Here is a 72,089-nt window from a genome sequence, read left to right as displayed (position 1 = left end):
CTTCATCGCGGTGTGCGGGCCTCTCACTATCGTGGCCTCTCTTGTTGCGGAGCACAGGCTCCAGACGCGCAGGCTCAGTAGTTGTGGCTCACGGGCCAAGTTGCTCTGCGGCATGTGGGATCTTCCCGGACCAGGGCTCGAACCGGTGTCCCCTGCATTGGCAGGCAGATTCTCAACCACTGCGCCACCAGGGAAGCTCCGCCAGGCCTTCTTGAGTCTTAGGGCCAGAAGAGATATTCGTCGCTTCTACTGTGGTCTGTGCTGATTCAAGAGAGCCACAGGGCCAGCCAGACTTCACAGAGCTGTAACTTTTGGTTGGCTCACGGGTGCAGGTCTGGAGACCAGCTACCATAACCATAACGGAATTTGATTAGGGAAGTAGAACCACTGAGGGTACAAAATAAGAGGTTTGTTACTTGAATAAGACCTTACACAATTGTGGAAGAAACTGAGAAAGAGGGGTTTAAAAGGAAGGGCTGGAAGATCAGCCAAAGCACTGGCATGGATGGACCAGTCGGTGCTTTCGGGGAACCTGGGGAGCCAGGAATGCCCAGCAGTTGGAGGGACCACACAAGGCTGGTGGATAAGCCCATGAGAGGTTGTTACCTCTGTGTCTGGGGTTGAGCCTGCAGTTGCTTTTGGTCAGCAGGGCCAATGGTCAGAAAAAAGAGCTGGTCACAGATGTGGGAAGAATGAGGATAAGCTGGAACCTGCCAGCCCCTCTGGATCATAATTGCACTACATTTAAAACAGCATGACTTTCAGAGACTATTGGCTAGCTTAGGCTAAATTCTTTTTATTTCTTTAATTTAAAAAAAAATTTTTTTTAAATTTATTTATTTTTGTCTGCATTGGGTCTTTGTTGTTGTGCGCCGGCTTGTTCTAGTTGCAGTGAGCGGGGGCTACTCTTCATTGTGGTGCGTGGGCTTCTCATTGCAGTGGCTTCTCTTGTTGCGGAGCACGGGCTCTAGGCGTGCAGGCTTCAGTAGTTGTGGCACACGGGCTCAGTAGTTGCAGCACATGGGCCCTAGAGTGCATGGGTTTCAGTAGTTGTGGCACGTGGGCTCAGTAGTTGTGGCTCACGGGCTCTAGAGCACAGGCTCAGTAGTCGTGGAGCACAGGCTTAGGTGCTCCACAGCATGTGGGATCTTCCTGGACCATGGATCGAACCCGTGCCCCCTGCATTGGCAGGCAGATTCTTAACCACTGAGCCACCAGGGAAGCCCAGGCTACGTTCTTTTACAAAGAGAAAAAGCAATGCAAAGTCAGAGATTTATCCAAAACCATTTTCTAGCTTATATGAGCAATAATGATGACGATACCCAACATTTTTATACTCACTGGTATTAACACTTACCAGGCACTGTTCTTCTTCTTCTTCTTTTTTTTTTTTTTTACCAGGCACCGTTTTACGAGCTACATGTGCTGGGCATCGTGCTAGCCTCTGGGGTTACCACAGTGAACAAAGCCAGACCCAGACCTCATCTGGTGGAGTGTCCAGACCAGTGGAGGCGGAAGCCATCATTTCAATGCATTCACAAATGAGAGTATAATTGCAGGCTGGTGTAGGATGAGGCAGTCGTTAGTGATTCTATTATTCCCTGCACCGTCCACATACTAAGGCAAGAAAGTATATATTTTCTGGATAATTTTTTGCTAAAAGGGTCAAATTCCTTCTTAATATCTCTGCTCCCTGACTGCCTCCATCTGGCCCCTCCCTCTGAGGGCTGGGGCAGCATTTAGCTTCCCATGTCTGTCCTGCCTCTCCACCTCACTCTGATTGCCTAATTTTCCCTTCTCGTCCTAGTATTTCTTCTGCTTGTTGGGCTTGTTTGGCTACCAGCCCTCCTCCTGCCTCTGTTACAAAAAGGTAATTACAGAGATTAAAGGGAAAAAAGTAGTTGGCTAAATATTAAGTAGCCTTTCCCAAGAACGCTGAAGGCATTTTAAAACTGTACACAGCTACCTCTCCATTAGGTCATACAGGCCTGGAAAATAGTGAGTGGTTTAAAATTTCTTCAAGGGGAGCATGAGTAGAAAACCCACAATTTAATCAAAAACAATCTCTCTAGGGCCCTAAGATCTTAATTGGTTGGAATGTGCCTTCATCCCGACTCACATCCTTCCTGGGGAAAATTGAAGCTAGGTGACAGCCAGTGCAAAGTCCCTAAACACAAGGAAAGGGCTTTTTAGAGTGACTGTTAGTGTTACCTATTAGAGAAAGTGCTTTGTTTTGGGTTACTGTTTCGCTTTGGGGGTTGCAGTTGGAAGGGGTGAAAGTATAAGGAAGTGGAAACAAACATTTAATAGACTTTGTGAGTTTTCTGAAGTCATTATGTCTACTCATTTACACAAACACAATTTTTGTATTCTCAAATTTGATACTTAAGAGTCTCAACTCTTTAAGAATGAACATGTGCTATGGTCTGAATGTTTGTGTCCTCCCCAAATACACATGTTGAAATCCTAACCTCCAAGGTGATGGTATTAGGAGGTAGAGCCTTGAGAGGTGATTAAGTTATGAGAATGGAGCTCTCACAAATGAGATTAGTGGCCTCAGAAAAAGAGAACCCAGAGAGCTCACTTGCCCCTTTTGACATTTAAGTTTACAGTGAGAAGACAACCAGCCGTCTATGAGGAAACAGGCTCTCACCAGACACTAGCGCCTTGACCTTGTACTTCCCAACATCCAGAACTGTAAGAAATAAATTAATTTTCTTTATAAGCCACTCAGTCTGTGATATTTTTTATAGCAGCCTGAATGGACTAAGACAATGTGGAAGTTCCAAAACCTGCAGTAACAAATGTAACTCACCAGTTAAATTTGTGTCCCTGAGATTAGTGAGCAGGAATAATTGTTGAATGGGGCTAACACCCGGAGTCTCACGAGGTCTCTGGTGAAGCCAGTTCCTTCAGTGCTGGTCCTCGCCCCCTAACAAGGGCTCTCTCCTGCTCAAGGAGCCAGGTGGGAAACAGCCAGCCCACGGTTGATCCCTTTCTCCTGGCCCTGCTCCTCTCCAGTGGCCGCTACACAGTCTACGTAACCCACTCACTCCTCTCCTCCACCGCTCACAAAACCAGAGGCTCCCGGGCAATCAGTGTGTACAAAGGAGCCATCAGAAGGAAGCCTGTGGTCCTTCTTCCCAGCTGCCTGGCCAAGATGCCCTGTTTGAACAATTCACAAGGATCTTGGGGGAACAAAAGAGCAACAAACAAGCAAAAACCTCTAAATGTTCCTACACACAAAGCCTTTTTTTTTTTTTTTTTTTAATTTATTTATTTTATTTATTTTTGGCTGTGTTGGGTCTTCGTTTCTGTGCGAGGGCTTTCTCTAGTTGTGGCAAGCGGGGGCCACTCTTCATCACGGCGCGCGGGCCTCTCACTATCGCGGCCTCTCTTGTTGCGGAGCACAGGCTCCAGACGCGCAGGCTCAGTAGTTGTGGCTCACGGGCCCAGTTGCTCCGTGGCATGTGGGATCTTCCCAGACCAGGGCTCGAGCCCGTGTCCCCTGCATTAGCAGGCAGATTCTCAACCACTGTGCCACCAGGGAAGCCCACAAAGCCTTTTTAAGTGTGATGAAGAATTGGAAGAATTCTTAACTACATCTTTCCTCTTAGACTCTTGCATCTCTGCATGTGTAGGATGAAAGCATATAGATGTGGAAAACTGTACAAAATCTGAAAGGTATCCACACCAGATGATGGGGAGCAGCCTCAGAGAAAGAGTAGAAAAAGAAGATGAAAATGAAGGGCTGAGAAAGGAAGGGAGGAGTAGCGGGGTAGGCGTCCAGGCTGGAGTTAATAATGAATGGTGTTCGCTGGCTCCCCGGGGGAGCCCTGGAGCCTCTATGGCTGATAGAATTGAATTATTGATAGGAAATATGTGACGCTCTGGCCCGAGCTGACAGCTGGAAGACAAGCTGACAGCAATTTAAATTGATTTTGCCCCCAATAAAGTGGAGGCATTTCTGATTTTCAGAGATGCTCAAGTCCCCTGTGGGCAGAGATGGTGAGGAGATCCAGGTTTTCAGAGGGTCTGTGACTCTCCCTGACCAGGTCTGGAAGCAGCAGGAGACTTTGGCCAGAATCATGGGCTTCCCCGGTGATGTTATTTTTTTTAAATTTTTATTGGAGTAGAGTTGATTTACAATGTTGTATTAGTTTCAGGTGTACAGCAAAGTGAATCAATTATACATATACATAAATCCACTCTTTTTTAGATTCTTTTCCCACATAGGCCATTACAGAGTATTGAGTAGAGTTCCCTTTGCTATACAGTAGGTCCTTATTAGTTATCTATTTTATATACAATAGTGTGTATATGTCAATCCTAGTCTCCCAATTTATCCCTCCTCCCTTCCCCCGTGATGTTCTTTATTTAAGTGTGGATCCCTGATGGCTCCTCCAGGACTCTGGGCATTTCTCAAGCAGTGTCCAGCTCCCGCTCTAATCTGCTCACTCCAGTTGGAGCCTGTACTAGTTTGCTAAGGGCTGATGTAACACAGTACAGTCGACCCTCAGTATCCACGGGAGACTGGTTCCAAGACCAAAATCTCATAGTCAGCTTTCTGTACCTGCTGTTCTGTATTCATGGATCAACCAACTAGGGATCGTGTCATACTGTATTTACTGCTGAAAAAAATCCACCTATAAGTGGACCCACACCATTCAAACCTGTGTTGTTCAAGGGTCAACTGTACCACAATCTGGGTGGCTTGAAAACGACAGAGATCTGTCTATTGTCTCAGTTCTGGAGGTTAGTAGTCCGTGATCAAGGTGTCAGAAGGGTGGTTCCTTCTGAGGTTTCTGAGGAAGGCTCTGTTCCAGGTCTCTTTCCTTGCTGCTGGTGGTTTGCTAGCAATCTTCGGTGTTGCTTGGCTTATAGACACATCATCCCAATATCTGCCTTTATCTTCACATGGCGCTCTCCCTGTGAGTGGGTCTGTCCCCACATCCAAATTTCCCCTTTTTATAAGGACACCAGTCATATTGGGTTAGGACCCACTCTACTGACCTCATCTTGATTATCCATTTGATGATCCTATTTCCAAATAATTAAGAAATAAGGGTCCAAAGGATCCTATTACCACAGTTTGCAATATATAAGTGTATCAAATCAAATAAATAAATTTACACAATGTTATATGTTAATTATATCTCAATAAATCTAGGAAAAAAAGAAGCAGAAAACAAAAAAACTCTATTACCAAATAAGGCCACATTCACAGGTATGGGAGCTTAGGACTTCAACACCTTTTTGAGGGAGGCAATTCAACCTGTAACAGAGCGGTTTACACCAGACCTGGCTTTCTCTTCTTTGCACTGACTCCTGGCCCTCTTCATATAGAAGACTCTGCATTCTGCTTGTCTCCTGGGCCCAGCCCCAGGGGCATCCCAGCTCACTCCTGGAGCTCCATGCCTCGTCTGCGCCCAGCTGGCTCCACAACGCTCTCAGGTAGGCACCTCTGACCCTGAAGGCCCAGGGCTTTTGGACAATAGTGCCCTGTGTCACCGCCTTTAGTCTCATCAGCTTCTACAGGGTCCGGACCACTTCTGTTCACCTAGTGTGCGCAAGCACCAGCCCTGCTAAGATGTGTGCAAGCACCATCCTAACAGATGCTAAGCCCGCAGAGCGTCTGTTAGGGTGATAATCAACATCAGGAAAGTGGATTTGCTACAATGTTCATGTTATCTCAAAGGTTAAGGGAAAAAAAAACCCTGTATTTTCTCAGTCTCTGGGGTCACTGCCAGAGCACAGAACTAGTTCTCAAAGGATCTGTGTACGAGTCCCAGCTCCCACTTACCAAATGGAGTGGCTTTGAGCACATCATTTAACTCTCTGGCACTTTCTTCTCTCACCTGGAACACACATGCCTTGAACTAGGTATTTCTAAGTTGTTTGGCTCTACGATTCAAGGAGGACAGGCAGAAATCAGGCAGGAAGTATGTGTGATATATGGTGATATCTATTTTTCCTGGAAGCTACACAGGGCAAAAAAGTCTCTGTTGTTCACTGGTGAAAATTTAGGGCCCAGCAGCACACTACCTGGGGTGTGTAAGGTGCTCAATCGATATTTGCTGAATAAATACAAGAATCCACGGATGAAGGAATGTCACAGAAATGCAATGATTTTCAGAAATTCTGATCCTTTCACCCTGCCTGAGACGAGCTCTAGGAATAAGATTCCTTACAGGGCTTCCCTGGTGGCGCAGTGGTTGAGAATCTGCCTGCCAATGCAGGGGACACGGGTTCGAGCCCTGGTCTGGGAGGATCCCACATGCCGCGGAGCAACTAAGCCCGTGAGCCACAACTACTGAGCCTGCGCGTCTGGAGCCTGTGCTCCACAACAAGAGAGGCCGCGATAGTGAGAGGCCCGCGCACCGCGATGAAGAGTGGCCCCCGCTTGCCGCAACTGGAGAAAGCCCTCGCACAGAAACGAAGACCCAACACAGCCAAAAATAAATTAAAAAAAAAAAAAAAAAGATTCCTTACAGTCACATTGGGTTCCTTAACTAGATCGGAGCAACTCTGGCATTAGAGGGGCTCAGTATTCCCCTAAAAGGGGGCAGGGACCCCAGGAGGGAGACCAGCGCTGAATGGCTTTTCTGAAACAAATTTTACCTGCAAGTTTTTCAGATACTCTTTTCTCAGCTGCTGCTCTCTTACTTGGTGTTGAGTGACTCAATAGCCAAGCCACCTGAAACTCTGGCATTTAACTATTGTCCCTCCCCAGGAAAATTCCCAAGAAAAGGGAAAGCCCTTGAGTAAAACAGAAATGTTGGCTTCAGTGCACTTGTTTGTAGAGGGGAATCCAAGAAAACAAAAAAAAATTCCCTCGGGATAAAAAAATGTACAATTTAACATGTATACACTGATGTGTATGAAACTGATGACTGATTAAAAAAAAAAGAGAGAGAAAAAAAAAAGTACAATTATTTTCCTCCCTCTGCTCCTTCCCCCCTCTGTCCTTCTCCCCCCCCCGCCCCCGCCCGACAACCTGGGCCTCTTCCCCCACCCAGGGGTAGGAAAAGGAGAAGAAGATAAAATAATTGCAGGAGAAACAGAGGCAAAGGAAAAGTAATGTACCAAAGAAGGATGTACAAAGTTCTGGAGAGACTTTTGTCCTTTTTTTACCAGAAAAAGGAAAAGATTATGTACAACTGGCATCTCAGCAAAAGAGAACTGGAGAACTCTAATCCCTCCTCCGCCAAACCCCGGCACAACTGCCCCAGACACTGTGTGCCTTTCAGAACTGCCACATCTGGCCCAGGGCCCCATGACCTGCTGCGGATCTGGAGCACCGTCCAGGGGGCTGGGCAAGAGGGCAGCCGCTTCAGGAGCAGGTGTTGCAGGCTAAGGGCCAGGCGTGGTGCTGAGTCCTGGAGATGCCAAGACGGGAAGGCAAAGGCTACAGGAGAGGCCCCGCAGGCACCACGGGGACCCACGGGAACGAGTTCTTGATTCTACACGGGGGCATCAGGGAGCCTTCACAGAGGAGCTGAGACTTGGGGGATAAATAGGTGTTTGCCAAGGAGAAAAACAACGAGGACGTTCCAGTCAAAGGAGCAGCATGTGCAAAGGCACAGAGCTGTAACAGGAGCTGGAATATTCTGTCAACCAGAAGCAGTTAAGTAGGGCTGGATGGCACGGCTCGAGGTGGGAAGTAGCAGAAGGTGAGGTCAGGCTGAGAAGTGTGACTGTTGCTTGATGTGCTGAAGGAGGATATGGGAAAGGGACAGGGTGAGATCTGTGACCGAGACAGGGTAGGACTCAAGGTCAGGCGACCAGAAAGAGCAGTTGCTAGGGACTGAATGTTTGTGTGCCCCTAAATTCATATGCTGACTCCTAACCCTCAGTATAATGGTATCAGGAGGTGGGCCTTTGGGAGGTGCTTAGGGTGCGAGGGTGGAACCCTCGTGCAAGGGACTGCATAAAAGACCCCAGAGGGCTCCCTGGCCCCTCCTGCCATGTGAGGATGCAAGGACGAGTCTCCCACCCAGAAGAAGGCCCTCACCTGGCCATGCCTGCACCTGCTCTCAGTCTTTCAGCCTCCAGAACTGTGAGAGATAAATTCCTGTTGTTTCTAACTACCCGGTCTCTGGTATTTTCTTACAGTAGCCTAAATGGGCAAAGGCAGGAGCCAAGAGGGGAATGAGCTCTGGGCACAGCATGGCAAGGTGGCGGTCAGGGGCTTGGCGGTTGAGACACTACCTGGCCGTCGGACAGTTCCTTAACCTGTCAGGGTCTCTCCTGTGAAATAGCATAGAATCTGCACTTGAAGGCATTGTGATTATGAGAAATAAAGCAGGTGCCTGGCCTATAGGAGGCCCTCCTATAGTGCGGAGAAGCCATGATTCGAAGTACAGTGGAGGCCCACTTAGTCACACTGAGACTGTGCAAATTCAACTAGCTATGCTCAGCAATACCCTCCAGCCCCCCAAAAAAGTGCAAGAGAAAAAAAGGATTTCATTTTACTTATTGTGGTGCTTTAAAGATGGCCACAAATTCTTTGACACTCCTCCCATAGATAGTTGAGGTCTGTGTCTTGTCCCCTCGAGTTCAGACAGGCTCCGTACATGCATACAATGGAAACTTATTCAGCTATAAAAAGTGAAGCACTGATATCTGCTGCAACGTGGATGAACCTTGAAAACAGCATGCTAAGTGAAAGAAACTAGACAGAAAAAGCCACATATGCTATGATTACATGAATATGAAATGTCCAGTTTAGGTAAATCCATAGAGACAAAAATCAGATTGGTGGTTGCCAGGGGCTAGAGGGAGAAGGAAACAGGGAGCAACTGCTTAATGGACATGCTATTTCCTTTTGTGGGTGATGAAAATTGTTTAGAACTAGATAGAGGTGGTATTTGCACAACATTGTGAATGTACTAAATGCCACTGAATTGTTCACTATAAAATGATTAACATTGTGTTACGTGAATTTCACATAAATACAAAAATAAAGGTAGTTGCTTTTGTGGAGCATAAAAAAGTATTTCTCATAATTTGGGGACTTTCTTCCCCCATTGTAGAGAGCTTCAAAGGACATTTTGCATTTGTCAAAAATCACACATACTGGCCTGCCACGGAGGACTGAGTGCAGAATAAGAGAATAAGCCTTTTTCTTGCGGGGGAGGGGGGTTATTTATTTACTTGTTTACTTGGCTGTGCCGGGTCTTAGTTGCAGCATGCGGGAGCTTCATTGCTGCGTGCAGGATCTTTCGTTATGGCATGTGGGATCTAGTTCCCTGACCAGGGATCAAACCCGCGCCCCCTGCATTGGGAGCATGGAGTCTTAGCCACTGGACGACCAGGGAAGTCCCGAGAATAAGCCATTTTCTTTGACAAACTTGGCAGCATTTCCAAAATGATAAAATGGTTTTAATCACATTAGTAATTGGAATATACCCAGACTACTGGTTTAATATGTATATTCCTAGTAGTGTAATATCCTATATGTAGGAAAAAATCCACTAATGTGAGCACTTAGAATTTGTAGACTCCACTTAAAATTCTGTAGAGAATTGTTCTCTTATCAGGAGCGTATTGATTAAAGGGTAACATTTTGAGTACTAGACGTCCCACATGTTAATGCTGGGTGGCGGGAGGGAGTGGCTAACAGAAGCAGGGAAGGATGAAGCTTGCTTCTGGAGCTTGAGTATTTCCTTTAGCATTCCTGGCGGTACCAAGAAATGGTGAGTTGGGTGGGAATCATTGGGAATGCTTTGGCAATAAGATGGGTGAGTTGAGGAGGAATTCTGGGGAATGGGGACAGCGTGGAGCTCAGAAGTCTGACTATTATGGTCTTGTGTGGGGTTACAGCCCGGGAGAGCAACCAGGGAGACAAGTGCTGCTTTGAGAGGGCAGTGCCGCCCTAGTTCCTAGGGAGCTGATGTCCTTTAAAACCTTGCCCTAGATTCGCTGAGCAGTCAGTCCTTGGAGCAAGGTGAGGGCTCTCAGAGGTGGCACTTAAAAAGCCTTCTTCAAGGATCGACTTAGCATTTGGGGGGGGTCATCACAATCTATTTCATTAAGGTGGAGACAAATACAAGGATTCAGATTAAGAGCACAGGAAATAGCCCGATTCGGGGTCAGGAGACCCGACTTACAGTCTCAGTCATGTCACCAACTGCATGACGTCAGGCAGGTCACTGAGCTTCTCTATTGCCCGCTTCTGTCAAGTGAGAGGCAGCCCCAGAAGCCCTCCCCAGCAGTCGGTTCTAAGTCGGTGTCATTCTAGAAGAATACAAACATATAGTTACACTGACCAGCTGATCTCTAAGCTAGAAGCCTGGGGGTGAATATGCTTTATAGACTATAAAAGCCATGCGAAGGTAAGGAATTTTTTTCTGGAGACTGAAAACACTAAGGTATATTTAATTCTCTCCATCAACAATCATACATAGGGCAACAGATACTTAGTGAGCTCTGTGCTGGGTGCTGAGAATACAAAGAAATGTAGAACAAGCCCCTGACTTGGAGGAGCCTAGAATCAAAAGAGGAGACAGCCAAGGGCAGTGACTGTTGATGGTGGTGGTGGGGGGGTCCTTGCACAAGGAGGCATTCAATCTGAGTCTCAAAGAATAATATTGTAGCCAAGGTGCATTTGTCTTCAAGGAATAGAAATGTCTTCAAATTAGGAATTGAGAGATCTCCTGGAACCTAAGCCAGGAAATGAGTTATGTAGCCCAGGGTCATTAATCTGGAACAGGACACTGGAAAGTGTAGAGGAGACACAGAGTCTCCCTGCCCCTCCCTTCTTCTCTCTCTCTTTCATTCCCCCTCTCTCTCACTCTTTCCCTCCCTCCCTCCCTCTCTCTCATTTCTGATTCCCTCTGTGTGTCTCTTCCTTTTTCTCTGTAGATCAGCTTCTCTGCTGGCTCATCAGCTTATAAATGATCCCCAAATGGCTGCCATAGGCTCCAAGCCCAGAATCCAAATAAACTTCTAGTACCATTTTTGATTTGCTTTGTTTTTGTTTATTTGTTTTATCACTACCTGGCCACAGTGTATAGAAGCTGATTGATCCAGCTCAATTCTCCAATCCAGGACACCCAACTCACTAGCCAGCCAATGGTCAGCTGTTTGGGGCTCAGCTGACCATCTCTGGTCCAATCAACAGAGCGCGTAGTATTGGGAACTCTCTCTTCCAAGGGCCAGGCAAGCTACAGAGGAGTAGCTGGCTTGTTTGTTGATGTTGTTGAATCTGGTGGAGAAGAGATAGGAAGAGAGATGGAAAGGGCAAGGTAGTAGCATGTGTGAAGGACCGTAGGTCCATCTTGGCATAATGAGGCATCTTGAGAGGTTCCGTAAAGGACACCTCCATCCAGAGGTACTATTTGAATAACAGCATCTTAACTGGAAAGGCCTGGGCACCAGCCCATCAGAACAGGCAGCGGCTGTCAACAGCCGGAATGGCATTCATGGCTGAATATCAGGCCTGCCTTTATGTATTATAAAAGCTTTTCATGCATCTGCATTTTTACTAAAGGGTGTGGCCCTCTCTTATCAGGCTCCCCTGACCTCACTTTCTCTTTTATCAAATGTACAGTTCTCTGACCGGGGAGAAGAGTCGGCTCTGTGGGCTGGGCCCGGGCTGGGCTTCACTTCCAGGCCGCCTGTAGAGTGGATGGCAGTTGTCCCTTCTGCCTGCTGCTTGGGTCTTAGGGGACTTGATCTGCCTGAGGGAGTTTAGGAGCTGCTTTTCCCTTTCTCAGCCTTTCTGGGGAGAAGGAGAAGGAGGAAGCCAAGTGTTTGAGCCCCATTGGAGGCTGCAGAGAATTCTGGATGAGTGAGTACTAAAAACAGGGGAAGTTTCTGAAAAGGGTTGCTCAGCCCTTTACTTTAGCCCTGGCTGGGGCGAGTCACTGCCATTCTGTGTGTACAAATGACTCATCTGAGTGACTCTCTCCCTTGCCAGAGGGGCCACTGGTACTTATGGAGCACCTCTTATGTGCCGGACACTGAGCTAGATGTCATGTGTATCATCTCATTCAATCATCCCCACACCTTGCAAGGATTCGATCCCAGACTGTCTCCACAGCCCACACGCAGATTCACTGCATGAACTTTTCCATCCCAAACATCCTCAGAGCCCACCTATTTCATATGAAGCTCTGGGTACTGTCAGAAAAAACAACCAACATTTGGAAATAAGGCAGACAAGGTGGACAGCACATCCTTTCCATATCATAGCAGGAAAAGACCACCGAAGAGTGTCTGGAATTACCCTGCCCAATGCAACAGCCACTAGCCACTGTGGCTAGTGAGCTTCTGAGTGGTTGCCTCTGAATTGAGGCATGCTGTAAGTGGAAAATCTACACTGGATTTCATAGACTGAGCATGGAAAAAAATTGTAACATAGCTTATTAATAATTTTCATGTTGATTACATGTTGAAGTGATAATATTTCAGATATACTGGGTTAAATAAAATTTATCACTAAAATTAATTTCACCTGCTTTTTTAATATGGTGACTCGAAAATTTAAAATTACATATGTGGTTTGTATTTTATTTCTATTGTAAGCACTGGACCAGTGGATTGTACTTAGTACATCTCATTGTTTCCTATTGATTAAAAGTCCCAGACTTAGTGAAGTTACTTGTTAATTTATAAATTTTGTCTAGGGGCTTCCCTGGTGGTGCAGTGGTTGGTGGTGCAGTGGTTAAGAATCCACCTGCCAACGCAGGGGACACGGGTTCGAGCCCTGGTCCGGGAAGATCCCACATGCCGCGGAGCAACTAAGCCCGTGCGCCACAACTACTGAGCCTCCACTCTAGAGCCCGCGAGCCACAACTACTGAGCCTGCGTGCCACTACTACTGAAGCCCACGTGCTTACAGCCCGTGCTCCACAGCAAGAGAAGCCACCGCGATGAGAAGCCCACGCACCGCAACAAAGAGTAGCTCCCGCTCGCCGCAACTAGAGAAAGCCCGCGTGCAGCAACGAAGACCCAACGCAGCCAAATATAAATAAATAAATAAATAAATAATACATTTTGTCCAGTAAAGAGGCAGATAATTTCTGTTGAGTGGAACAAATAACCCTTAAGGTTTAACTGGTTTTATATCTAACCCAGCCATTGTGTCCTAACATTTTGTTATTAAATTTCGTTGTTAAACCCTAACATCTTGGTTTCTCACATTTTGGTTCCCTCATTAATTAACGAATTTCAAAAAATCGTTGACACGTTCATGACACATTTGTTTGAGAGTTGTGATTTTTACTTTTGAGACAAGCACTAATAGAAATAGAATGCAAGCCGCATACGTAATTTTAAATTTTCTAGTAGTCACATTAAAAAGTAAAATTAATTTTTAAAATATATGCCTTTTAATTCTATATGCACCAAACATTATTTCTACCTATAATCAAGATAAAAACATCTTGATTGATAAAAACATTATCAATGAGATACTTTACATTCTTTTTTCATACTAAGCCTCAGAAATCCGGCACAGCTCAGTCTGGACCAGACACATTTCAAGTTCTTCACAGTCACCTGTGGCGAGCGGCTCCTGCATTGGACAGTGCGGGTTTTGACTTTATCCTTAGAAGTAAAGAATATGACCAACAAATAAAGGCAGCTTGAGACATCCGGGGTCCATGTGTGAGCTGGAAGGCAGTTGTCTCTATAAAGACAACCAGAGGCCTGGGCGGAGCGGGGCTGTACCTGAAAGTGTGTCCCAGTGTTTACATCACTTCAGTGGGACTCCTGAAAAAAGGGCACAACCTGAAACTAATGAGAAAACATCAGGGAAAAATAAAGGCAACAATCAAAAAAAGAAACATTCGATAAATTAATTGGTCTGTATTCTTCAAAATGCCATGAAGACAAAAACCGAGAAATTGTTCCAGATTAAAGGAAACTAAAGAGACATAACAACTAAATACATACAACTGAAGATCCTGGATTGGATCTTAGACCCAGACAAAAAGTTTCTTTCTTCTGCCACAAAAGTCATTTGTAGGATAACTGGTAGATTTGAATAAGGTCTGCAGATTAGATATTAGTATATTAGTATCACATCAGTGTAAATTTTCTGGTCTTGATAATTATGTAGTTTCATATGAGACTATCTTTTTTTTTTTTTTTTTTTGGCTGAGCCGCACGCCTTGCGGTATCTTAGTTCCCGGACCAGGGACCCAACAGTGAAAGCACTGAGTCCTAACCACTGGACTGCTGGGGAATTCCTGAGACTATCTTTTTTTAAAGAAATAAACACTCAAGCATATAGAGGTAAAGAGGCATCATATCTCTCAAATTTACTCTCAAATGATTCAGAAAAAAATATTCAGGGAGAAAAATGTGGTAATATATTGACATTTGGAAAATCTCGGTGAAAGGTACATAAAAATTCTTTGTACTATTTTTGCAACTTTTTTGTAAGTCTTAAATTTTAAAAAGACTATTTCATGTTTGCTACTCTAGTTAAGATATATGCAACCAAAAAAGGCCTTTAACTCCAAATCACCTGAAGTTCCACAATGCTGAGTCTACCTCTTTGATGAGAGGCCACTCTCAAGTTTTGCTAAATGATACAATCAAGGTTTTTAAAAAAAAGATACAATATATAATATATAAATTTTTTTTCCTTAATAAAAGACAAGACTTTATTCTCAGGAAAAAATAGTTGCTGTTTTGTGTCATTAGGCAGAAAAGATTTTATTTCCTGGGAAAAGTAAAATTCCTCATTGTTAGTGTTTTGCTATAAAGTTCCTTGAAAGAAAGAAAAAAAAATGAAACAAAAAAATCAAGTAGGAAATAGGAACATGTTTTCTTAGTTTATTGAGCTGGGTTTTAGTTCCAAATTAGATTACCGGCCAGATTACTCAATTACTTGTCCAATTCATTTTTTTCAGTGTCTTTTTTCATTTTGGTTTCTATTCTTTCTTTCACCTTCTTAATATATCAAAGACATTTTATAGCTTCTTTCAGATGGCTCTTTCACTCAGGCTCTCGGTGTGCTAATCCTTTGTCTTTTGCAGACTCACCCTTGTCATTTTTCACTGAGCTGAGATTGTTATATAAGTGGGGATGAAGATCTAATTGCACTTCCTGTTAAAGCTCCTTTCCTTTGTGGTCCACTGCTGGAGGGACTTTTGGGCAGCTTCATTCTCCATGTCCTCACCTGGCCCACTCCTCCCTCAGCCACTGGCTGCACTTGTTCCACCGCGGTTGCCTTGGGTGGGGGGCGGAAAAGGTCTCACAGGATGGAACCTGAAGGAAACTGGGCATTGCTCTCCTCTGACCACGACAGTTGTTACAGCCAACTTTCTTAGTCACTCGCTGATTCTTTGGAGACAAGTCACAGGTTAGATCTTGAGCACTCTCACTATCGGCTGCTGCTGCTCTGCCCCTCAGACTATGGTACAGGGATCCTATCCAGGCAGCCCTTTTAGGCCAAGTTCCTGGTCTTGATCCTGGCTTCCTGGAAACACGGCTACATTCTTCGCCTCCACAAACCCTGAGAGAGCGGACGATTTCTGATGCAGTTACTTGTCACGGCTCTGCCATCAGCATTGCCAGCTAGACACTATCTCGACTTGAGAATTTCCAATGAGCCTAGCTTTACTGTGTCATATATTAGATTCCAGAATAGTTTATGAAGTGCCCCCCTCCTCTCCTCCACTGAGCAGGCAGGTGATGGTGGAGGGACATGCCCAGCACTCTAAAGCATTCTCCAAAGAAATTGTCTCATTTCCAATTTTTCTGGCTCTTCTACTTCGATCCTTCATAAAACCCTCCAAGTATGGACTAAAGTCACCAAAAATGACTTTCTGGACACCTCTCTTGCAAATCCTGGGAAAGAAAATAAAGGACCAACAACCATATGTCTATTTGACCTAGTACCGTTTATGGATCATATAAGTAGATTTTGTACTTTAAACTCAAGTCAGTAGACTTTCCCTACAGAAGCCAATTAAGAACTCTTGAAGAATCCAAGATGAGGAAAAATTAGTGAAAAATTTAAGACTTGGCTATACATAGGGTACTATAGGAGATGCCTCAGTGATTCAGGTCTGAATGCAGCATGTTTCCTCTAAAGGTTAAGAAGTGAGGAACCTTAGGCTGAATCTGCTGAAGTGGTTTGGCTGGTATGACAAAATTCCTCAGGCCTCACAAGGACGGACTCAGAACGTGCTACCAAAAGTTCTTGAAGACTTTCCTCTTTCGAGACCCTTCACTTTTCACTCGCTTCAGTGTTTCCTAATACAGCCTTCCCAGCTCAGTCGTTCTTCTGCCCAAATCTCTGGTTCTTGCTTCCTGCTCCTGCAGAGTTAAATGGAAAGGATCGTAGGACAGTTTTAGGGTGTAATGTATGGGGTGGCAATTTTTAAGTATTGACAGTTTCACATGCTGTTTCATCAAACTTGCTATTTTTCGTATTTTAAAACTGTGCCAATCTTTTTACCATTCAAGCAAGCCTTTGACTAATGAATTTATTGGCCTACTGTACTGTTTCCATTTAGTTCCTTTCCTTTCTGTGACTTCTAATGCCCAGAAATGGATTAATCATAATCCCTGTTTCACCCGTTCTTGAATGGATCTCTTTCTGAGTATTTGTGAACCCACCGCCCTGCTCCCAAGCTGATAACTTACACTTACTTTGCCTTCCTGTCCTAGCCTGTCCCCCTGCTTCTTCTCCAGTTAACCTCTATTCTAAATTTTGTACTTGTCATTCATATCCTTGGTAAAGGAAAGTTTTGTCACATATATGTATGCCTAAGCATAAGATCTCATTTTTGAACTTTATAAAGATATTGTACTGTTTTATATAGTTTACTGGGGCTGTTTTTTCCCTCAATATTGTTATTAAAATTCAACCATGTTCCTGACTGGACTATAGTTGACTTATTTTCACAAATGAAGATGATGTCATCAGGAAAATATTTATCCATTTCCTTTCAATGAACATTTGGATCGTCTCCAATTTTTTCCAATTCAAATTGTACAGCTCTGAATAATCTTTTTCAATTTCCTGAGGGCACACATGCAAGTATTTTAAATACTTAAAAAAAAGAGATATGCTCAAGAGAGAATTGCTCAGTTGTAGGGATGTGGAATGTTCAACTTCACAATACCAAATTGTTTTCCAAAGAGATGTACTAATTTAAACTCCCATCAGCAATGTATGAGAGATTTCCATCCACATCATCTCTAATGTCTGGTATGGCCAGACTTTCAAACTATACTAATCAAGATTACTTTAATTGTGGTCTTGGTTTGCATTTTCCTGGTTAAGCCTCTTTTCATGTATTTATTGATCAGATATCTCTTCTATAAAAATGCACTTTCAGAATCTTTGTCCATTTTTCTATTTTATTATAATTCTTTATATATTTATACCAATTTTTGGTCCATTAGCTTGTCTTTTCTCAGGTGCTTCTTTCCACTTCCAGATATAAAAATTTCTATGCAGTTGAATTTATATTAATGTTCATATATTAAGATTCTGAATTTACATATAATTTTTCTAGTTAGGTTTTCTGTGTCCATCTTAAGAGATCTTTCCTTACAGACTTCAAGGTCAGCAAGTGATTCACTTAAATCTTATGAACGTTCCAAAGTTTGCTTTTAAATCTTTCATTTTTCTTAATTTGATTTTTGCCACGCCTCGTGGCTTGCAGGATCTTAGTTCCCCAACCAGGGATTGAATCCGTGCCCTCGGCAGTGAGTCCTAACCACTTGACTGCCAGGGAACTCCCTGGATTTGATTTTTATGCATGGCAGGAGTTAAGGAAAACAGTAGAAATGGCATTCATTAAAAATACAAACAAACAAACAAAAAACCCCGTAAAATCATGTGTTACCTTTCTTCTCTTGACACACTAGAAGTTTTAAAGTACCTACCTGTTTCCAAACTAAACCAGGATCATTAATGTGAAAAACCTTTTGTGACAGGTAAACTTTATCATTAATCTCTGCTTGGGAAACATGATCTGCTGAGCAGATCCACAAACTTTTGTTTTGCAGACTGAAGTTCTCAAGTTTAGAAACAGCTTTTATTTTGGGGGGGTGGGGGCCGCCACGGTTTTACACGCCCTTGTTTTCCCGAACGTTACACGTTCCCTCTCCTCCTATAGATTTCAGTAATGTGGACACTAAGTTATTACAGCTCATGAAGTAAATGCATATCCCTGGGCTTTAGAAATTAGAATCCCAGAGACTGGGTGCTGGGAATAAGCACTTTAACCCTGATTTGATCAAAAGCATTAAAAGTGAAAGCCACTTGCCTGTTACTTAGAAAGCAGAGCCTATTTCTTCTTCCTACACTCTCAGCGTTCCTCACCTGTGAGTGCACAGAAGTCGTCTTTAAATTCTCCTATCTTGATGCCTTTGTTCATACTCCATCGGATACCATCCATTCTGCAAGTGTGACTCAAACATAAATCTTCTCTGAAAAGTCCTTCTTAATCACTCAGAACAGTAACTGGCCCTAACCAACCTCCGATAATAAAAAAAAAAGTAAGCCCCTACTGAAATACTGATAGGTTTTAGAAGTTCTTGAATTGGAAATAAATTTACTACTGACAAGTCTTCGATTAACATTAGTTAAGTCTGGTCTTTAAGAAATTTTATGGAATGGACTTATAAGAAAAAAGTACTCATCACCAACGGAGTCCCTGGCATCACCTTCACCAACGGAGTCCCTGGCATCACCTAGGATTGGTAATAGCTGTGCCTAAATATATGCATTCAATATATTCTTAGTTTCTGCATCCAAAAGACACATATGCTTGCTTGACCAGCAGGATGGTTGGATATTCTTACAAACTGAGTAATTATGGTACACAGGTGAGAAGCGTATGTCTTCCAAATAGTTGGTCTACCATCAAGTTTTGAAATACTTGGGGGTTGACAGTCATACATAAAATAGACTTCAAAGGACCCAGGTGAGTAGCATAACCAGACTTGGATGTACACAAGCAACATTTTTAAGGTTAGTTTTCAGACTTTTAAAGCAGATCTACCACTGTGATGGGTTCCTGAATACCATTTTGTCATCCAAGAATATCAGTTTCCTTAGAGGCCTGTTGTAAAGTTTCTAAAAAAAACAAGAAACAAAAAACCTACAAAGACCCAGCAGTATCTTATGTTTAGGTCTCTAGTCTATTAAAAGGAACTAGAATTAATCGAGATAGTGACTGCTATAGGTCACACTAAAAATAACAGAAAAGTACTTTACAGATGCAATTTCACATTCAGAAAAGTATCCAAGTCCAGCCATTTTCCAAGGGCCCCGTCTAAGCCAACACTTTAAGACTGTAGATATTTCAATTCCACCACTGTAATTTCCTTTATGGTGTATAACAAAATATAATAAAGCAATTTATTTAATGATTCCTTCACCTTTTCCCACAGGAAGGTGTATATCTCTGAGCACCAGTTAAAGTTCCTCACACACTGCAGGCTCTCATGCAGTGACTATGATATACTTGCATCCAAATAAACTGCCATTCTCTCCTAATGGAGAGATAAACGATTAAATGATGCCACCACCGCTGAAAAGTGTCAAATTCTTAGATCTACATTCAGAGCCTACTAAAGATTTTTAAACATCTCACCATTGTTAGAGCTCCCAAGTTATTCAATCAAGTTGAGACCTGACCACAAATAATCTAAGATTGCAGATTACAAATTGGCCTTAACTAGTTTTAAAATATGCGCTGGGCCATGGCAGGATTGGTGACTATTTTTAGGGAAGACAGGAAAAGAATTGAGCTCCTGTAGTTACTAAGCCACTTGACATTACATTCTTTTAATTCTCTTTTACTCCCCCACCCCAATTTCTATCTTCAAAGCACAAAAAACAGCTATTAACTGGAAAAGCCAAGACCACAGGCCAAAGTGGCAGCAAAATCCATCCTTTTAACCGATCACACTCCTGCCCTCTCTCAAGGCACAACTCTGAAGTGGATATGTACATTTAACAACTCCAATACTACACACACACACCAAATACATTACATTGCTGGAGTCTCCAAATTCCTGAAAGTGTTGACAGAAACAGACATGAAGCCTGAATTTGGGGCAATTTAAGAAATGTTATAAAAAATTTATTATTCAAATCTCAAGGCAAAAAAATCTCAGGTTGAAATCTTCCTTTATCTACTGGGCACTACTATGTAGAAACCTATTAACAGCTAATATTAATGAAGTATTATCACAATTTATTTCAGAATCAAACTAGCAGATGAGACTGAGGCACATAAATAGGCAAATGAGACAAGCTTTAGATTTTATTTATAATTTACTTGAATAAAACCCATCTCCTCAGTCTAACTTCATCCTCTGTAGCTATAAAATGATTATTTCATGTCCTTGGCCTGGGGGTCAGGAGAAATCAATAGAAAAAGAAAAGAGCTGTGCGTGAAGATGCATTATGATGTTGTCCCAAATGCGTAAGAGATCTTTTTCTCCTGGAAAGAAAGACCCCAAGGCCTCCATTGCACTTTTATTTGAATGTAACATTTGGGACAATTGTCCCAAAGGGCTGATATTTCCCAATTTAATCTGAGGTCATAATAAAACAAGCAACAAAACAGTATTCGGGGTTTCAGTTCTCACCCTTATCATCAAGACTCACTGCCTCCCATCATCAGTATTTATTGAGCATTTACAGTGTACTAGGCACAATAGAACATACAGAAAACATTGTCCCTGCTCTCGAGGAGCTTACATTCTAAAAGAAAAAAAAAATACACCTCTTTTAAAATGGTATTTTTGTTTGGTGTTTTCTGCAAGGTACTGAGGAAATAGCTTGTAGGGTGAGCTTTGGGTATAACTTAGCCCCATCATTATTCAAAGAGAGGAAGAGGAAGGATTTTAAAGGCAAAGACAATGACAGACCATTCAGGATAGGTAGGGTTTACAGGGAGATAAACACAATCTCGTCAACTAGGGAGAGATTTGCTGCAGTGTATAGGATGAGGGAAATAGTTTGTGGGATGCAAGCAAAGGAAGCAGGGTATCCTTAGGCATTGAGTGGAGCCAGAAAGATCATGCGGCCTTTTCCCCAAGTACATGGCCACCAAGTAGGAACGGTTGGTGACAAGACACAAGGCTTAAAAAAGGTAATCCTGTGCACCTGACAAATAGAAAGAATAAAAGATCAAAATTGAAGGCAGGCTGTTAAGAGTATCAAGAAATTCTTAAAAACAAAAGTGATCTGGAAGCACGAAACTTACAGTTAATGCTACCCAATGTCATGATGGGCCAAGAACATTGCGGCTTCCTAAGTTAGAAAATGCCATATACCAAAATTTTAAATGGAACACATTACTTTTTTTTCTCAATCAATCCCCCTGTCTCTGGAAAAAAAAAAAAATTTTTTTTTCTCAGGGGGAGGGGGGAGTATGGGACATGACTGGGAACAGTAGTAGTTATCTTAGTAGTATTTTGTTGTTATGATAAACTTTGTATTCAAACTTAGTAAAAGCCCATTAGCTGCCAAGAGGGAATAAGGAATAAATTTCCAAAAATGTACAATTTTCTTTAGAGAAGTTTCAGAACCAAAAGACTAATTTACATGAAAAGCTGTAGAGAAAGTAGTTGAAAAGTCCATTCATAAAACTTTTATTCCACTTACATGAACTTAATACACGTGTTCTTAACAATTATGCTTGGATTGTTCATGAAAATCTCATAAGACATTAAACAAAGCTAGCCATCATCTCAAGTTATTTCCCTGTTAACTATTTTTACAGCACATGCATGTTAGGCAAGTATCAAAAAAAAACAAAACAAAAAAACCCCAAAAAACAAAACAAAAACAAAACAAAACAAAAAAAACCCACAAAAGCAAAAAAAAAACCTAAAAAATGTTAAATACATGGGTTTTTTGTTTTACTGCTGCGCTTGATACACAAGAAGTAATGAATATCAAGCAATTCATTTTTACTGCATCTTTACTTGTACATTTGTTCTTAGGTTGCCTAAAACATTTAAATACAAATAAAATGAGTGTAGCAAAAATAATGAAAGCAAACAGCAGGTAACTTTACAAATAATGGAATGTGAACCGTTTCTGCCCTTATCCAGAGTAAATTGGGTCACAACTAAAGGAACACTTCTGTAGCTGTAGTCAATGGTGTGCACATTGAGACTGAGTATTCCACAGATAACACATGGTTTAACATGTAATATCCATGGGATATCTATTTCTACCATAGCCTTATAAGTGCTCCAAACCTTAAAGTACCCACAGCTACACCTGTGACTGGAACCAATTATCCCTTTTATTCCCCACCAGGACAAACCAATACGAGGCAGTTTTCTTTGCTTAGACATGGAAGCAGTTTTAACACTGGCCCTCGTGAAGCCACAATGTACCAAAAGTACTATGCCAAACATTTATAACTTGTATAAAAATTCCACATCCCCATATTGGCCACCTCAAGATGAAAACAGATAACTCCCTAAATGTTAACTGGCTCTACTCCCCTAATATTAAACATAAAAACCACATGGGAAATATAGAAATTCAAATAGAAGTAACATAAACCTGTCATAAATCGTAAACAAAAAACTATTTGTGGGACAGCATGGATGACAAATGGTCTACTGTGTAAATTTTAGAATGAGGCAGACAAAAGTTGGAAGGCCTTTTAATTTTCCCCTCCTTCTCCTGCTTCAGCTTCGTCTCCTTGGGTATCCGATGTCCACAACTAGTTAAAAGAGGAGGGAGGGAGAGAGGAGGGGAGGGAGGGATGGGGGAGGGGGGGGAGGGAGAGAGAAATTTTAGTATATTTCAGTTTAAAAAAAAACCTTAATATATATGCCAAAGTACCAGAATCTAAGCAGTTTTTGTTGGAAGGCTTTCTTTAAAAAATTGCAGCATTTAAGATAGCTTCAAGATGTAAAATGCCTCCAGGGAATTATATTCAATATCCTGTGATAAACCACAATGGAAAATAATATGAAAAAGAATGTATATGTGTATAACTGAATCCCTTTGCTCTACAGCAGAAATTAACACGACATTGTAAATCAACTATACTTCAATACAATAAATTTTTTAAAAAGATATAAAAGGCTTCAATATAATACATTTATTTCCTCCCTAATCATTCTGTAAGCATTGTAAGTACACAGCAGAGATGTCTTCAAATAACAAAGTCAGATACAGGAAATTCTTGGTTATTCATAGAAGGTAAAGAAAAAGTAGAAGAAATCATAGAAATGCTACAGTTCTAAATATCAATAGCTATTAGAATAGTAGGTTGTCCCAAATAGCCCCAGTGAGAGACGGATGTATAAGTTTAGTGCAACTAAACCAGAATCATCAAATTCAGCCCATGCTCCTTGAGCTCATACTGACTACTTTCCCCTGGTAGACTTTAGACTGCCACTCTAAAGAGAATACCACACTCCATGAAATTCAAGAGTCAGGATCAAATCAGAACTAAACTACAAATTTAACTAACATTTTTAGTTTACAAAAAACAAAACAAAACAAAAAAAAACTACCTTTGTGAATTTGTCTGATTCAAAATAAATAGATGAACACAACAGTATGGTCAGAACCAAATCTTCTAAGAGGTAAAAACTGAATTGTCCCATAGTAGTAGGACTATGGTGTCTATTTATTTTTAGATTAATGTTACAGTTTTTCAGCAGTTTAAGAAGATGATTTCAAAATTATCTCAGCTGTTCCAAATATTAATTTTTTTTTACAAGTCTTAGCACTCTATAATGATTTTTAGAGGCAATTATAAAAGGATTGTTTCAAGATACCTTGAATTTTATATTGCTTATACATTGCAGAATGAAGGGGGGAAAAGCTCAATATTTTTCTATCCCCCAAATCACCCATTAGTTTTATTTATTTATTAACCAAATATGTTACTGGCCTGGAAAGGAGACTTCTTTGAACATCATACAGTTAGCTGAATGACCTCTAGAAGTCTGTAAGCTTCTATTAAACTGGTGGTCTTATAAGACAAGATGAAATTATTTTTTTATCATCTCTTTCCAGTTCTTTCATGGACCCCTGTTTTTTCCATATAAACATTAAAAATTTGATGAAGGATATTTATATTTATCTTCCTAGGGTTATGTGTTGACAATACTGGTCAACCAGATCCAGACTCAGATACTAGATAGTTCTGACAAAATTTCTTTACTTGACAGATAAGTGATCCAATCAACCTATAATGATAACAGGCAATATGACAAGAGCTCAGAGAAGGCACATAGTAAATAGTGACGGAATCAGAATCAGAACCTTGGTTTTCTTCTTACTCAGCTCTTGTAATATGCTCTTCATGCTATACTGATACCAAGATTCAGCTGGAAGTATATATTTCAGATCAGGCCTTCTCAAAAAGTGATGACAACACAACTCAGTAGTGATTAGGTCTCAAGTTCTACCTTTTAGAACTATCTCATCATTTCAAACCAGAAAAATTTGAAAAATTCTTAATATTAAAATTAATATTAAAATTAGCTAACAAACTGAAGTGCTTCTTTCATTTGATATACATAAAAAGATTCACTCTTTAAGGAACTTATACCTTATCCTCTTGACTAAAATAATCTCCAGAGTGTGTAGGTAGCCTCCAATTATACTTTCTAAAATAATTTTCAGTGTTTAATAATAAACAAGTACATAATGACATTCAAAAAACTGCTGAGAATATAACTGGTTCAGAAAATTGGCAATGGACTGAAAAAAAATAAAGCTGAGAAAAGTTAAATGTATACAATGATGATGTACAGTCCCCAAAACAAATGCCCCAAAGCTAATAAAAACCAGTAGCACTAAACTATAATCTTCATTCCTAGCTCTTTATCTGGCACATAGCAGATACTTGATACTTTTTTTCACCCAAGCCTCAAAACTTCAAATTTAATATTTATGTGAAGGAGAACAATGTGAAAACCTATGGGACCAAAGAGACATATCAACCAACTGCAATATGTAGACTATTTGGATCCCAATGCAAATAAAAAAACTGTTGGAAGAAAAAAAAAAAGACAATACAAAGAAACACAAAAAGACAACTGGAAATTGAATGCTAGAAATTTAATATTATTAAGGAATTAACTAAATATTTTTTCAGTGTGATACTGGCATTGTGGTTTTTTTTTTTTTTTTAGTCTGCAGTATACCAAGGACAATCATGACCTGCCACAGTTAAGTCATTTTTTTTTTTTTAACTAAGAGACTAGGCAAAATAGATGTCCACTTGGACTCCATAGAGTATCTGAAATTTTGTAACTAAAGTTATTAATGCCCTACCATAGCTACATAAATATAGAAGCAACTTTATGGTCTCCATTTTTAATGGAATTTAAATATGAAGAGAGGGCTTCCCTGGTGGTGCAGTGGTTAAGAATCCTCCTGCCAATGGAGGGGACACGGGTTCAATCCCTGGTCCAGGAACATCCCACATGTCTCGGAGCAACTAAGCCCATGCGCCACAACTACCGAGCCTGCGCTCTAGAGCCCACGAGCCACAACTACTGAGCCCACGTACTGCAACTACTAAAGCCCGAGTCCCTAGAGCCCGTGCTCCGCAACAAGAGAAGCCACGGCAATGAGAAGCCAACGCACCGCAACAAAGAGTAGCCCCACATGCTGCAACTAGAGAAAGCTCGTGCGCAGCAACGAAGACCCAACACAGCCAAAAATAAATAAATAAATAAGAAGAGAACTTAAGGGACTTCCCTGGCGGCGCAGTGGTTAAGACTGTGCTCCCAATGCAGGGCACCCAGGTTCGATCCCTAGTCAAGGAACTAGATCCCACATGCATGCCACAACTAAGAGTTTAAGAGCCACAACTAAGGAGCCTGCCTGCTGCAACTAAGACCCAGCACAACCAAATAAATAAATAAAAATTATTTTTTTAAAAAAAAGAGAACTTAAGTATGCTTTTGATACTAAAAGCAAAACTCTTCTGTGACTAAAATGGAAAGAACAGAATCACCTATATTGAAATGAAAAATAAAATGGCTTAAGTAATTGAAAGTTCAAAACCATGAATTACAAAGTCATTTTAAAAACCAGAATTTTGGGCTTCCCTGGTGGTGCAGTGGTTGAGAGTCCGCCTGCCAATGCAGGGGATACGGGTTTGGGCCCTGGTCTGGGAGGATCCCACATGCCGCGGAGCGGCTAGGCCCATGAGCCACAACTGCTGAGCCTGCGCGTCTGGAGCCTGTGCTCCGCAACGAGAGGCCGTGATAGTGAGAGGCCTGCGCACCGCGATGAAGAGTGGCCCCCGCTTGCCGCAACTATGGAAAGCCCTCGCACAGAAACGAAGGCCCAACACAGCCAAAAAAAACTAAATAAATAAATTAATTAATTAAAAAAAACAAAACAAAAAACCAGAATTTTAACAATGGGTATATGTAACTAATCAAAGGACACATTTTTAGTCCTTAGTCTAATATTTCAGTTTCTGTAAGATGGTTTTCTTCAGAGTTTTAAAAGCAGATAGGATCTTACATTTAAAAAAAAAAGAAAAAAAAAAAGAATATAAAAATAAACTGAGTCACACGAATTTTTTGTTTCCAGTGCATATAAGTTATGTTTACACCATACTGTAGTCTATTAAGTATGCAACAGCATTATGTCTTTAAAAAAACCAACATACATACCTTGTTAAAAAATACTTTATTGCTAAAAAATGCTAATCATCAACTGAGCCTTCAGCAGTTGAAATTTTTATTGGTGTAGGGTTTGAAACACTGAAAATTACCAAAATGTGAACTCAAGAGACATGAAATGAGCAAATGCTTTTGAGAAAAACAGCACCCATAGACTTGCTTAACACAGGGTTGTAACAAACCTTCAATTTATAAAACTCGTAGTATCTGTGAAGCACAATGAAACAGAGGTATGCCTATAATCTCTTCGCCATGTTAACCACTCATGATGCTGATATGTACTTACTGTCAGGTTGTCTCTCAGTAACTGCATTATTAGTGTGCTGTCTTTGTATGACTCTTCACTTAATGTATCAAGTTCAGCAATGGCTTCATCAAATGCCTGTGATAAAAAAAAAATACATTTCAATGCTCAAATAATAATGATTACTAAATTTCCACATAACAGGTAAAAAATACATACTGTTTTTGCAAGAGAGCAGGCTTTCTCAGGGGAGTTCAGAATCTCATAATAGAACACAGAGAAGTTAAGGGCCAGACCCAATCTGATAGGATGTGTTGGCTGCATTTCCTTTTTGCTGATTTCAAAAGCTTCTTGGTATGCTTGCTGTGATTGATCCACAATCCCTGGATAATAAAATGCACCAAAATGTATCGATAAAAGTTTGCACTTCACCTTCACCCCTCAAACCAAACCTTTACTATCCAATTATAAACTCTGAAATATTAAGCTGTAGCAACCTTAACTGATTAAGGCTCCTAAATTTAAAAGAAAAGAAAAAAAAAAGAAAAGCTTCTCCTGGAAAACTACACTAGCCATTGATCAATGTCAAGACAAAATAACCCTAATCATCTCAGTATTATTTTTAATAATTAGTTTGTACTGCTCTACAGTTATACTAAAACCACTATTAAAATTGTGAGGAAACATTCCTATACATAAAATTGGCTTGTTAGCAAGCATACATTTCAGAATACCAATTATTCGGCAGTAGATATATAGTTGACCCTTGAACAACAAGGGGTTTAGGGATGCCAACTCTTCATGCAGTCGAAAATCTGAGTATAATTTTGTAGGCGGCCCTTCATGTCCAACCTTGGATCATGCAGTACTGTAGTATTTACAGAAAAAATCTCTGTGTAAATGGACCTGTGCAGCTTAAATCTGTGTTCCTCAAGGGTCAACTGTTTAGTTGAAGGAAGGATGGGGGGAGGGAAAAAGGGAGGGGAGGGGAGGGGAGGGGAGGGAAGGAAGAAAGAAAGAGAGAGAGAGAAAGCGCAAAGTCCATTATTACTCTTCATTTAGTGCTCTGAGCAATTAGAAAACAACAGAACAATTCTCTACACTCCAGAAGGGACTCCTTCCGTACTGTTCACTTTCTAAGCGTCCAGCGCACAGGCTGAGGCAGCATACCTTTCTTGTCATCACCTGCAGCAACCTCAGCCAAATAGCGGTAGTAGTCTCCTTTCATTTTCAAATAGAAGACTTTGCTCTCTGCTTGTGAAGCATTGGGGATCAAGAACTTTTCCAAAAGAGACTTGGGAAGAAAAGAAACAGTCATAATAAGACTAAAATATTTACAAAACTGAAAGAATCTGCATTTTTCAAGAGCATACTATAGCCTAAGTTATAAAACTTTAATACCCAGTCATTGCCAATGATACAACTTTTGAATGCCGTAGGCTCGTAAATTTGTGGTTTAAAAGCAGAATGCTTTGGACAGCAATACTTAAAATTTGAAATTAAGTGTTCAGCTTATTATTTAAGGATGATAATTTGAATATTGGCCTCTCCCCCATAGTGCTATCAATTTACATGCTGATAAAGACTGCATGTTTCAATGAATGTGAAAGCATGACAGCTCATAATATTATATGTTATTATGTTTTATTACTATATTATTTAACAAAATGGCAAACTTTTCATTTTCAAGGTAGTCATGACACTAGAATGCAAAGAACATAAGAGATTAACTTTCTGGTACTCTGAAGGAATATATGACTTAAGCAGAAACTGATAGTATAATAGACACTACCAGAGTCCATGACAGAGGAAGCAGAACAAAAGAACAAAACGTCATTTATAAGACTACAATTAAAGTAATAATACCTCACAACAGGTAAAAAGCTGTTCAAAGTTTTATTCTTCCTACCTAAATTAAGACACACTGGTAGGAGTATGAGAATTAAAGATCTGAAGAGTTGGGGCTTCCCTGGTGGCGCAGTGGTTGAGAATCTGCCTGCCAATGCAGGGGACACGGGTTCGAGCCCTGGTCTGGGAAGATCCCACATGCCGCAGAGCAACTGGGCCCGTGAGCCACAACTACTGAGCCTGCGCGTCTGGAGTCTGTGCCCCGCAACAAGAGAGGCCGCGATAATGAGAGGCCTGTGCACCGCGATGAAGAGTGGTCCCCACTTGCCACAACAAGAGAAAGCCCTCGCACAGAAACGAAGACCCAACACAGCCATAAATAAATAAATAAATAAATAAATATTTTTTAAAAAACGATCTGAAGAGTAAACCTTTAGTTTCATTAAAGTGATTTTCAGCTAATAAGATACATATTTACCGATCACCCCAAACAGGTAAAACTTCATTCTACATAATTCTGTTCAAAACTATAACAATGTAAGCTAAGTAAATCCTAACATGCTAATAATTATATTCTACAATGGATTTAAAGAAAAACTTGATTTCACTGTATTAGGGGGATAAGGCACAATAAACTAGTGATTTTTTTTTTTAAGGGGGAGAAAGATAATATTCCAGTAGTAGAATTAGGCAAATTTTTTTTTTTTAAATACTCCACTTCTTCCTACTAAACACACTCTAGGAATCAAGGTGAAAGTCAATTTTCAACTGGGCTTAGCCCCAAACAAGTCTCAATTTTTACAAGGAAAAAGGGTATCTAATTCTTGGTTTCTATTCTTCTGGTAGTAACCCAGTAGTTTATATAGCACCTACTTATATGCCAAACAGGTTGAAAAACGCTTTTAAAATAATAACTCTCACTTTGTATATCTACCCCATTATGTTCCAAATGGTGAGTGGGAGAGTAAGCTTTAACCCGGCTTCTCCCCCTTTCTGCAACTTAAGCAACAGATACTCAGATGAAGTGGGTAGTTCCAAGTTGGCAGTAGGAGCAGGTTGCAACGCATTACAGCAAAGGGCTGGAGATGAGAGAATTCACCCTGAAATTATGTTTCCTGTGATTATTAACTGATATTTGAAACCGTTGGCCTGAAATCAGAAGACCACTTTGGTTAGGATAACAAAATTCTTATTACACCACCCCCAGACTTTCATATTCAAAGATCTCTCAGCTGCAAAAGTGTTTTGGAATTCATTCATTCATTGATTCATTTAAACTTTGAGGCAGCTTCTAGTGTGAAATCTCAACCAAACTAGAAATAAAGGAACCCCCTGGGCTTGGAAGACCACTGCTTCCTCCAAAGAAGGAATGCCTATAACCTAAGACTTGGCAATATTCCAACTTCCCGTCATTTTTGTCCTTTAAACACCATCATCCTCTTTGAGGCATGAACACTCTGTGAACACTATAGCTGCTCTTTGGGGATCTGCCTAAACAGCAAAAGATAGTTCCATTTAGTATAGTAAGTGGTTTTTTTTTTTTTAACTTAAGAAACAAATGACCAGGCTTTTTCAAGTTTTATATCTTAATATAAAATACATTATTCATTCCACTATGGGAGACGGTATAGCATAATGGCTTTGGATTCAGAAGTCTAGGTTTAACCTGTGGCACTCCACACTTGGAAGGACAAATTCCACTTCTGATTGGCTAGGCTAAAAGTTAGACTATGAAGTCTAAATAAGGAAAAAGTATATTGCGATTAACCAGAATTCACAAATCACTTCAAATTAAATAGTGGGAAAAATATATATAAATCTAAAGAAGGTTCCATATACAATTCGATTGTGAACTGCTCTCTGGCTCACTTATGTATATTTAAGATTGACAAAGAATATTTTCAAATAAAGAAGTGACAACAAGTAAAAGCCTAACCATGAAATCAATTCTCTACCTAGGCATTTCTATTTCGTATTTTACTGCTTCAACATATTTTTTACATTCACTTATTCTTCAATACTTAAATGGTACTGTGCTAGGCACTGAGAATAGTGAGCAAGACAGTCTCTAAGTCTGAGGATAAAATGTCTAGCAGGGAAGACAAGAGAAACAGAATAACACTGCCTCGTCATGTCCTTCACTTTTCAATGACTTTTATCTAACCCACTGTATATATGTAAAGATGAGGGCCACAAACATGTGCAGTTAGTTAAGGGTGAATCACTTAAAATGTAAAACTTTAAAGTATACATCTGAAAACTTGCAGAAGTTATTTAGGCAAGGTGTCAATAAATGTCATAAGAAATTGTAACTCATCTTTTATGAGTAATAACTTCTATATCTCTAAAAACTGTTGTTTTACATTTGGGTAACTCACACTGAGAATTTTTAAATTAGCAATTAAGCACCTCTTCCCCCAAGGTGAACACCGAATTTAGCCATAACATCTGATTAAAACAATAACAACGGCAAAAACTACTTTAAAGCTATTAACCAGAACCTACAAGTAACAAGGCAAGATACCAGTAGTCAGGCTGTTTATTGGCCTAATGATAGACTAAAAGGACCAAGGATCAACAGTGGCGAATGTTTCTGGTAAAATGCTGACTACAAGAAGTTGAAAAAGCAAACTCATCACACTGTACCCATTAAATAAATATGCGCAGTTCTTTGTATGTCAATTATACCTCAGTAAAGCTGTTAAAAATAAAAGAAGTTGAGAAAGGGATAAATGACAAACTTTTAAAATCTTCTGATGACATAAAGGTAAGAACCATTAAGACTTAAAAAACAAAAAGCAAGAAAGACTGGATTAAACATTAAATTTGGTTCAAAAAGCTAACTATGAAAGAACAGAATGTCCTCCACCAATTCCCCTACCATCCCTGTTCATGTATGCCACTCCTCCTGTCAAGAGGTGGAATTCATTTCCTTTCTCCTGAGTCCGAGTTCACTTTGTTGTCTTGCTTTAACCAGCAGAATGCAGTGAAAATGACTCCTGTTCCAGTTCTAGGCCTAAACCTTAAGAGGACTAGCAACTTCCCTTTTTGCCCTCTTGGAGCCCTAAGCCAGCATTAAAAAAAAAAAAAAAAAAGAAACTATCTTGCTGGAGAGAAAGGTCAAGTCAGCCCCAGTCATGGAACATGTTTAGTGAAGCCATTTGGATATTTCAGCCCCAGATGAAGACAGCAATGAGTGACCACAGCCAACACCATGTGAAAAACTGTCCAAAAGAATCCAGACAAGCCACAGGGTTACAAAAAAGAATAAATCACTGTTTTAGTTTTGATCGGTTTGTTATGCAGCAATAGACAACTGAGAAAAATAATAAAAACATCATTTTCAATAATAAACATGCCATTTTTGACAATCACTTTACATGGATTAATTTGATCCTTCCATAACCTTACCTATGAGGTACAAACTACAATTATCGCCAACTCATAGAAGACAACAAACAGCGCCGAGCTCAAAAACCACAGCTAAATTGTGAAGGTACAACTCCAACTAGGCAATCTGACCTGTTCTACATTATTCTACATTTTCTCTGCCTCAACAGGATGATATGCCTACTAAGAAGGAGAATATGATTCCAAGATATTGATTAGAAATCAAAATGAAGGATGATGATTCAGTTCTACACTGTGCTGAGGAAACCAAACCTAGAGTATACTGTTCCTTTAAAGATAGGGACTTCCCTGGCAGTCCAGTGGTTAAGACTCCGTGCTTTCACTGCAGGGGGTGGGGGCACGGGTTCGATCCCTGGTCAGGGAACTAAGATCCCACATGCTGTGTGGCTCACCCCGCCCCCCAGCCCCCACCAAAAGTATCAAGTCAGGCTTTGACAAACTGGAGAGTATCCAGGAAAGCAAGCAGGAGTGTTGATGAAAACTGGAAACAGTCATGAAAACTGAAAGAATATGACATGAATGGCTCCAGAAGACAAGACTAGTTAAATTTGGGCAGAGGTAGATTTCTGCTCAGTATGAGAAAACTTACGAAACAAATTTGGAATAGACCACCTCGTCAGATAGCAAGTTCTACTCTTCTTACAGAGATTTTCAGGAGAAATGATAAAAATCACTATTTTTTAGAGGAGATTCACAAATAAGATGTGGTCTCATTCAACTCTAAGATATGGAAGATACAGAGTTCACTGAATTAAGTTAATTGTAACATTACAGAGGTGATTAAGTATGTTAATTTATCAAACTAACCAAAGAGAAATAAAAGTTCAATTTTCCGGATTTAAAAGCCAGAGGAGAAAGGCAAATGTAGGGAGAAGACCATGATGGAAATAAAAACAGAGGGGAAAAAAAGGAAGCAGCACTTATCACAAAGCAGCAGTGACAAGAAAAACTGAAGAGAAAATGAAGAGAGGAAAGAACTAATAGCTATTTTCAACATACAAAAACTTCAGAAAATACCCTGCGCTAAGTATACAACTTCCTATATTTCATTCATGTGTAGTAGTAAAGTGAAGGTGATGACAACTGTGGGACATTGTGAGAATCTGAATTTAAAAGGAGACATAGCATTAATATAAGGAAAGAAGCAAATGAGGTGTCACAATTTCTACTTATAAAACAATGGTTAGGCTAACTACTGATGAACCTTCCACTTGTAAAATTCTCCATATAACACTGACTTTCTAATCTAAAAGTAATTTGTAACAGAAAAGGATTTTCAGGTCAAACACAAACTTTAATAACATCTTACACTCAAGCACCTGAGACTACAATGTTAATATTGAGCTGATCTCCATTTTAGCCAGTCAGAGAAAAAAATAACATGAAGGAGCATGTAGTCTAAAGTTAGTACCCACTGCCCTCATGTACATTCCACTGGTAAAAACAGTCACTTGCCTGTATTTAAGAGGGACACTGGGAAATTTGGTCCAGCTGTGTGCACAGGAATTAGAGGGGAGCCTCAGTTTTAGTAAACAGATAGCAGTTTCTGTCACACAATTGATGGAACCATTTTTTCTTAGTTACTGGTATTGATTATGAATTATTAATATGAAATTGAAAAGAACTAGTGAAAATGGAAAAATGGTGTGAATTTTTTGTAGAAAAAATTAAAAAGCTAAATCTTTTTATACTCACTACCTATATGATTTTTTAAAAATTTTCACATCAGCATCATATGCTAAATATGAACATTAAAATGTTATCAAACAATAGGGAGGGAGTAGTTACTTGTCTGAAGAGCAGTTGTACTATATATAGTGTCAATAAGGATCTTGCTGAAATAGAATTTGATTTAGAGATTCACAGTAGTTCCCCTCAAGCAGTTTAACAAAATGTTTGTGATGACAGCTACTGTCTTTTAAAGATAACCATGGCCATTTAAAAATACCCAAAATTAATCTGCTGAATTAGAGTTAATGCATATTCTGACTTTATACAGTAGTCATCCCCACTTAACGTTATGTGGAATTGAAAGCATGAGGCCCACATCTGAAATGTCTCTGTAAATGGTTCATAGTCCATAGCTAAATAATACATGCTATAGTTCTGGAGAGGGCGCTGAACCTTAATGTAATCAATGGATAAATTATGTGGAGCTTGAGATTTTAGAGTTAAAAGATTTTTTTTTTTTCTCTACAGCACCATGTACAATTAACCTCTTAGGTTGTAAGAACACTTAAGATATGGGGTCAAGTAATGATTTTTCCCCCAAGCCAGTCAATTTACCCAGGGCAGAATATATTAACAATAGTTTCTAGCACGTGCTTGATCCAAAGATGGTCTACGTAACATCAATGCTTTGACTTTGGAGCGTATTAACATTAAGGAACCACACAAACTGACAGGTTATCTAGTTCTGACTGCCCTTCTTGAGGTAGGCTCAACCTGCCCCCACTAGGAATTTCAATAAACATTCAATTCTAACTGTGGTCAAATATTTCTAATAAAAAGTTTGTAAACTGAAAATCCATCTCTATTCTAGTGATATACCTCTCTCACTGTCCTTTAATATGATTACAGCTTGAAATTAAGAAGAGTAAAATATCAAATCTGTAGGAACAATCAAGACTAGAAACTACCTAAAACACCAAAACTGCAGCCTGAGCTGGTGGCAAGGCCCTAATCTCTGGGCATCCAAGCATTTCTTGGAGCAACAGCTTGGTGTAACAGAAACAGTATAAACTAAAATCAGGCAGACCTTAAATCCCACTCTCATCAACTTTGAGATCTCAGGCAAGTTAATCTCTCAGAGCCTTAGTTTTCTCATCTATTAAAGAATTAAATGAAATTTTATAAAATGATTTTTTTTAATAAAAAATATATTTACAAATGATTAAAATGAAAATCTACTTCAAAAGGCCGCTACGAGGTCTAAATGAGAGTATAAACAGGAAAGCACCAATCACAGCTCCTAAAAGAGTAGGTACTCTACTCAGTTAGATGTAAATATGACATGGGGATCTTGACATCCAAAAAATCTGCTTTAGTGCACTTGTACTCTCAACTTTAGTACTTCAGTTCGGGTTCAGTAATCAAAAATTTGTGTATCTAATAAGAGTGGTGAAATAATGCACAAAAAACCTTTCATTTAAAAACACAGGATTAAAGAGGGCAGGGACTTGCTGAGCTCTGGGCTTCCCCACCTGGTTTTGTGCCGCCTCCTGAAGGTTCTGGTGAAGGAATAAACTGAGGTAATTACAGCAAAACAAAAACAAAAACAAACCCACAGGATTAAATTATATCAAAGTACGAAAGATGAAGGAAACATTTTCCGTTAGTACTTGTTGTTTTTACAGCAGACTTGTAAAAGGCACAAGCTTACACTGCTTACTACCTATGTTCAAATCCCAGTTCACTGCTTACTAGCTATGTCAACTTGACGAAGTTCTGAAATTTCTCTGGGCCTCAGGTTTCTCATCTGTAAAAGAGCAGAAAATAGGTGTGACTTCATGAATCCCCCCCCCCCAGCAGGACTCCCAGGGGTCCACAGATCACTCTTAAGAACTGTTGACTGACTTAAAGTAATCTGTACCATTCACCTACCTTTCAATATACCCAGCTCTAACACTATGTTCTCCCTCAAGCCAATTCTCAAAAATATTCAGTTTAGTCCCAGGTCTAAACAGTACGTGCCAGTATGGAATGAAGCGTAAGATATACATCAAAGTGTTGTGTGTGTGGGTTCAACTTACAGAATAGTTGTATATGATCCTACCTGTGTATATTCTTCAAGGACAGAATTGTTTGCGTGGGCACTGCAAGTTCCCAGGAGGATACAAAAAAGATTAGACATTACCTCTGAGGAAGTGGGATGACATCAGAAGAGTTGTTTTTTGAACTTTACATCCTATGCTCTGCAACATGTTATCCAGAGCAAGTGTAATTTAAAATAATTATGATTTTGCACCTTTGACTTTTCACATTATGTATTCTTAATCTACTTATAGGCTCCTTAGAGACAAACGTTTTGCACACATTAGGCACTCAAACATCAAATCCCCAGGCCGAATTAGTAGACTAATTTGAACAGCTTCATTTAAATATAGCAGAGGAAACTTAGAACAACCTTAAAAGAGAAAAGCCTAACATCGAGAAGACTATCAAAAGTTCATCATCTTACCAAACTTCTAAATATAGTTAAAATAAAATGTAGTAAAAATTATTGAGGTTGATATTGTAGGTTAGATAATGAATATTTTGCTCAAAAAGGAACAATGTTCTGCTTCTTTAAAGACCTAGAAATTGCTCAAAAATGACAGGTGTTTGGGTGCTGTACTAAGCACATATATTCAGAAACAGCAGCCAAAGGGCAGGCTAGGTATATCCTAATATGCTTTCAGGACCCTTGGATAAGCGCCAGGTACTACGTAATGCCTCTGGAGGGGACAACTAAGGGAGACAAACAACTACAAAACTTCACCAGAGATAGGGTGGGAGGACAGTTCCAAGCAGCAAGGTAGAGTAAATTTGTTTGCAAGTCAGGACACCTAGATTTTGGTACTACAACTCTGCCACCAAGAGGAGTGATGGGAGTTTCAAATACAAAATCATGACACCTCCTCATTTGATCTTCTTGTGCTTCACAGTAGCATTCATTTCAAAACCTTCCTTCCAAATTTCACCCCAGGAAAGCTTCTCTAACGCAATGAACACATCCCGCCCCCCACCACTATTCCTCACTTGTCCTTTCCTTTTTTTCTTAAATGGGAATCAGATAATGTAGAGAGTAAGGGTCCTTAGACTAAACTTTAAAAAATTAACAAGAACTCATTGTAAACCATTTATATATTTATTTCAGCCCTAAAGAATGACCACCTGGCACTATGCACTCAAATTAAATCACTGGGCTAGTGGCTGTGATTTAGCTTGTCAATTAGAATACATGAAGCCAATTAATGAAAATGTATTTCAAAGGAAAATCACAAGTTATAGAGCTGGGATTTCTTTCCCCTTTCAAAAGAGTAATTCATTCATTATAAAATTACATAACCCATTTAAAAAGGACTTCGGCAAACTATATTTAGTTCTAACCTTTGATAAAGTAATCATACTTATGGGGCATCTATCTTAAAAAAAAAAATTGATACTTTTACACCACAGGGTGTTTTTATAAGTCCTCCCTGCTGTTTAAATTAGAAAATATAATGTCCTATCTAAAGATAATGGTTCAGTAACAGAACAACATGTGTCTCCTAATACGATGCACCAAGGAGGGCACGATATCATTTCCAGGAATTCTTCCCCAAAATGCACAATCTGAGTTTACTCATGAGGGATCACCAGACAAATCCAAATTGAGGGATATTCTACAAAACAACTGGCCAGTACTCTTGAAAAAAGTGGCAAAAGGCAAGGACTGAAAAACTGATCCAGATTAAAGAAGAGTAAGGAGACATGACAATGAAATGCAAACTGTGATCCTGGATTGAATTCTGGACCAGAATTAGGCAATTATAGTGGTATAATTTGTAAGTGCTATAGGTTATATAATAGTTTATTTTATCCATTATTTTATTAATTTATTGATTTTGATCATTATACTGTAGTTACACATGTTAACATTTGGGGAATCAGGTAAAGGATATATGGGAAAACTTGAACTTATTTCAAAATAAAAAGTTAAAAAATAAATGGTTAGAAAGGCAGTTTAATTACCATATGTAGAAGAAGCTATTTTCCCTTTTGGTTAGTTAATATTACACTTATATAAAAGTAAGTTTTAAAGAAAAACCTTCTTAATAGGACTATTTCTGGGGGACTTCCCTGGTGGGGCAGTAGTTAAGAATCCACCTGCCAATGCAGGGGACATGAGTTCGAGCCCTGGTCCGGGAAGATCCCCACGTGCGGCGGAGCAACTAAGCCCGTGTGCCGTAACTACTGAGCCTGTGCTCTAGAGCCCACTGAGCCACAACTACTGAGCCCGCATGCCTAGAGCCCGTGCTCCACAACAAGAGAAGCCACCGCAATAAGAAGCCCGTGCACCGCAACGAAGAGTAGCCCCCACTCGCCGCAACTAGAGAAAGCCCATGCACAGCAACGAAGACCCAGTGCAGTCAAAAATAAATATATAATTTTTTTTTTAAAGTGATTAAGAAAAAAAGTGATTATTTCTGGAAGGTGGCATTATCAGTGAGTTTTGCTCTCCACCCTTATACACTTTATGTGCTCATCTATGTTTTTCAAATTTCCTTATTGGGCTGGTAAAACTTGTATTTAGGAGAAAAAAGTCACAAAAATAAGTGATGCGTTTGCAAATAAAAATGAGGGGTGGAAAGGAGGTTCCCACTTTGCCTTGGAGAGTATTCCAACAATTGGTTATACTGTTAAATTTAATTTCCATTAATTAATATACATTAAAAAGTCACTAAGCAAACAGTAAATAGTCCCAGAATATTAAACCAAAAGAATCAACCTCTAATGAGACATTTACGGACTGCAATTTGAAAACATAGCTGGGCAAGTGTCTCCTTTGACTTGATTTCACCAGATGTGTGCACGGGAAAGACCAAGCCTCTACAACCCATTGCTCTGTTTTAGACTGTACTATCATGGCCCTCTTCCCTAACACAAAGGAAAAGAGGCCAGGATATAGATACTAGGCTTTCATACCAATCAGGCACAAAAAATGCCAATGGCTGAAAGGGAAAAGGTGCCAAGAACTTGAGGCACAAGGCCCTCAATTGTGATTCTTGCTATTTTCATTTAAGTATAGAATCCTAAAATATAGTCTAAAACTAAAGCCATCACTTTTAATGAAATTAAACAAAGTGGTAATTTTTCCAGTTACAAGATGGGATTTAACCTTCTCTAAAAAACACTTCTAACTTCTCTAATGTCCAACTCATTAAACATTTAAGTATAGAATCCTAAAATATAGTCTAAAACTAAAGCCATCACTTTTAATGAAATTAAACAAAGTGGTAATTTTTCCAGTTACAAGATGGGATTTAACCTTCTCTAAAAAACACTTCTAACTTCTCTAATGTCCAACTCATTAAACAATTCAAATACATGAAGTTCCAATGCAACAAAAATTGGGCACTCCTCATAAATTAAATGCAACAGGATCTCTCCTAGATTAACAAACATGCATACAGGTCACGCAACTGGACAAAGTCTTATTTTGCTTCAGCTTCTTGATCTGTGAAAATGAAAAAGCTAGGGTAGATGCTCCTTCAAGCCTCAAATCCAATGATTCTATAAAATTCACCTCCCAATTTATTTTATTATTCAATTAAAAATCTCAAAAGCCCCACAAATGTCATTTTAAATAATATCCTCAATATGAAGTTTAATTCAAATTCTACAGCACAACATAGAAGTTCACAATTCTGGTCCTGCACAATTCCCTTGTGCACAGAGAATTTTCCCAGAACTTTCACTTTATTCTGTAGAGCCCCTGAGACTTTTATCATTCCTAAAGTCTCAAAATTCTAAAAAGCAAACAGCTATTTTCGTTGCAACAAAGGCCCACCAATTTAGAAATTATTCTCTTACTCCCTCTTGTGGCTGCATTGCTTTCCTTTCTTTCAATTGCAACTCCACCAGTTGCTTCCAAAAGTCCTCCACCAAAACTGCTAATGAATTAGATGGTGTCAAGAACTAATTTGGTAGGGATCTGAAGACTTTCTGTGCACTCACCTTTCTGTGTAATGTTGGCACACAGTAAAATTTTAGGTGTTCTATAAATGATAAAGTCACATAGATATGAAGGGACAGAGCTTCTTAACTTCAAGGATGGAATCAGAGGACTCTGACCAGTCACTTAACTAAATGCATTTTCCACTAATAAGAAATAGATGGCAAATCTGCACCATCTAACTTTTAAAATAGCAACAAGGAATTTGATAAAGCCAAGATATATTATTCTCTGGTGTTTAAGGAATGTTGAAACCAGCCTAAAATTTCATTTTAATTCTTGCTAAAAAGCCAGAGTAGTTGGCTCCCTGATTCTTACCAAAAATGAAACAAAAGATAACCACATAAAAACTCAATGCTGATAGAAAGCCTGGAGTGTTCTAAAATGGTTTTTTTTGAAAATTAGTATTTTAGTCATATTCGAAATGTACCTCCTAAGGATTAAAAGATGGTGAAAAGTACCAAAAAGAAATTATTGAGCATTGAGTGATAACTGCTAAAACTGTCTGACACTAGGGGGCTTTCCTTCTCCCCTTCCCCAGAGCCCTTCTCAGAGCCGGCATTAATGTTGACCTACTTGGGCTGAAGTTTCTCACCAATCAAGGCCCCATTTCCCAATATTTCCATCACAAAGCACTTTTTGTTTTAAAAACCTCATTTTTTATAGTGTTTTTTTAAACTTGCACATGCACATTGTGTGTTATTATAATTCCTTAGTGGGACCAGATTATCAGCCACTTTTAAAAAGGAAGGATGAAGACCAGCTAGCTCTTCTGAATTTGACCAACACACAGTACTTTCCCCTCTAGGTTGTTGAGATTCTTTTTATGAGCAGAGGCTTTTTATATTTATTATGTTCTTCTTTATGCACAGGGCTTATAAAGTAGCAAGTAATCAATAAATATTAAATTTAAAGTTTAAGCAGTTTATTAAAATTCTCTTAAATTTAATCTAAAATTAATAAATCAAGCCACAATGAAGTGATATCAAAGAAGCACAAAAGAAGGTAAGCAGTATATTTGCTATCTACTATTACCACGGGGATGTATTAACTCTATATAAAATATCCTAGAGGTAGATGCTATTATTATTTCCATTTTGCAGATGTGGAAATAAGTCACAGAGATGTAATACCCTGCCCAGAGTCATAAAATGAATTAAAAAAATTCAAACACCAAAAGTCTGCATAGTCTGTGCTAGGTTGTATCACCCCTTTAAAGTAAAGCAGCACACATTATAGTTTATTTTTTAGAAATATTACATAAGATTATTCTTCAAGTCTTATCTCTATGATCCAATTAAATTTAAGTCTGATGATAATCCTCTTATCAGATGGAAACTATCAAATGGGAAACTGAAGGGAAAAGTCATTACTGTTAACAAAGTGTTATGATCCGTTTGATGTCTTATTTCCAAACATCTTCTAAACACCATAGTAAAATACTCATCAAATTATTGACTTGAGAATTTGCTTGTTCTAAGAATACTACTGCCTACCTATACACTGTCCTCAACTGTCAATTTCCCAGAATCACATTTTAAAGGTTAACGTGTTTTGAGTAGGATTTTCATCACGTGTCCCTTGGTTGAATGTGGTCCAAGTATTCCTTTGAAATTCTGGGCAATGGTGTTTAATGTATGTTGTTTTAAGGAGCAAAAATAATTATGAGTTGACAATTCATGAGTCTTGGATCAACAAGAGAAGTAGATTTTTCTCAGAAAAGCATTTGTATTTAATCACTTAGATGAGAAACATTCAAATCACCACTGGGTTCCTCGGTAATACCGCTAATTTAAAAAAACTCGTAGATCCTGAAACTTGTTTGCGAGATGGAAGTTAACCTCCACTAAAGCATTTCTAACTTCTCTAATGATGTCCAACTCATTAAGCAATTCAAATAAATGAAATTCCAATACTACAAAAATTGCACCTTTTCTAGGTTTTAAAAGAATGAACATGCATACAAGTCAACCAATTGGACAAAGTCTTAGTTTGACTTACTTAACTCTATAGATTAACATTTGACTGACTGTCCTTACATTCTTACTTTGCCATCCTACCTGTAGCTAATACCATTGTAACTGTATTTTTATTTGGGGGAGAAGGGAAGAAAACTCACAAATTCTGTTGAAAGAAAGAAACAGCTTACATGCTGAAACCTTTTAGTTATCTATTCCAATACAAACAAACGTGAATGTGCCACGCAACAGGACCATACTGGTAGAAGTCAGATATATTCAACCATGCTTTGTTGCCCCCAAGTTCCACACTATAGCAAACTAACGTCAACAGAAAAAAATTAGTGAAATCTGCCAAGATATAAGACTATTTTATACTACATCACTACTTATGTCACATTATACCTTACCAGAAAATGCAAAACTATATCAGTGACAAACGACAACTGCTACCGCATAGCAATTTTTACAGATACAAGTTTTTCATCACTATAGGGAAATGCTCACTAGAGAATAAAGGAGAATGACCTGTTGCAAAGAAATGTACTTAGTACAATGGGAACTGATAAGAATGTGGTGGGCTAAGCATGCCATTTCTCCCAAGCCAAATTCAAATTTGTGCCACCTAAATATTAAGCGTATCATATTCCTTCAGCATACTTTACATATTAAATACCACATATGTCAGTGGTCCTGTTTTTAGGGGGAATAAAGAAATAGAGCCAATCTTCTAAAGTTCAAAAACAGCATGGACATCAAAATTAAAATAAGTTACAAATCAGAGTAATGAAACCCTCAGGAAACCCTTGGGCCATAAAGATGGGTATTAGCAATGGCTTGTGTCAGGGAAAGTAAGACCACCAAACTAGAGCTGAAGGCTTTATAGAGGGTATTCTGGCAAAGATGGAGCAAATGAACAGAAGGAAAGCACTGTTTTATAAAAAGGTAAGAAGAGTAAGAGCTGTCTGTATATAGCATAGAACCGGGAAAAGAACAGTAAAGATAGCAAGTCCGAGTGAATGACCGCCACTAGCTGTAAAAGGTTTACAATTTAGCTTCTGTCCATTAAAGTTAGGTCAAGTTTACCCTTCCTTACACCATCACTTTCTTGCCAATATGCTTCTGAGTGGGAGAGTAAGGGGTAGAACTACTACTAACTAGTACAATGGCAATGGCAAATAATGCTGGGTACTACCCACGGGAGTGCATCATACAAATGAGTATCAACAATGTAAAGGGTTGAGAACCTATGATGTAGGCAACACAGCAATAACTTGCAATCAGAAAATGAAGTCAAAGTTGAGCCCAAGATGTCATTTTGATTAAGTCTAGAAAATGTGCTAAAAATTAAGAGGTTAGGAAGGACAGGTAGTTTCAAAAGGAAGATGAATTCTTGCTTGTAGCACGCTGAAATTGACAGCAATTCTAAATCCTCTAAAGGGCAGTGTTCATTCTCAATGTAAAACCCTAATAAAGAAAAGAGCTATGGAAACCAGGATGAAATCACAAGAGGAATATCTCAGGAATTCTAGAAAAAAAATTCTAATGCTTATTGGAATTTCAATGGACCACATTAAATTTTTAACTTAGCTGACATCAGAACACCCGTAATTGACTTTTAAAAAATTTCTCATACACACAAATGTTCTTCAGTATAACTGTGTCAAAGATCACCTATTTTGGAATAAAAAACTTGTGGTCAAATTAATCTAAATGGTCCAATAACATTTAATTTAATATTATAAATGAAGAACTATTTCACATACTGGGCTCCCTCTATGTGGTAGAACCAGTCATCAGATATGAAAATAGGTATTATATTCATGGGGGGAAAAAAAAAACCCTATGTCTTTCATAGGTTAAAGCCCCAATTCCAAACAAAACCCCAAGGTTAATATATGAATGATGATAAACTATGATGGAGGGCACTGAGAATCTGTTTCTGACATTAGTAAAAGGAGAAAGTTAGTCCAAAGAACAGAACCGGATGATCAGAAATCAAAAAAATTGGTCAAATCAAAAGCTCTGATTTTCTTTATAAAAGCAGAATTGTTTTTGCATGTCTATCAACACACCTTGTAAGAGGCAAAATCTGGTGTCATTTCCTTTGCCTGAAGTTTTCATATGGCCATTAAGTCCCACATTCCTTAATTTATAACATAGTAGACCCTTCATGATCTAACCAGTACCCCTCTCTCTCCTCCTCATCTCTTGCAAAATTATTGGAAAAGGCTTTTAAATAAAGCAATGTTCCCACCTACTGTTCCGAAAGAATGAACCATCACTTAATTTGCTGGATTAACCAAATCCTACTTACCTAATAGACTGGCTTTACATTAGGCCTTTCATTCCTAAGTAAACATCAATCATGTCCATGACTTTGGGCTAAATACTTCAGATAGGTTTTTCGGCTACTCTCTGGAACTCCCTTCAGCTTCTATCAGCAGTTATATCCTTACTAAGAGTCCCATATTTGTTCCCCGAACTATGCCATTATACTTGGCTGTAATTACTTAAAATGGTATGTTACTTAAGTATTATGAAATTTAAGTATGAAAAGAAGTGTTCCTATGAAAACTAAGCTGAATGCGTCGAACGACTGGTTTTGAAAGGAGAGTCACACTCTCACACACACACACACGCACACCACTTGGGTTATTCAAACAACTAAAAGATTAGAAAAGTTGCATATTTCTAGGATTATGAACTGATTACTCTTCTAGCTTTTAAGTTCTCACTCTGCTATGCAAACTCAAACAGCATTTTGTAATGGATGCATCTATTTTAGGGGTATCTAGTAAATTATTTTCAAACTGTGGATCTATGCATATTCAGAGAAAAGGTCTTAGCTCCACATTAGCAATGGGCAAATGAACATACACATCTGTTTTAATTGAAAATAAATGTTTAGACCAAGTATGAACACATACTTGAACCACTTTCCAATTAACCAACTAACTTGGGTCTTCTACCGTACCACTGTTGAGGTGTTACCAGTAAGATTTCTTTACTGATAAAGTTGGGTTTTTAGAAGAAAAAATGAAAAGCAAAATTACTCTCCATATGCTATCACAACTCTAAGGTAGCTTTATTTTCCCTCCTTTCTAATTCAAAAGCCTCTGCTAGGGCTGAATACAATTTCTTCCTCTTTCTTGGGCAGATTAGATGCGTAAGTGTGCATGTTCCTCCTCTACTTTAAGATTTTACTCAGGTTTTTTGTTTTAAGTCCAATTTTGAATCCTTTCATCTTTTCCTCTTAGTTCACTTTTCACTATCTTCACAGCTCATCTAATCACTAAACATCTCCAGGTCATCTATACCTCCTCCTAGAACAGGCAGGAAAGACTTCATTCTTATCTAAGTATTGCTATGCCAGAAAAGGACAGGTAACCTGTTGCTCTTAATCAAGTTGTTATTCTTCCCCTTCCCACCAAATGGCAAACATCTACCTTTCCTTTCTTTGTTCCTTTATTTTCTTTCATTTACACTTCACACACCTCAGACTTCCCAAATATACAAAATACCCCACCAGGGTCAATATTTAATGGTTATCATGAAAACTCTTTTAGAAAGACTACTGAATTTTATTCCCAAAAAGACTATCCAATGTACTCCTTCCTGGAAGGGACTGTTGCTATCTGCTATGTCACATAAGGTCTTTGTACTGAAACATACCAAAAGCAGTTATTTGACAAAAACATGTAAATATATACAGTCGTGAAAATGAATATGACACTGCAGAATTCTTCTGAGAAGCCCTTATTCCAATAAGTGAACTGCCTAGTAATTTTCAACTTAAAACTCTATATAGCAGTTTTTAAAGCCTAAGACACATATTAACACATTATTGACCAGGGGATTTCTGCAGAAACTAACGCCTGTGGCCATAATATGTCTCTGGTCAAAAATGTGTTAACATATTCAGACTAGGAAGGACCCCAAAGCTGCCTGGTTTCCTAGCCTGCTCCTGCTTAATGGCAGTTCTATGAGCTAGAGATAAAAACCAGTGCCCAGCAACCACACCTTAAAAACGTAGAGAAGCATAATAAAATGGAACGCAGTCAAGTTAACTGAATCACACAACTACTGTTGCCAACTGTTACAAATGGCAGACTCATGATTTTACTGATTTGTGAAAGGAAGCCATTCTTTACCTTATACCAGTGGCTCAATTTTTAAATGAAACCTTTGAAAATTTTCTGGCCAGTATGGGCCCTCTGCCCTAGAAAAATACACAATTTTTAAGGCTTCTTGGATCTTTTAAATCCCATTCTTGGACTCCTGAGTTAGGAGACCTCTATATTATTAGAGGCAGGTTTGTACTATTGTCACTGCTTTAAACAGAAGCCCAAAACTGAGATAAATTGGGGCACTAAGAGTACCTGATTTTCTTTCTCCACAACAATCCTAAGGGGTAGATATTATTCCCATTTAATTGAGCTCAGTTTTCTCTGAGGGATGAAAGATTTCTTTAGGCCACTCGGCTATTCAATGGTAAAAAGTCGGTTTGACTTAAAACCTGGAGCTCTTTTTACGACGCTACATTCTTCTTTGCGTTTGAATTAGGTTCAATCTAGTATGCATAGCCTCATTTCATTTTCCATTTCATCATGTTCAAGATAAACTACCCAATTTTTTGGCTTCTTGTGAGTTTAGGCAGAAGAGGTGTTGATCCCCTCCCCCACTAACACGAGAGCTTTTGGTCTAAGATCTGGTAGAAAAGGCAGACTGCATTAGTTCACAATTTAACAACACAAGGAAGAAAACTGCAAATTTTCTGGCATAAAGAGAAGTCCATGTTGTGAAGAATAAAGCCAGTGACCATTTTCCACAGTAATGCTCTAAAACTTTTGTCCAAAGTAACATGTTCCCTGCTCTTTCTCTGCTTAAATAAATGGTATAAATTAAGCAAACACTTGATAAAGTGCACATAACCAGAATGGCGGTAACCTAATAATGGACTAAAGAGCTCTTCAGAAAAACTTTGAACCGTGGAGGTTAGTTCCCACTAATAGGAAGAAAGAGAATATGTTCTTAGCCAGTATGACACAGGTACTCAATAGAACAATGAAGTCTGGTTCATCACTGATGCCAATAATGTTAATTCTGAAAAGGAATTACCTGCTTGTTTTCCTCAAATTAAAAGTCAAAGTTCAGAAAAAAACTAGAGTAATAAAAATTGTAACTGGTTATATTTTTATAAGTAAGATATTGAGATATAATTAAGCACACTTTCATTAATCATCAAGTAAATCAGTTCAAACAATTTTTTTCTCTAGGAGAAATAACAGTTCTGCTATATTTTACTCTTCCATTTTACTAAAAAGGGGAAAAGGAATTTTATGCAAGATGTTTCCAGAGTCAACATGACCTGCCTGAAAAAAGATGACAGGGAAAGAAAGAAGCCTGCCTGTAACGAATCACAGTATCTGTAAATATCGAATTTTCCCAAGTTGAAACAGAAAAGGCCTTGGAAAATTAGCAGTGCTGCTGACCTAGTTCTATTATCCTCTTTTCCAAAAGAAGCCTTTTTGCTCATTTACTTAACAAATACTTGAGTATCTACTATATGTTAGGAGGCATGAGCCATGCAAAGATCACTAATGGAGCTTTACTTTAGAAAAGACTAAGGCTGGAAGCAAAAGCTTGTTTAGGATTCTCTGAGTCTTTTGTATAATAAAAGAATTAAACTTTCATTTATCTATACTTTCCAAGTGGAAATTTTGTTTAGACTTGGTAAGAAGCCAGTGCTATTCTGAAGAACATGGGTAGTGACCAGTATGAAACCCCCTTAATAATCATATCAACAAGGAGAAGCTATTTAGAGATTAATCCAGTTATTCTCACCCACTGATCCTATTTTTTTTCCTTGATAAGGAAACCAAAGGGAAGTAAAGTTAAAACTGCTATAGTCTTTTCCTAGGAAAATCCTCACAATGACAGGACCTTTTATACTTCTTGTGTGGAAAACATGCAAATACCTACCTGGAATCGCAAATAAGCTGTAAGTAGAGGGTAAATGTTACTGCGTCCCCCATTTATTCCTAAAATTGACTTTTGTCTTAAGGGAAATTATAACTTGTAGCAAACTCTTTGAAACCAAAATAAAAATTATTTGATCTATTAGGTGTAATAATTGGAGGAAAAACATCAGAGCGAACAAAACTCAGTAACGTACACAGGTACTAATCAGTAAACAGAGCAAGGTGGGAAAAGCCCGACATGTTCTTTATTATAGGAAAATATCATATTTTCAAATTTTAACTATTCTTATTACCTTAGCAAACCACAAGATGAGCATTTGTCATTTAGTATAAATAAAAGCCAGAACTCCCTTCTCATCTTAGAAATGAATGATAGCTATCAATGTAAAGATTTCAAGTAAGCAATCAAAAACAAACCACACACAAGACAGATACCACATAAGACTGTGCGCCCACGTTAAGATAAAAAATATTATTGTTCTTTAAAAAGATAGCCTAAAGAAAATTATCATTTAAGAAAAAAACTCATAATTTAGGAACTGAAGATATTCCATTAGTCTCAGACTAGTATAAAGGAATCATAATACCATTATAACTTTAACAAAAACTCCAAACCCACAACATGAGAAATAATCCTATATCGCTCGTTATAGTAGTTCTTCCGTGAACAAGGTTCAAATAATTAAGTAGTGCAGCTGGATTTTCAGAGGAATTGGGATACTGCATCTCTCTATATACCAGAGCCCTGCCATACTGAGACCCAATGTGTAACCTGAAATCCTGAAATACAAGAGAAATCATTTAGTAAAACCCACTTCAAATATTATTCCAAAAACTCCTGCTTCATTAAAAGGGGAAAGTATTAGTGTATATAGGTTGTTACATGCTAAATGGTTGGATCTCCTACCAATTTATCCTCAGATTTAAACTTTTCTGACACAGAAAATCATCATTTGTAGGAAAATTTTAAAATTAACCAAAATGTAATGTTCAATTCTTTTAAGCTATTTAGAGAAGCAGTGCTTCAACAAGTAGATACTGAATACTTAAAATACTTCTTGAATGAACCTGGAAAAATCAAGCTTCAGTTTTTCATAATCTTTTATTGTGGTTGTCAGTGTTCAAAGTTGACCTCCAACACTTAAATGCAGGAAGAGGCAAAAGCAACTGTGAAGCCAGTTTTCTGCATGGCTGACTCATTACATTAACATTATAGCGGCTAATCCAGGGAAGGCTATTAAGTCTACAGTGAGTCTCCTATTACATCTTACCTAAAACAGGGTATGTAAAATTCCTGCATCCATATATGTACTTTAAAGAAAATCAGCTCTAGAACTACTACAAATATTCTAACCATAACTGAAATGATATACTATTACTTTACCTTTTCAATTAGAACAAAAAACACTACTAATCTATTTGAACTGATTGATAATCATCTTTGCATTTACCTTATACAACTGTCTTAACATCTTTTAGTAATGACACCCTGAAAGACTTGTAAATCTAGAACACCCCATTTTTAAAAGAAAAAGAAAAACCAAAGAAGGAAAAAGTTGAGAGTACCCTAACTGATACGCATTACAGGAACTCTATATTATAGCGACGCTAAACTGAATGGTTTGATTCTCACCAGTACATCATTGCAGATATCTCTTAGCTCGGTCTCAATTTTCTCTCTGTATTCTCGAGCCATCTGCTGTTTTTTCTCAGCACCTTCCGTCTTTTGCTCAATACTTGAGACGACCCTCCAAGATGACCTACGGGCTCCTACAACATTTTTATAAGCAACTGAGAGAAGATTCCTCTCCTCGTTGGATAATTCAGCTCCTTGCTCAGTTACAGACTTCATGCAGGCCGCCATGTCGTCATATCGCTCAGCCTGCTCGGCCAGTTTGGCCTTCTGCACCAGCTCATTTTTATCCATGACTGGATGTTCTGCCGGGGAAAAAAAAAAAAGTAGCATTTAGATATTTTTTTCCATTAAAACAAACAGACTGAAAATTATACCTTTTGTAAAAAAGCTATGTTAACACCTCAAACCTAATTACCTATGGAAGATTTTTTACATGAGAAATTTAATGCAACCTCACAAAAGAATGCTAAGGAAAAAAAAAAAACTGGCATGCTCAGCATGCAGAGGGTACATTTAAAGCCATTAACACTGGTTTAGCAAAACTAAAATTGCATTACCTCATCTTTGTTCAGAAGATCCTAATTTCACAAAAGGTTAAAGCACATTTCGCCAAGAGGCAGCCTTAAAAACCAACCGTTATCTTACTTGGTCAAAATCTCAACTCCAGTTTCAAGTATCACTAAATAATCCAAAATTAAGCAGCTTTTAGTGAAAACACCACCTATGAAGAACATTGTACTATCACACTCCCAGAATCACGATACCTGTCAGTTGAATGTAATTCATGTCCTTTTACTTTGTTAATAGCTACGCTTGTCAGGAGTGTTTAAATTTTAGTTGGTATCACCCCCACCCCAAGTCCACTGATCTTTGCAACAGCTGATCGTAGCATGCCAATTTTCTGTGAGAAATGACCAAACTGCTTGTTTTAAGATACTGTGAATGTAAAACCACCACCAAGGATCAATACATAACTGACCCTAACGTTTCATTTATCTGTACCTTGTTATATGCACACAGGCTTAAAAAATAACACCCATGAATCCTGGAACTTCATTCTTACTATCTGCGAGCACTAAAATGTATATATTAAGTGCTTCCCGGTGTCACCAGTGTTTCTGATGTCATTGTTCAGTTTAAATGCAGAATTACTGCATTGTTCCTAGTAGTCAAAATCTAATTGAATACATTATCACCCGAGCTGCCCTTATATCGTAACTTCCTAATTCTTTCTCATTTTAAAGCTCCTTCGACTTTTCAATTTCCCCTGTTTTACTACTCCTTAAGATATCCTTCTGAAAGGTCCTAAAGCAGCACAGAAAGCTACTAACCCATACAGTGGTCCCACAGGGTACAGGATTTATGATGAACAGAAGAGTCACTGTCATTCACTACGGGAAATGACTCCCTTTCTTTACCTTCCCAGGAAAATCCCGCAATACTTTTTTTTAAAAAAACCAAATCGGCACAGGTCCTCTGTGTTTGAACAAGTGATTAGCGAGCTTGTATGGGAACTAGACTGTTTCAATGCGAAAATTAAAATTTGTAATCGCATAACCTCCCCACCCCCCTCTTCTTGAAATTACTAATTTCTCCCCTAGGAACTCAAAAACGCTCTCGGACTAATGCTTCTAATGCTTCTAATGAAAATTATCTAAGACCAGTACAAAGGTTTCTCTCCCCAACCCTTCGGGTACAAGCGGGAAATGGATTAGGTTTCTTAGAATAACCAGCGCTCCAAGGACTGGCCGCACCCATTTAACCCTTAACCGGCCTAAGACGTCGAAGAGGGTGAAATGAAAACGGGCCGACTGCGACTTTAAAGTGCAAACCCTTCCGTCCGCGCCATCCGCAACCCCCCTCCTTGGCTCCGCCCAAGCTGGTGCCTCCGCTCGGTCCCCGAGTCTCCCTCTTTGTCATGGCGGATCTGTGTCAAGGAGCCCAACCTACTGCCGAGTGTTAATTCCCCCACCGGGGCCGGAGGGAGGAGCCGCGCGCCCCCGCCCGAGCCGGGGAGGGGGAGCCGCCCGCGCCGGGGGCACCGACGCCAGCGCCGCCCGCAGAAGCGGAACCAGACGGGCCGGCCGCGGACACACCCCACTCTCCCACCGGCGTCCGTCCGCCACCGGCCACCGCGGGTGCTTACTTAGTCTACGGGGATCCGACAGCTGCGGCAGGTGGGGGAGGGGCGAGCCACACCCAGGCGAGCCGGGCCACCGCCGGCTGTTATGCTCCGGCTCACCCGCCCCGCAGAGCGAGGTCCCCGTCTACACACCCAGACCAGGACCCTTCAGTTTCAGCCCCCACGGGAGCGAGCGAGACACGCGGCCCACCGTCTTCCCCATCCCCATCCCTACCTGGGCTCCCAGCCCCCCTCCACCCGGACACAGAAAGCCAGCCCATCCCCCACCCCGCCAGGAATATTCAAGTCCCCCCCCCGCGGAACCCAGGAAATTCGGCTCTGGGTCGCGGGCGAGCCCCACCCCGGGGCCGGGTCGCCCGAAGTGCGGCCTCGCCCAGGTCTACCTGGCGGGCGCTTCCGGGCCGCCCCGGCTCACAACCCGGTGCTCGGGCCTCCCGCCGCGCCGCCGCCCGGGTGGGGGAGGGCTGGGTGCCGCCGCCGCAGCGCGGGGCGCGGAGGCTGCGCCGAGGAGCGGGCGGGAGAAGCAGGGGAGGGGAGAGGAGGGGGAGGCGGCGGGGAGGGGGCGGCCTCACCTGCGCCACTGCAATGCCCGCAGCCGCCGAGTCATTATCTCGGGCGGAAACGGGCAGCGGGGCGGCGCTGAGGAGGGAGCTTCGGGGGCGCGGGTGGGAACGGATCGCAGCCGGCGGTGCCTCGGCCACCCCCGGGAGCCGGCGACCGGGCGGGTCCCGGGGATCTGGCGTGTGGGCGCCCTTCCCACCAAGGGGGACGGGACCAGGGCCGGGCGCTCATCGCGGCCGAGGCGTTGATGCGGAAGCAAGTAGCCCGAAGCAGCCGCGAGCCGCCCGCCCGAATCCAGCGGAAGAGAAGCCGCCGCCCGTCTCCGCCTGAGGAGACTCCGCCTCAGCCCAGCGCCGCTCCCGCCGGGCGAGTGGGGCTGAAGGGATGCGGAGTGGGGACGGCCCCCGCGCTTTCGGAAGGCTGGCCTGGGACAGGAAGGCGCCGGGCGAGGCGGCGGCGGCCGGGTCCCTTACCTGTGTCCGGAGTGGGTGGCGACGGACGGACGGGGCTCAGCGGTCTCTGGGCGGCAGCGGCGAGGCTGAGACTCTGTCCCTGGATCTCGCTGCTCACAGGCTACAGCCGCTCCGCAGACACGGGGTTTCCTCCAATCACCAGCCCCGGCAGCAGGGGCGCCACACGCACGATGACGTCAAACGCTGCTATGGCAACCGTTGATTGGTGCCCACAGCTCAGGGGGCCCAGAGCAACCGCCGCTCCCCAGCGCGCGGCCGTCTTGCCCGCCCGCACTAGAGGGCGAGCGGAGGAGCGCGCGTCCTCTCCGCTCCCAACACTCCTCCCCAGCCCGCTCGGCTTCCAGCTTCTCTACTCCTGTCCTGAGTGCGCCTGAACAGGAAGCTCTTTTTTTTTTTTTTTTCTCCTGGCCACCAATACCCCCACCCCTCACTCGCCTTCCCTTCGGATCCCCCCGCTACCTCCGCCGGCTCACTCTTCTAAACCAGCCAGCAGGAAATTTCTCCCCACCCCCACCGTAGCTTTTCTTGCGATCCTTCTGCGCCTGCGCCAGTTACTCTCTCTAGAAGGGGCTCCCGTTCAGCAACATCCGGGACCTTTCACATCCTCCCCCCTACCACCTCCCAGCCGCCTGGCCCGCCCCGCCCTCCGTGTTTCGCGGTGGTAGCTGCCCCCGGGGCCATCCGAGGGGCGGGATTACGAGAGCGGCTCCGCGGCGCGGGCGTTATGATCTGGAGTTGGGGGGGTGGGAGGGCGCGGTCAGAGGGTCGGGGAGGGGCGTGGTGGCGCACTACCCCGCTAGCCCGCCGCTCCCCCACGCCGGGCGGGGCGACCGGGGCGCGCGGCCCCTCCCTTTCTCCCTTCCGCCGCCGCGGCTTTACCTGCTGGCTCGCGGAAAGCGGCCGGAGGCCTTTTAAGGCTCGGCAGAGAGTGAGGCGTCCGGTCCCAGAGGGTGGGCTGAGCGACGGGATGGTTTTCCAGTCGGGACTTGGGGATCAGCGCGCAATGACAGCTGCGAGGGGACAATGGGTGGGCGCGAAGTGGGGCTGAGGTGGGGCGGGCGGGTGGAGCTGAGGCCTGGAAGGAGGCTCTCAAAGCCTACAACCGCCGAGGGGAAAAGACAGCTTCCTTAGATGGAGGATTTGAGGTGGCCGTGGAGGCCTTAACAAGAAGGGAGGCAAAGAAAGAGGTTTGACCGTATTGCCTCGTTTCTCGTAGGTTACATTTTTCTGTCCAAATAAAGCTTTCACTTAAAGGCCTCATGCTGCAGTGGTTTAAAACGTAATGATGATTACGTATTTTCTCCTGAAGCAAGGTTTTAGGGACTCGGGGGTTCCCGGGGCCTGGATTGACCCAGCTGGCGGTGGGCCGCAGGCAGGGCGAGGAGCAGAGACCCGGAGCCAGGAAGAGAGGAAAGAGAAGGGCGGAAATTGCAGGTGCCGCATTAACGTGCCAACCTAAAACGGTAGGGCCTCCACCCAGTCAATTTAAGGAAGTTCTAAGAGATACATTCACAGTGTGAAATGTCCCTGATCTGTCTTCCTTTAAATGTATTAGAGCTTAGAAAAGATGAGTGCCTGGTTGACCTGCAAAACCAGTTGCAAAAGTCGTCTGGAGTTTATAGAACTCAGAGCTCTTCCTACCACCCATGTGTAAACTCCATCTTGGCCTCATTGACTTTTCCAACATCTCTTTACTGAGCACCTACTAGAGCCCTGCTTTAGGCACAGCTGACGAAGGAGCCTCACAGGAGTTAAGCCTCAAGTTCCGCAGAGGATTGAACTTACGGGTAGCAGACACAGAAAATGTTTCCTCCTTCATCCAGCACCTGGTTCTTCGGAGCACCTTGTCTTGTTCTGTATGATGGATACAGTGTCTGTGCCACAAGACTGTTCTACAAATGACGTTTTGCCTGAAGTTCCAACTGGCATTTAGATACTAAAAGATAAACCAGGAAGAGAGTTTTCCAGTGACCGGTTCAATTTCAGTGTTTTTTATTTTCCCCATCGGAACAGAGTCATCATAGGCTGAATGGATGAACAAATTGATCAGGGTTTTGTTTCTGGGATATTAAAGTCACCTTTCTTTGACTCCCAAGCAAATTCTTTTAGGGAGTGAGTCACTTAAAATGACTAATATTTCAAAAGATTTCTTTAAAAAAATTTTTTTTGGCCTCCAGTTTTGTGCTAGGCACCAGAAATTTGACAGAAGGTACTAAGTTTAAAAAATTTTTCTTAAAAGGAAATTGATGGGAGTTCCTGGTGGCCTAGTGGTTAGGATTCCAGGCTTTCACTGCTGTGACCTGGGTTCAATCCCTGGTCAGGGAGCTGAGATCCTGTAAACCACGTGCCCCCCACCCCCCCCAGAAAACTGATGTTTCTTTAATATCTCAAATACATGCCTAGATAGAATATATGCCCTTTGTTTTAGAGGAAGTTTCGGGATTTCTCTGCATAAATAAGTTGTGGATTTACCTTAGGAAACAGCTAAGTTAGGTTTTTGCCTCCTGCTTTAAATAGCAAGGCTTTTTTGGTGAAACGACAGGAGCTATTAGGTTTAACATACTCAGATCAACATGCTCATGGAATAAAGTGTAATGAGGTTGCAGGGGAGCAAGAATAGGGAATGTCATGAAAGCCCCAATTGATAAGTATTTTGAGGAACAGGAATAATATATGGCAAGGATAATTGAAAACAAAGAAATAGAACCTATGAACTTGAACTCTAGGACAATTACTAGAGACTTTCAGTGGTAGCCTAACCTGTTTTTATTTTCTTCACTGCTCAACTCTTGCCTCCGTCCAGTTGCTTAACCGTCTGTACCTTGATATCCCCATCAATAAAATACTGGTAATAAAAACACTTAACTCATTAAGTGGTGTTGAGGATTATATGAAGACATGTATAGGGGACTTCCCTGGTGGTCCACTGGCTAAGACTCTGCATTCCCAGTGCTGGGGGCCCAGGTTCAATCCCTGGTCAGGGAACTAGATCCCACATGCTGCAACTAAAGATACTGCATGCCGCAACTAAGACCCGGTGCAGCCCAATGCATAAATAAATATTTTTAAAAATAAATAAATGAAGATATATATATACACATACATATATTTATATATACATATATAAATGTATAATAAAAGTATAAATATCTTATATAAGCAACTATATAAGTATCTTAAAATGTGAAAGATATACATATGTATAACATAATAATGTATGTGATCTCTATCTTATATATATTATAGATATATATTATGCTTATACTTAATTATCCTTATTATAATATATACAATAGTCTGTATTTTATATACATAGTGCCTAGCAGCATTCCCTGCTAACTTAGCTATTATTATTCATTTGTAGATGGATATATCTGATGTCTCTGATGGTATCTGATGAAACCATATATTTAAAACGTCTTTGAAAAGTATGAGGTATAAAGGTGTTCACTCTGGAAATGCAACTTTGTTAGTCTGTTAGCGCAAAGGAGCCGTAAGTGATAGGTCAGTGACTATTGCTCCATTCCTGTACAAGAGACTGCAATGATCTCCTCAGATCTACGTTATACGTTAAAATGGGAAAGCGTTCAGGTGAATTAGTGTAAGTCCATCGTTTTTTGTTTTTTTTTGTTTTTTTTATAAATTTATTTATTTATGTTTGGCTGTGTTGGGTCTTCGTTTCTGTGCGAGGGCTTTCTCTAGTTGCGGCGAGCGGGGGCCACTCTTCATCGCGGTGAGCAGGCCTCTCACTATCGCGGTCTCTCTTGTTGCGGAGCACAGGCTCCAGACGCGCAGGCTCAGTAGTTGTGGCTCACGGGCCTAGCCGCTCCGCGGCATGTGGGATCTTCCCAGACCGGGGCTCGAACCCGTGTCCCCTGCATTGGCAGGCAGACTCTCAACCACTGCGCCACCAGGGAAGCCCCTAAGTCCATCGTTTTAATTGGAAAAACATCTCACAGGATGGACTCTATTGATGATGTGACAGTCACATGATCTTTTAAGCTTAATCACAATTCAGTCAGGTTATAATCTCACTTCAACATTATGCTTTAATTGGAGAAATGCAGGATAGTGCAGTGGGCTTTGGAGTCAGAATGGGCTACAAATTATCTTTTGTCATTCAGAGCTACGTGACCTTAGGCTACTAAATTGGACATACTAATATCCAATTCCATCAGATTATTGCAAGGATAAGTAGGAGATAGAGTAAGGAGAGAGCTACACATAGTGCTCTATATCACAATTATCTATTGTTGGAATAACAACCTAGAGTTTGTGGTAGAGGCAGACTAGTTATTCACCAAACCTATTTTTTCTCTCTCAGAGCCTCAGCTGGACTCCATTGCCCAGTCTCCCTTGCAATTGGGTGTGGCCACGTGACTAAGCAATAACTAATAGGATATGACCAAAGTGATGTGCTTCACTGTGGCCTTGGTCCATAAAATGCTCCCTGTTTGAACCTCTATTAGGTCCTTTAATGCACCTCTATTTGCCACCTGAAATGGAGAGGATTTCAACGCTTTAGAGGAGGGGGACTGTAAAATGAAAGGAGCCTGAGTCCCTGAAAGCCTATGAAAGTCGGCCTTGAACATTTTGGACTTTATCGAGGGATATCTTCTCTTTTTTAAGCCACTGAGATTTAGGATTTATCTGTTATAAGAGCTAGCACTGTAATGTCTGTAGATGTCATTGGCAAATCCAAAGCATGGTAAAGATTTGTTTTAAAGAGAAAATGGGAAAAAAAAAGGGGTGGGGGTGGGAGGGAAAAGAAGTGAGAGAGTAAGAAAAGGGAACCTGATCTTGTGATAAAAGGTATTTTATGTATTCGCGACTAATCTATTGACTTTTAGCATGGCCTTAGGAAAGTAACATTTTCTCAATTCTAATCAATCTAAGGGACTTCCTTGGTGGCGCAGTGGTTAAGGATCCATCTGCCAATGCAGGGGACACAGGTTCGAGCCCTTGTCCAGGAAGATCCCACATGCTGTGGAGCAACTAAGCCCGTGCGCCATAACTACTGAGCCTGTGCTCTAGAGCCCACGAACCACTACTACTGAGCCCTCGCACCTAGAGCTCGTGCTCCACAACAAGAGAAGCCAACGCAATGAGAAGCCTGCACACCACAACGAAGAGTAGCTCCCACTTGCCACAACTAGAAGGAAGCCCGCGCACAACAATGAAGACCCAACACAGCCAAAGATAATAAATAAATTTAAAAATAAGTTAATCTAAGAGTCTCACTACTTTACTTTTTAATTTGCTATTTACTTGATGCCATATTCATTCTTTTGTCTACTACTTTAGCCTTATTTTTCTAAAAAAAATTTTCAGTCCATACCTTTTAACTGTATCCCCACATCCCAGACTCTAGCCCTGTGTTCTATGATACTTTGGTCACAGACTGGGTTTTATGCATGCTGATTAAAAAAACAAAAATGTAAACCAATAAGAAAGCCAAGTCAACTGTAAACTCTCATTTCATACCTTCATCGGGCACTTAACTAGGGCCCACTGGTCAGAGATTATGCTGCATTGGAGGGGTAAAAATGCATGGATTATGCTCCCTCCCTGAAGGAGCACACAGTCTAGGGACAGAGCCAAACACCAAATGCAATTACAGTGAAGCACAGTGAAGTAAGGGCTTGTAAAGGTAAGCAGATTGTGTTTTGAGAAATCAGAGCTGTGAGCACTGTCCATGGAGAAGTGAGGAAGTTTCCCCGAAAAACTGATATTCATCCTATAAATTACTGATTTGATCATCAGCAGAGTCAATTTTGCTTTTTTGCCTCCAATGGCATTTTTAATTCCACAGTGAAATTTTTAGCTTCCTTACATTTTTACCTTACCAGTGACTGACAGATACCATATCTCCCCACATCCTATTAAGTACACAAAGAGACATTTTCTAAAGTTTTCTTTTCCTATAGTAAATCATCTTCAGTTGTATACTCTTCTTTGGAGTCTTCAGATAACACTCTGTTGCCTTGTGCTATAGAGTTTTTTTCGATCCTATGTTGGGGTGGTGATTGTTTTCCTATTACGTGTCAGTAAGGGAAGTTCCTTCCAGTCTCAGAGTTGGCCAACTGGCAGATGAAATTTCCTCTGCTTCTCTTTACCATCCTCTTGAAAACAGACCCAAAGTGGTAGGGAGAGTGCAGGACCACACTCACCTACCCAAATGCTAGAATCCTGCAGACATTTACATTTATCACCTGTTGAGCAACTGCCATGACAGGATCTTCTCCTGACCCATTGTTCAGTTGTCTGCAAGGAGGAGAATTTATGTTGACAAGAATCAGAGGCTATCTGGGGTTCTTCTTTAATCAGCTGTGATAAATGGAAAAACTACAATCTTGAATGCTGAAGGCTGTCAGCATGCTTCCCCACGATGCTTTATCTGCAGCCTCTTATGCCAGGGGTCTATCCATCATGTTCTGTAACCAGCCACGCCTGCCTCCCTGGTCCTCTGTAATTCTACTGTGCCTTCTCCTGGGATTTGGAGATTCTGACTGAATAACAGTGTGAAGGTTTAACTTCTTCCTACCCATTTTGCTCTTCTTTCTCAGAGGATAAAATATTCATGATAAAGTTTCTTGGTTTAGTTTCCTCTGCACTGTAGTCAGTGGAAATGCCTCTTGCAAATGGCTGACTCTTATTTTTCAAAAACTTTTTCATGATATTTTAATGGCAAAATGGGTACCATTGTAGCAAAGATTGTAGCTTGGCACCATTTTAACATCTTAACCTTTAAGTCTCCTGTTGCAGTCTCCAGTAGAATTTATTTTAGGTTCACAGCAAAATTGAGAGGAAGATACAGACATTTTCATATAGCCCCAGCCCCCCCTTATGCATAGCTTCCCCTATTTTTGACATCTCCCACCAGAGTGGGGTATTTGTTAAAACTGATAAAATTGATTTGTTAAAATTGAGTGGTATTTTGTTAAAATACATTTACAAATCATTATCACCCAAAGTTCAAAGTTTACCTTTGGGTTCACTCTGGGTGTTGTCCATTTGATGGGTTTGGGCAAATGTATGATGATATATATCCATGATTAAAGTGTCATATGGGGTAGTTTCACTGCCCTAAAAATTCTCTGCTCCATCTAATCATCTCTCCCCCCAACCCTTGGTAACCACTGATCATTTTACTGTCTCCATAGTTTACCCTTTCCCAGAATGTCATATAGTTGGAATTATACAGTAGCACCTTTTCACATTGGCTTCTTTCACTTAGTGATATACATTTAAGATTCCTCCATGTCTTTTCATGGCTTTCCTCCATGGATCTTCTTTTCTTTTTTTTTTTTGGCCATGCCCCACGACATGTGGGATCTTAGTTCCCTGACCAGGGATCGAACCCTCGCCCACTGCAATGGAATCGCGGACTCTTAACCACTGGCCCACCAGGGAAGTTCCCTGGATTTTCTTTTCTTTTCTTTTATTTTTTAGGGCTGAATAATATTTCATTGTCTGGATGTACCACAAAACTGTGATACACCCATTCACCTACCAAAGGACATCTTTGTTGCTTCCAGGTTTGGATAATTATGAATAAAGCTGCTATAAACATTCACGTGCAGGTTTTTGTGCAGACATTAGTTTTCACCTCCTTTGAGTAAACACCAAGGAGTTCCATTGCTGGATTGTATGGTCAAAGTATGTTTAGCTTTGTAAGAAACCACTAAACTGTCTTCCAAGCGACTATACCATTTTGCATTCCTGCCAGCAATGAATGATAGTTCCTGTTGCTCTACATCCTTATCAGCATTTGAGGCTGTCAGTGTTCTGGATTTTGGCCATTTTAATAGGTGGGTAGTGTTATCTCATTGTTCTTTGAATTTACATTTCCCCAATGACATATGATGTGGAACATCTTTCCATATGCTTATTTGCCATCTGTATATCTTCTCTGATGAGGTGCCTGTTAAGGTCTTTGGTCAATTTTTTAGTCCAGTTGTCTTCTCATTGTTGAGTTTTAAGAGTTCTTTGTATATTTTGGATAACAGTCCTTTATCAGTCATTTGCAAATATTTTCTCCCAGTCTGTGGCTTGTCTTCTCATCCTCTTGATCAATTATATTTTTTAATATATTACATTTTTATATTTTGTAAGCAAAGGTAAAAACTTTAATTTGGTGTTAAGCATTAAAATAACTTTTGGAAGTTACAATTGAGATTAGTGGTGCAGAAATGAAGGTGCTGGTTTATGATATTTACCAGAAATGTCTTCTGAATTCAGGAATCATTTCATATGAGAGGTACTCATATATACAAAGCAAAATGAAAAAAGGTACAGGTACCACCATATCTGATCATCTTTTGGAGATTGCCACCATTTGATAATGGTTTGAGCCAGATGAAAGCAGCTGGGAACTCACAGTTTCAAAAGTGCATCATTTACAATTCAAAAGTAATCATGGAGTGGAAAGGTCAGAAGAAAAATTTGTCCCCTTCTGGCCTGTATTTCAGTCCTGAGTACCCAAGAATAAGCAAAGGGAACATGTGGAATTCATTAAGGGTTGAAAATACAATAAGAATGCATATATATCAGAAGACTTAAAATAAAAATTCCCTCCTTTAGGCATCTGGAAAAGGCATCAAGGGCAATGTGAATTTCTGGCAGTTTTCCCAGGACCTGATATAAAATTTTTCTGGACCTAAGAGCAGAATTTCTGTATTCTAGTTTCCCTGCTCTTTCCTCTGGGGCAATTGCTCTCAACTTGAAATTATTTTTAGGAGGAGTTCACACACTTTCTTAACCATGAAATCCTCAGGAATCCCTGAAATATTTCAATATTTCAGCGACTAGATAGGAAATTTAAACCAAACCCACTCTACAGGACATGAGATGGTTATTTGGGGCAGTCATGTGTGTTTTTGACATGACTAACTTTCATACAGTTAACGCCTCACTTATTTGTTAAACATTGATTTTTCAGTCAGGTTAGTATAGTCAGCAGGCTTCAGGCTTGGTCAATTAAAAAATGAATAAGTAACAACTGCAGGAACACTTAAATTGGTAAGGGACCAGTAGAAGGAAAGGGCACATGTGTTGAACTGTTTCTCTAAACCACCATTGACCAAAAGATCTATCTAAGCAATTTATAAGATGAGGTCACCTTCCTTTTGTGACTTTCCTATCACAGCTTTGCAGCGAGCAATAGCTTATGCATGCAAGTGGCATAAATAAATCAAAGCGTATCTGCTGGGCAGCGGCTATATATATGAGAAGGTAGGGATTAGAAACAGTACAAAGGTCAAGCTTTAGAAAGAACAATCAACCCTGAGCTGCTGACAAAGAAGACTTGATTGTTTTATTAGAGTAAGTTGAGAGTCAGAGGTCAGGGAGAAGTGAGTGTTGTACTTGACTGAGAATAGAGGGAAATATAAATGCAGGAAAAGCGCCGACATCTGCTGCAGAGAGACAGAGAATGGAGAGAGCATTCTAGCACAGGCCTTCTGTATGGTACCCTACTGTTCTCCTTTGCTGAAACATCTCAAGGGCCTTTTTGGAAGGGCAAGTAAATAATATCAGAACCAGGGGATTCTGGAATGTCAGTGAAACACTCAACATCATCATGGATTGCCTTCATTATCTTTAGGAAAACAGAACAACATCAATGGATCTGGGTTCTGGAAAGACCACATTTATTCTTTCATTCTGAACAGATGTTTATTGAATAGCTACTTAAATACCACATGTAACAGGTGCTGAGAGTGGAAAGATGGAAACTGCTAGACCACAATAGAGTCACATTTTGGTGGGAAGGACAAATATATTAGCCACCTCTTTGCAGGTAATTGATAAAGACTGGTTGAATGGAGGAATAATGAATAAATAAATGGATTTTTAAAAGAGAATAGCATTTTGGAGATTACTAATATTGCTACATATGAATAATAACATGAATAAATGAAATTCACTGATAAACACATTCTCAGTATATATTTAAACCCAGAAATACTAGGAAGTATTTCTTTATTAAGAAAAACTGAGTAAATTTACTTTATGTTCATTTCTCTCCAGAGGACTCCAAGAGAAATTTGGTTAGCGATGAAATGAGGTAGGGGAATCAAAGGAGAAGAGAAACAAGTCCTGGATAATCCAGTTACATATAAATATTGAAAATAAAAAGGATCTTGTCATTTAAAAAATATTTACTTTATTCAAGGGACAGACTCAAGACATAAACTTAAAAATGGCTATTAGAATTAAAATATCACCTTCAAGTCTATTTCTGAAAAATATACAAATAAACAAAGGATTATATTATAACAAAAAAACCTAGTATTCTTTAAAAGCCAAAATTTAATCCCTTGTTGGTTAGATCAATTTTATAGAACCTTTTTTTTTTTTTAACTTCAGACTATACTACAAAGCTACAGTAATCAAGACAATATGGTACTGGCACAAAAGCAGAAACATAGATCAATGGAACAGGATAGAAAGCCCAGATATAAACCCACACACCTATGGTCAACTAATGTATGACAAAGGAGGCAAGGATATACAATGGAGAAAAGACAGTCTCTTCAATAAGTGGTGCTGAGAAAACTGGACAGCTACATGTAAAAGAATGAAAAGAGAACACTCCCTAACACCATACACAAAAATAAACTCAAAATGGATTAGAGACCTAAATGTAAGACTGGGCACTATAAAACTCTTGGAGGAAAACATAGGAAGAACACTCTGACATAAATCACAGCAAGATCTTTTTTGATCCACCTCCTAGAGTAATGGAAATAAAAACAAAAATAAACAAATGGGACCTAATGAAACTTAAAAGCTTCTGCACAGCAAAGGAAACCATAAACAAGACGAAAAGACAGCCCTCAGAATGGGAGAAAATATTTGCAAATGAATCATTGGAAAAAGGATTAATCTCCAAAATATATAAACAGCTCATGCAGCTCAATATTAAAAAAACAAACAACCCAATCCAAAAATGGGCAGAAGACCTAAATAGACATTTCTCCATAGAAGACATACAGATGGCCAAGAAACACATGAAAAGCTGCTCAACATCACTAATTATTAGAGAAATACAAATCAAAACTACAGTGAGGTATCACCTCACACCAGTTAGAAAAGGCATCATCAGAAAATCTACAAACAACAAATGCTGGAGAGGGTGTGGAGAAAAGGGAACCCTCTTGCACTGTTGGTGGGAATGTAAATTGATACAGCCACTATGGAGAACAGTATGGAGGTTCCTTAAAAAACTAAAAATAGAACTACCATATGACCCAGCAATCCCACTACTGGGCATATACCCAGAGAAAACCATAATTCAAAAAGAGTCATGCACCCCAATGTTCATTGCAACACTGTTTACAATAGCCAGGTCATGGAAGCAACCTAAATGCCCATCGACAGACGAATGGATAATTACTCAGCCATAAAAAGGAATGAAATTGGGTCAGTTGTAGAGATGTGGATGCATCTAGAGACTGAGTGAAGTAAGTCAGAAAGAGAAAAACAAATATCGTATATTAACACATATATGTGGAACCTAGAAAACTGGTACAGATGAACCGGTTTGCAGGACAGAAATTGAGACACAGATGTAGAGAACAAACGTATGGACACTACGGGGGGAAAGCGGCAGGGGGTGGGGGTGGGGGTGAGATGAATTGGGAGATTGGGATTGACATGTATACACTGATGTGTATAAAATGGATGACTAATAAGAAAATAAATAAATAAATAAACATTTTTAAAAAAACAAAAAACCAGGTATTGTTAAAGAAACTACAGATCAATAGTAAGGGTTTTGGTTTTTTTGTTTTGTTTTGTTGTTTTTTGCTACTAATAATGAGGGATTTTTTTCCCCTTGATTGTGTCTTTATCTTAATGATTTAGCATCTAGCACAGTTTCTTGAAAAAAGAGAGTATGTTTATTGAATGGATGATGAGCCAATTAATGAGTGTTGGGTGTTTTTTTTTTAATTGAAATTTTTATTGAAATAATATTAGATTCACATACAGTTTTAAGAAATAATACAGAGAGATCCCTTGCACCCTTTATCCAGTTCCCCCAATGATAACATCTTATAAGACTATAGTATAATATATTGACTACCATATTGACACTGATACAATCTGCAGATCTTATTCAGGTTTTCCAGCTTTACTTGTACTCATTTGTGTGTGTGTGTGTTAATTCTATACCATTTATCACATACGTGGTTTCCTCTGTCTACCCCTAAAGTTAAGTTACAGAACAGTTCCATCACAGGAGGGATCCTGTCGCCCTTTTATAACTACATCCATTTCTCTCCTGTATCCCCACCTTCTTTTTCACCTCTGACAACCACTAATCTGTTCTCCATTACTAAGATTTTGTCATTTCAAAGTGTTACATAAATGGAATCATATAGTATGAAGTTGTTGGGAATTAGCTTTTTTTTCACTTAGCATAATCTTGAGATAATCCCCTTGAGATGCATCCAAGCTGTTACAAGTATCAATAGTTCATTCCTTTTCATTGCTGAGTAGTATTCCATGGTATGGGTGTACCAGAGTTTGTTTGACCGTTCATCTGTTAAGGACATCTGGGCCATTTCCAGTGTTTGGTTATTTTTTTTTTAACATCTTTATTGGAGTATAATTGCTTTACAATTGTGTGTTAGTTTCTGCTTTATAACAAAGTGAATCAGTTATACATATACATGTGTTCCCATATCTCTTCCCTCTTGATCTCCCTCCCTCCCACCCTCCCTAGAGTGTTGGGTGTTTTATATTTTTATAGAAAAGTCATATTTTTTGTTCAGACTTTTCAAGAAAAGAGAGGCTTGAGAACCATCAAAGAAACAAATGTAAATGTGGCCTGTGGAAGAGTCTGCAAGTTTTCTCCAATACATCTTCTTGCTTTCTTCTAGAAAGAGTAATCGAATTTCTGATATTCCGCTGGGCACAATGTTCCCTGGAAAAAAGACCACATTTCTTACCACCCACCCAACTAGGTGGGCCTTGTAACGGTCAAGACATGTAAGGAGATGTTTGATGTGAGACTTCTGGGAAGTGTCCAGAAAGGGCAAGGATGCTCACTGCTTTGTCTCTTCCCCTTCCTGCTGGCCAGAGTGTGGACGTAGTGAGGGCTAGGTAAGCCAACCTGGACTGAGGCAGAATACCAAGAAAAGTGGAGCAGCCAAGCAGAAGGAGTTTGGGGCTCGCACAACTTCTCGGAGCTGCTGTACTAGCCCTAACCTGCATTTTTGTTGTTGTTTCTGTTAATGAGATTAAGCCCCTGCTAATTCAGAGTGTCTATCATTTGTAGTCAAAAGATTGGGATTGACGTATATACACTAATATGTATAAAATGGGTAACTAATAAGAACCTGCTGTATAAAAAAAATAAATAAAATAAAATTCAAAAAAAAAAAAAAAGTAATCCTAGGGACTTCCCTGATGGTGCAGTGGTTAAGAATCCACCTGCCAGTGCAGGGGTCACGGGTTCGAGCTCTGGTCCGGGAAGATCCCACATGCCGTGGAGCAACTAAGTCTGTGAATCACAACTACTGAGCTTGTGCTCTAGAGACCACGAGCCACAACTACTGAGCCCGCGTGCCACAACTACTGAAGCCCGCACGCCTAGAGTCCATGCTCCACAACAAGAGAAGCCACTGCAATGAGAAGCCCGTGCACCACAACAAAGAGTAGCCCCTGCTTGCCACAACTAGAGAAAGCCCGTGCACACAACAAATTAATTGGACACCTACTATGTGCCAAATTGTGTGCTCAGTGCTTTATATATGAATTCTCACAAAACTAACGCAGCCTAAATAAATAAATAAATAAATTTATTTTTTTTTAAAAAAGTAATCCTAGCTAATAGTGGCATAAATAGTCCTAAAATTGTTACCTATTTTGTATACTTGTTGTGGATTCTACGGCTCTAGTTTGAGATTCAATTTTCTTTTTTGCCTATAGATGTCCAATTGCTCTAGCATCATTTTTTTTTTTTTTTTTAGAAAGGTATCCTTCCTACATTGAATTGCTTTTGCACCTTTGCCAAAAATCAGCTGGGCAAATTTTTGTGGATCTATTTAGTTCATTCCTTGTTATTACTGAATAGTATTCCATTGTATGGATAGACCATGGTCTCTTCATCCGTTCACCCATTGCTGGACATCTGGTTGTTTTTTTGCTTTTGACTATTATGAAGAAAGCTGCTGTGAACACTGACATACCCATTTTTGTGTGGACATCTGCTTTCATTTCTCTTGGGTAAATATCTAGGAGTGGGATTGAGGGGTCATATGGTAGGTGTATGTTTAATTTTTTAAGAAACTGCCAAACTGCTTTCTAAAGTGGCTGTACTATTTTCACAAGAAATGTATGAAAGTCCCAGTTGTTCTATATCCTTGGAAACAGTATTGTCAATCTCTTTAATTACAGCCACTCTAGTGAGTGCGTAGGGCTATCTCATTGTGGTTTTAAAATGCATTTCCCTAATGACTAATGATGCTGAGCATTTTTTCATGGGCTTACTTGCCATTTGTATAGCATCTTTTCTATATTTTTAATTTTTTTGACTTATTAGGTACATGTTTAAAAAACACCAAATAAGTATTTGAGGGAGCTTACCTTTAACGGAATTCTGAAGTGCTTCTTCCCAGCTTCAAAGGGTATTAAGTCCTTAGGAAAACAAAAGTCGCTCTTCATTAAAAAAAAAGAGAGAGAGAGAGGACAACTTTCTTAATTTATTTGGTGTGTGTATTTGGATTTCCATGTATAGTACTAAGTTGTTTAAAGAAAGATACAACAGAATAACTAAAAAAACATAGTGCTTACTGCTCATCCTTCATTGAATTAAAGTGAACATGATATTTTGGTGGTCATATTGCTAACCGAATGTGAAGAACTTAACTTCTTCAAGCCAACACGTTAGCATTTTAGCAAATAATTCTTCTTAGCAATTTTCTGACCCTTCTCAAAGGTAATCATTCCTTTCTCTAACTTTGAGAAGCCTCTCTGTGTTGCCAAAGTTGTGTCTCGTGGCATGCCTCTCCTAGGAATGGCAGTAAGTGCCACGATCCAGTAGGGTAGTGGCACTAGAGATGGATGGAGGGTAGTAGAATCTTCCATCTTGCTTTTTGTTTCAATCCAGTAGCTTGAAGACCAGTAGTAGATTCGAGGCCAGAGTCCATTAAGCACATCTGACAAGAATGATATGGAAGTCAGCAATTGGTTACGTTGTTTAAAATAAATTAACTTTATTTACAGATTAATTTGATGGCATCACAACTCTTAGAGGCAATATGGCAGAGTGAATAGAGATTAGGTTATAGAGTCACTTGCAGCCTCTCTGACCTTCTGATCCTCAGTTTCTTCATCTATAAATAGAGAAAATAATATCACATATAATGTGAAAATTAGTGATATGTAAATAGTGTCTGCCACTATGCGGGGCGAATAGAAGAGGTTCAATAAATAATAACTCTTATTCTCATATTTCAGTCTTCCTAGTCTACAACTCAAGTTAATCACTCAAAAATTAGAAGTGATCATTGTGATAAGGTTTTAACTTCAGGTTACGTTTTATTATAGATCGTTTTCATTAATTGGACACCTACTGCGTGCCAAATTGTGTGCTCAGTACTTTATATATGAATTCTCACAAAACTAACATGAGGTAGGTTTCCTTATTCTTATTTTTTTTTTAACAGGAGAAAAGCATACCAATTTTATTGAATATTTACATATACGTGGGAGAATGGTGACCTGAAGAAATGACCAGAACAGGACGCTTTGATACCAGGAAAACTTTAATAGCCTGGTTTTCCACTTGCTGTCAGGTAATCCACTTGTTGTCTGATGTGAAAGTTGACAGATGTTACTGCAAAATCTCTGCTGAGGGGTGGTGTTGGTGATGGGGTTGTGACTCACCCGGGGTCATAGACACTGGTTCAGGCATACTGGAAAACATTCAGCCATGTGAACAGCTCTGGGGACTGACATCTTGGATCATCTCCTTATTCTTATTTTACAGCAAATAGAGACCCACAAAGGGGAAGTAATTTGCTCAGGATTCTTCAGTTAGTTGAGGGGCAGAGCTTGAATTCACACCAAAGCCAGATTCTGACGCTGGTATTTTAACCACTGCGATCTCCTGCCTCCCATCTTTATTTTTATTTGCATTCTAAGCTTTACCTAATCTATACCTCACCTTACCTTAAACCCCTCAGCTATGTTTGCAGATATCATTGCAGATATTATTCATGTAAGTTATTGGAATTGTAGCACATATAAACTTGAAAAATATGTTATCTGTTTAGCATTTCTGAGTTTTCTCCCTGACAGGCTCTGAGATCTAGAAGCTGACTTCTTCCAACTCATTATTCCATTCAGTTAAAAATATCCAAAATTTCCCAAGGACTAGTGTAGAGGATGAATATTTTATTTGTTGGTATAACTCTGATTTTTAATTAACATATTGAAAAGAAATGTATGAATTTGAGTATTACCCTTGTAACTTTTTCTTATTTCTTCTTTTCTTTTTCACCTTTAAGCTCTTTAAAATTTTAATTTTCAAACTACAATTTTGATCACTGTTTTAAAAATTAAAATTCCCTGCAATACCTCTTAGTAGTTCCCCTTTTCCATTTTAATCTGGCTCCTGCCTGGGAATAGATGATCCTTATTCTATGACCTGAAGGTAGAAGAATTCCAAACCTGTAGTAGAGGCAGGGAATTATAGAAACATAACCCTCCCCTGTTTCTAAGTCATACACGTGTGTGTGTGTGCGCATAGGTGTGTGTGGGTGTGTGTGTGTGTAGCTCAGTTCTGGTTTGAAAGCATGCTTTTAAGGCTTTTCATGCTGGGAGGTTACAGAGATTTGGCATTAACAGGTAGTATTTATTTATTTAAAAAAAAATTTTTTTTTGGCTGCGTTGGGTCTTTGTTGCTACGCACATGCTTTCTCTAGTTGCAGCGAGCGGGGCCTACTCGTCGTCGCGGTGCGCGTACTTCTTATTGCAGCAGCTTCTCTTGTTGCAGAGCAAGGGCTCTAGGCGTGCGGGCTTCAGTAGTTGTGGAGTGTGGGCTCAGTAGTTGTGGCGCACGGGCTTAGTTGCTTTGCTGCATGTGGGATCTTCCTGGACCGGGGCTCGAACCCGTGTCTGCTGCATTGGCAGGTGGATTCCTAACCACTGAGCCACCAGGGAAGTCCACAGATAGTACTGTAAACCGTTTCAATTATATAGAACAACTTTAAATAAGGTCTGCTTGAGATAGGGTCCTGCTAATTAGATTGTGAACTGTTGAGAGTTAGTTCTTTGTATCACCGGCAGCAAGTAAAGAATGCGGCAGGCAGATTAGCCTGACATTCAAAATTTAGAGACATGACAGCTCCTGCTCTGGGAAAAACCACCACGGAAGGCAAGGAGGCAAGTTGGATGTGCTCAATGCTTATGAAGTTTGCCGAAACCAAAAACTAAAGGACAGTTCTTAGAGTCTCAGGGTCAAACCTCACCTTTTCACTCACTTTTTACAAAGAAAAAATACCCATCAGCATTGTCATTTTGAAATTCAAAGGACAGACTCTAAGGAAATGGCATCCCCAGATCACCTGTGATGACAGGAGTTTCCTGCAAGGATACTGGGTAGCAAAGGACATGTTGCCTCTTCAGGCAACAGCAGGGTGGTTGCCCACTGCTCTCTGGTCAGCTCAGTGCAGCAGGTGAGGGGGGAACAACGCTCAGTGTCCCTTAGGATGCAGCCTGAGCACCTGCTTCAACCGCTCCTTGAAACTAACAGGAGTGTTGAGTTAGTTTGTCCTCATTCAAAATGGGACCGTTTCACATCAAGCCACCCCATCCTGCATGTGGCCTTCTTGGGCCTTGGATCAATCCCCTGGTGAGCCCTATAAGTTGCAGCTAAGGAGCATGGCTGGTCACTCAACACAGGGGGCACAGGCCATGGCAACTTAGGCAGAAAATAATTGGGCTACTTTCAGTAAAAGGCAGCTGTGGGTCTCTTGGGAAGAGGTTACATACCATCCAAACTATGTCTACTGATGGCAGTGCTATCCTAATTGTCAGGGTTCTCTTTAACCTCTTCCTATAGATCTGACCAAGCACCACGAGTTGCCAAGACTTCTCTAAAATGTCTGTCAGAGTCTCCCATTCCTTCCCTCCTGGGGCGGACAGACGCGTGTTGCTCAGAGCCCTCTTCAAGAAATGACTGGCTGCCCAGCCACAGGGTGTGTGATTGTCCAACAGCCTGCAGCCGTCAGCTCCTTCAGGATCTGCTTCAGCTCTTCAAGTCAAGGTCACAGTCTTCTGGGGGGATCCCCAGCCAAGGGCTGAGTAAGATGGCGGTGCTAGCCTAGCCATGTCCCCTCAACGCAAGACTTCCCTGCCAGGCAATCCCTGTGACTGAGCTCCTCGTGGGGCTGGCAGACTCTGTCAAGTCTGATGGCCTTCGGACCACTCTGCCTGCCCAATTCTGCTTTCTGCCCATCTCCTTTTATAGGTCTTACCTCCCAGTAGACCTTTTGTACCCCCTACTCTTTCTCAGCATCTACTTCCCGGAGAACCTAACCTGCAACGGTGACTCCCTTCCCCTAACCTGAGGTATGTCAGATTCCACTGCTAGACGTGCTGTGGAGTTTGCAAAAGCCTCCCAAGATCCCGCACCCATCCCAGTGGTGCTGCTATTTCCCCCTGGGAACAGTGGAAAGTACTGTTGACTTTTTACCTAGAGAGGAGACGTGTAAAGGAAAACACAAAAGATGTGTTCAACACTTGAATAAGCATCATGTGACCACAATGAAAAATGGGTACAAATCACCCGGTTTGGGTTCAATATTGGAATTTTTTTCTTTCTTCTGTTCTTCATTTTTGCAGGTTCTTTTTAATTTTTTCCGTAAAACTATTCACCACAGGATCATCTTAGAATGTCTCCATGATGCATTTAAACTCATTGATTTACAAAATTTGAATGTACACTTCTCTTCTCTCAGAAAGTAGCTATCAAGTTAAGTAGCTATAATATGCTTGAAATAATTGTTCTTCAGTATTGTAGGGGACACATAGTGATAGATTTGCTTTTTTTTTTTTCTTTGCTCTTCTATGGCTGAAAATACTTGAAAGAACTGAAGAAACACTGAAACATGACTTAAAAGAGGCCAAGAGGCTCTCAAATGAGGAATGAGGATCCAAAACAATCCATCATTTTATGTTGTGAAAATAATAACAACAACGCAGCCAGTTTTGCGCTGAGGGTGAATGAGACATGGTGAACAAACCTTTTGCATATGACACACATGTAAAGTAATGTTGAGGTGGTGAAGCAGGCTTGATTTGCCCCACTTGGTGAAAGAGGGGAACTGACCACGTTTTTCTTTCACTTTTTAATTGTTTTAAGTAGCTATTATTTTCACACGACTCAAAATGCAAAAAGTACAATATGCGTGAGCAGTCCCCCGTCCACCCCGTCCCATCCCAGGGGAGCACTTTGAGCCCTCCTTGGCCTTTGAGCCCCCACATCAGTCATTCACTC

General features: G+C 40.3%; 1 protein-coding gene across 1 annotated transcript; it reads right to left on the bottom strand.

Annotated features, from left to right (window-relative positions):
• Nucleotides 1-20,451: 20,451 nt before the first annotated feature.
• Nucleotides 20,452-52,974, bottom strand: YWHAZ (tyrosine 3-monooxygenase/tryptophan 5-monooxygenase activation protein zeta). The gene is made up of 6 exons (XM_007173406.3): nucleotides 52,577-52,974; nucleotides 49,397-49,701; nucleotides 28,034-28,157; nucleotides 27,083-27,246; nucleotides 26,906-27,001; nucleotides 20,452-22,676 (listed from the first exon to the last, which is right to left on the bottom strand). Exons 2-6 carry the CDS (start codon nucleotides 49,688-49,690, stop codon nucleotides 22,617-22,619), a joined length of 738 nt encoding a protein of 245 aa, XP_007173468.1. The 5' UTR covers nucleotides 49,691-49,701; nucleotides 52,577-52,974; the 3' UTR covers nucleotides 20,452-22,616.
• Nucleotides 52,975-72,089: the final 19,115 nt, after the last annotated feature.

This window comes from Balaenoptera acutorostrata, chromosome 17 (genome assembly GCF_949987535.1).
Source record: "Balaenoptera acutorostrata chromosome 17, mBalAcu1.1, whole genome shotgun sequence".
NCBI classification, from domain to species: Eukaryota; Metazoa; Chordata; class Mammalia; order Artiodactyla; family Balaenopteridae; genus Balaenoptera; species Balaenoptera acutorostrata.
The sequence above is the reverse complement of the archived record's forward strand: the minus strand, read 5'-3'. Positions and strand labels throughout refer to the sequence as shown.

Excerpts from the sequence above, each read along its gene's own strand:
- YWHAZ (XM_007173406.3), bottom strand. The coding sequence starts at position 49,690 with ATGGATAAAAATGAGCTGGTGCAGAAGGCCAAACTGGCCGAGCAGGCT. Across the intron at positions 28,158-49,396 it reads ATATCTGCAATGATGTACTG|TCTCTTTTGGAAAAGTTCTT; the intron begins GTGAGAATCAAA and ends TTTCTTCCCAAG. Across the intron at positions 27,002-27,082 it reads CCTGCTCTCTTGCAAAAACA|GCATTTGATGAAGCCATTGC; the intron begins GTATGTATTTTT and ends TTTTTATCACAG.